The sequence below is a fragment of the Lissotriton helveticus genome, chromosome 8 (assembly GCF_964261635.1).
Source record: "Lissotriton helveticus chromosome 8, aLisHel1.1, whole genome shotgun sequence".
Taxonomy (NCBI): domain Eukaryota; kingdom Metazoa; phylum Chordata; class Amphibia; order Caudata; family Salamandridae; genus Lissotriton; species Lissotriton helveticus.
This window is the reverse complement of record NC_136069.1, coordinates 1,516,774,055-1,516,846,143: the sequence shown is the minus strand read 5'-3', so window position 1 is coordinate 1,516,846,143 and position 72,089 is coordinate 1,516,774,055.

Sequence of the window (72,089 nt, the reverse complement as noted above, 5' to 3'; positions counted from 1 at the left end):
TAAGTGCTATTGCCCTTACCCAGAGTTAAATAGCACAAACACACTGGTACCAGCAACTAGTTTTTTGTGATAGTGGTCGATAAAGTGAACAGGCCTTTTCACCCAGAGCTTAATTTGAGCCATTGGTTCCGAGTGGGGGCCACCGGCTCTCATTTCTAGAGACTGACACTTATTTCTTCTCTTTAGACATTTCTCATGAGCAAAGGAGTGAAAAACACACTAAACAGAAAAACACCGAGGACGAGAAACACAGAAAATGTGTTACAAAGGTAGTAAGCCAAAACCTGAAAAAGTGAGATAAAGGAGCATGGAGCGAGTTAATGAGACCTGAGGTGGATTCAGTAGTATGCATCCTTGGTATTCAGTGCGCTGACATTTTATAGCACTAGCACTTATTATTTTACAGATGAAGCACTACTTTGACCAATGTCACTAGAGTGAGGACGAATCTATGACTTAATATTGACAGACAGAATATAGACATACAAAAATATCGACACAAAAATATCGACATCAAAAATATCGGAGTTCTATCTACATAAAGGTAAGTACAAAAATATCGAAAAATAAATATCGTAGTACAAAAATAACGAAGTTAAAAATATAGTTTTTTTAAATGTATTAATAATAATGTTAAAATAATTAAAAAATACATATAATTTAACAAATTATAAATGTAAACATTAAAACATATTGAAAAAAATAACTAATACATATACATTTAAAATAAATTAAAAACTCTACATATAAATTAATATATATACTTACTCCACATATTGCAACAGTAGGAAAAGCGTTGGATAGCGTAGGGGTAAAAATTACTATTCCCACTCCAGAGAGTGCAACAGTAGGGAAAGCGTTGGATAGCGTAGGGGTAAAAATTACTATTCCCACTCCAGAGAGTGCAACAGTAGGGAAAGCGTTGGATAGCGTAGGAGTAAAAATTACTATTCCCACTTCAAAGGGTGGAACAGTAGGGAAAGCGTTGGATAGTGTATGGGTAAAAAGTTACTATTCGCACTCCAGAGGGAGCAACAGTAGGGGTAAAAATTACTATTCCAACTCCAAAGGGTGCAACAGTAGGGAAAGCATAGGATAGCGTAGGGGTAAAAATTATTATTCCCAGTCCAGAGGGTGCAACAGTAGGGAAAGCGTTGGATAGCGTAGGGATCAAAATTGCTAATCCAGAGGGTGCAACAGTAGGGAAAGCGTTGGATAGCCTAGGGGTAAAAATTACTATTCCCACTCCAAAGGGTGCAACAGTAGGAAAAGCGTTGGATAGCGTAGGGGTAAAAATTACTATTCCCACTCCAAAGAGTTCAACAGTAGGGAAAGCGTTGAATAGCGTAGGGGTAAATATTACTATTCCTACTCCAAAGGGTGCAACAGTAGGGAAAGCGTTGGATAGCGTAGGGGTAAAAATTACTATTCCCACTCCAGAGGGTGCAACAGTAGGGAAAGCATTGGATAGCTTAGGGGTAAAAATGACTATTCCCACTCCAGAGGGTGCAACAGTAGGGAAAGCGTTGGCTAGCATGGGGGTAAAAATTACTTCCCACACTACTCCCCCTTTAACACACAACACACTACACATACAAAAAAACACAATTAATGTAAATATCAATTAATCAATGAATAACAATTAATATTATTAAATTTATGTAATTATAGATTAACTAATTAACACATGTTAATTATCAATTAATAATTAATTACCTATTAAAAATTAATTAACAAGATATTTACAAGAATAAACAATATTTAATAATACATTATTTATAATTATTATAATGAAATAATTTAAAAAAACGAATTACCAATTAATTAATTAACAATTAATTAACAATACATATCAATAAATAAATACAATCTCTTTAATTTAATTTAATTATGTCACACCCTATTCCCCTATAAACACACAACCCACTACACATAAATAAATCACATAAAAAATGTCATTGTCATTTAATCATTTAATAGTATTTAATTACCAATTAATTATTAATTAACAATAACAAAAAAGAATAAACATTACTACATTAACTATAATTAATTTAATTACCTAATTAATAATAACCAATTACCAATCAATTATGAATCTGGAACAGCAACAGTTAAACAGACCCCAGTTGATGTCACAACTGCAACTTGATAGGACTTGGATTGTTGTGAGGGAGATGTATTGAATCTTTGTGTGTGTGATGTCTAGTGGCATCTTCTGCAGATGTATGAATCATAAATGCACAACTGTTTGTCTCCCAATCTAGGTGACTCAGCGTATCCCAACCAGCCATGGTTTTTGGCCCCACTGATGAATCCAACAACGCACGGGGAAGTCTGGTATATGAAGCCCATGGCAGAACACAGCGACCAGTGGAGTGTCCTTTTGGGTTTCTGAAGGCCAGATTCAGATGCCTGGACAAGTCTGAAGGAGCCCTCTTCTACAAACCCGGGAAGGAGTGTCGGATCACCGTCGCCTGCTGCATGCACCACGGCCTCGCATTGCACAGGATCATCCCTCTGATCGTAGAGGATGGAGACTAGGAGGCTCCCTTAGGTGAGCACCCTGAAATGAGCAGTGATGATGACAGTTGCAAAGAGGGAGCTGTTTACCATGCATAAACAGCTTAGGCAATATGTGTGCTATCATGTTAAACTACACAATGTGGTAATTTGGCCAAAACCAGCTTGTCTCTCTTCACAGCGGGGTAATCCTCAATGTGTTTAAGCTTGATGTAGGTGTTCATATGTCTCATCATTGTATGCCACAGACCATGTGGGACTCCAGTGGCAAATGTTTGTGACATTCCAACATATGCTGCAACATTTATTTGGACCGTGTCTGTGCTCAGTTACTATAGTGATCCCTTGTTGCGTTTCCCATTGACATATGATGTGGTATTCCTACTCTGGGCTATGTCTCAAGCTGTTTTCCAGACATATATTGAACATTGCTACTGATTATGGCATTGGCAGATGCGTCCTATATAAACGTTGTTTTTTGGACATGGCATTTGTGGTCACTGACACTGACAATTTCACTGATTTCTCATTTCTCTCTGTGCACAACATTATGACCACCTAAGGTTAGACCACTGTACAATAGACGTCATGAGACTGCACACTTACATGTCTGTGCTGGATGACGTTTGGTATACCCATATGCACATTTTAGAACATTTACAAGTTCTTGCATAAACAATTTAGCTCAACTTACATTTGGTTGTACACAAGGTGTTGAACTAGATGTGGATGATACAACATAAGCCACTGAATGTGTCAAAAGTGTGTTTATTACATTGAATTTTGTGACTAATTTACAGAAAATTTATCATGCAATGGTCAAAACACAGGGGTGTAGCTGTCAGTTTTGGTGGATGGAAGTGTTAGAGTTGTAGTCACATTGTATGAGGTAGAAAGTTCAATAATGTCCTGCCATCTGAGAATATGATGCGTACACAAAGGGTGAGATCAGGGGCCACTCTTATTCCTGGTTTGGATCAGTGCTTTGCCACATGAATCTTCTGCATTTTTTTTGGGATGCCCCCGCTTACATTTGTGGGGGGATCTACAATTGCAGGCTCTGAGGTGTTTGAGGAGTCATACTCTGTCACAGCCTCCACTCCTATTGCAGTCGCTGACATAGATGGCCCTGATGTAGGTTGGCAAAGGAATAGGTAGACATCGGGGGAAAGCCCTGCAGAGGGAAGTGTTGATGTTCCTGGATAAGCTGGCCCAAATTATCATTGAGTGTCTCCAAACTGTGGTCTATGGACCGCTGCAGCTGCTTCATTTCCCGGAGTTCCTCTAGTACCTGGTCCATCTGTCCTTGTTTGTCCGCATATGCACCAATGACTCTGGCAATGTTGGCCTGGGCTTCAGTGGGACCAGTGGTCTCACTATGCTAGCCCACAGATACGCTATCACCACCCCTGCCCCTACAGACCGGTGGCCATGACCAAGACTGCACCTTCCACTTGCCCACTCATACTCAGTGACAGCGGTGTCAGTGCTCACCTCCGGAGATGGGACTGGGGTGCAGGTGATATTGCTTCTAGTGTTAGGTCCACATGTTGTTGGGGCAGAGATAAGCAAAGTTGTAGCCACTGGGGTAGGAGATGTGGTTGTGGGCACAGTGAGACTAATAGGTTCTGTCCGCTCAGGCTGTCCAGAAGTGCCAGGTATGTCTTCCACATCTGTGTACCTAGGAGATTCAGCATCACTGTCGACTTGATCCTGGGGTGGAGCTGGACTATGATTGATGTCATGTGTCTCGCCAGATTAGACAGGATCCACCTGTTGAGACAGAGTAGAGTGTCATTTTAGTGGGTCTGGTGTGTACATTCCACACTCCTTGTTAAACAGTGATTAGATGCATGAAAGGTACAAAAGTGGTGGAGGTACATAATCTCAACTATAGCTGTTGTGTTTGACAGTTTAGCAAAAACATTTGCAACATCCATTAGATGAAGGGTTACTGGCATGGGCACAAGGTGAACTCAAGGGGATGGACATGGCATCTTCCAATGACTTGACGTAAGACTGGTGTAGATGTTACATGGGTACTGGTATAATCACAGTCCTAGGTGTGTCCAATACAGGACTATTAACAAATGTGTTGTTACATATTGCACAGGTTTTCGTGTGTGCTGTGCAATGGCAATGGATCACCAACTATGCAATGTAAATAGTGTTACCTTCATGCATAACTGATATTTCATTTACAAACTTCATTGGGTAACTGTTGTGGTGTATTTCCTTTCATTTATGGAGACCTGGTGGAATTCTGCCAGACGATGTGGACATGTGCCTGAGCATAGATTTGTGTGCAAGGTGTGCTGTTCATTAGACATGTGGATCAGTGTTGACATTGCTACCAAGCGGCTGTGGGGAAAGAAGAGTGGTACATCTTGTTATGTGCTTATTCAACAGGGCATGATGATAGTTGCAGTCTGGTCAGCTCCTCCCAGCTCACACTTGAGCAATGGCTCCCTACCTGTGAGGTTAAACTGAGTAGTGACATGGCTGCCAAGTGACTGTAGGGAAAGGAGAGGGGTACATCTTGTTAGGTGATCCTTCAACGGGGCCTGATGGTAGTTATAGTCCTGCCAGCGTCTCCCAGCCCACACATGAGCATTGGCTACCTACCTGTGAGGTTAAGGTGAGTAATGACATGGCTGCTAAGGAGAAAGGAGAGGGATACATATGTTAGGTGCTCATACAACAGTGCCTGATGGTAGTGGTAGTCCTGTCATCCTATCCCAGTCCACGTTTGAGCTATGGCTACCTGCCTGTGAATTGAACCTGAGTAGTGACAAGGCTGCCAAGTTCCTATGGGGAAAGGAGAGGGGGGACATCTTGTTAGGTGCTCAGACAACATGACCTGATGGTAATTGAGGTCCTGTCGGCCTCTCCCAGCCCACACTTGAGCAATGGCTACCTATCTGTGAGCTGAAGCTTGGTAGTGGCATGGCTTCTGTTAGATTTGGAATCTTTGGCATGGTGTCTCCAGACATTTTGCCTCTACTTCCTGTATTTTTAAGGCTGTGCTGGATTTCGTTTTTGCTGGCTTAGATGCTTTGCGCACAAAAAGGAGTTAGGTCCTTGGCGGGGCTGAGGGAGGGCTGGACCATTTATGCAATATATATACTAAAGGATGCCCCCTTCTCACACAACTTGCAGTTTTACTTTAACAAAGACCGAATAAACACATTCATTGAATCCGGTCTGGTATATTTATTTATACCTTCTATTCGTTTGTTTTTTAGAAAAAAGTTTTTTCAAATGGCAGAGAAAGATACACATGTAAGAAAGAATTTACATTCTTATTTGATTAGCAAAATTCATCTCAATCTCATATCAACATATACAAAACATATATTTACAACAACTCAATAACTCAAAAACATCCAAAAAAACAACAAAAACAATTCATCATTTTGAAATTCGTACAATTCACTAAATCAATTATATGATTCCAATTCTTTAAACAGAAAACCATTTTGTAACAAGAGCTATAATGTCCATTTCATTCAATCAAAAGGGCATAAAGTGCGTTGCTTGGCTCTTGATGGATATGCCATCAAAAGGGCATAAAGTGCGTTGCTTGGCTCTTGATGGATATGCCATCAAGAGCCAAGCAACGCACTTTATGCCCTTTTGATTGAATGAAATGGACATTATAGCTCTTGTTACAAAATGGTTTTCTGTTTAAAGAATTGAAATCATATAATTGATTTAGTGAATTGTACAAATTTCAAAATGATGAATTGTTTTTGTTGGTTTTTTGGATGTTTTTGAGTTATTGAGTTGTTGTAAATATATGTTTTGTATATATTGATATGAGATTGAGATGAATTTTGCTAATCAAATAAGAATGTAAATTCTTTCTTATATGTGTATCTTTCTCTGCCATTTGAAAAAACTTTTTTCTAAAAAACAAACGAATAGAAGGTATAAATAAATATACCAGACCGGATTCAATGAATGTGTTTATTCGGTCTTTGTTAAAGTAAAACTGCAATTTGTGTGAGAAGGGGGCATCCTTTAGTATATATATGGCTTAGATGCTTTGGGCACTTTACCACTGCTGATGAGTATTCAAAGTACAAGTTCTCCATGTGTAATTGTCGTTACAATTGGTTCTCCCTGATTGGCATATTTGATTTGCTGGTAAGTCCCTCGTAAAGTGGACTGAGTGTGCCAGGGCCTGTATATCAAATGCTACTAGTGGGCCTGCAGCACCGAAAAGGTATCATAGATCTGCCACTGCCGTGTCTGTGTGCAGCTTGTTAACTGCCATGTCAACTTGGAAAGTGCACCTACTTGCCAAGCCCTAACCTTCTCTTTTATTACATGTAATGCAACCTATGGCAGGCCCAAGGTACCTCCCTGGGCAGGGTGCAGTGTATGTGAAAGGTAGGACATGAACTGGTGTGTGTAACTTGTCCTGATAGTGAAATATCGCCAATTTAGTTTTTCACTATTGAAAGGCTACCTTGCCCCATAGGATAGAATGAGAAATGCTTTGGAACATCTTACAAGTATGACTTCCCATTGGGACAAGATGGAGAAATAAAGTTTAGGGGCTCAGAACTCAGAATTCAATAACACATCTTTTAGTAAAGATGGTTTTTAAATTGTGTGTTTGAAAATGCCACTTTTAGAAAGTATGCATTTTCTTGTCCAGCCATTCTGTGTGCCTCTGCCTGTTTGTATATTGACTGTCTGGTTTTGGAGTGACAGGGGCTGGGAATTTGCATTCGCTGTAGACAGCCACTGGGGGGTCTGAGGTGTGCCTGGTCCTTCCTGGATGACTCAGAGCTGTGCTGAATATACCCTGGCTGAATTTAGAGTAGTGGAAGGAGATTTCCCTGCACCTGAATAGGGCCTGTCTCCCGTGCATAATGCTGTCTCCACCACCTAAGGTCATACTGCTCCAGTGTGGACAGAACTGATTTGGACTGGCTTAGATACCCTTGTACAAAGGGAACAAAGGCATTTTGAAGTATAAGTATTATACCTAAAACTCCTGAATTTTAGCTCACTTCTGGACTCAAGAGGAACCTTTGCCAAGGAGAAGACCCAAAGAGCTTTGCGGAGGAGTACTGCCCCTTTGTTGTGTGCTGTGTGGGGTTGGCCTGCAGTTGCTGTTTCTGCTAAGGAAAGGACGAAGGCTGGAACTTTGCTTTGAACCTGCTTGAAGAAGATCTCCAAGGGCCTGTGTGTGCTGGCCTCCTGTTCTGAAGTCTCATGGACACAAAGACCTCACCTCCAGCTCCCCTTAACACTGCTGCTGAGAGTTCTGACCTTACTGGAGGTGCCTGTTCCAGGTCTGGGCCTCTGGAGGTAGTGCTTGTTGCTGGGAGCTGGAAGCCACCTGAAGAACTTAGAAAATTGACTCATCGCTTTTCTTGTAGCTGTTTTCCCGATGCAGCACCGCTGTACGAGAAGAATCTCAACGCATCACCATGCCGCCGCCGAAACCAACGCAGTGCCTGACTCTGCTGCAAGACCGATGGACCGCGGATGAAGAAACCAACGCAGCGCCGCGTGACGCCACCGCATTGCTCACCAATGCATCCCGGATTTCCACGCATCGCACCTGTGCGGCAAGTTTTCCCATTGCCTAGAAACATCTTGGATTCGACGCATCACTTCTCCTGCGTGCAGCAGAACTGTTGCATTGCCTCCCATGGTTTCAGGAACTGACGTATCTCTTTATTTTTCAATGCTTCCCATCTCGGCGGCTGTTTTACCTTGTGAATTCTGACACATATACAGGTACTGTGTGAGAAATCATGCATCATCATTCTATGGACCAAGTTGTTTGAAACGTTTTTAAAGTCCTATTCTTATTACATGTATGTTGTATTCTTGTTGTTTTGGCCTTGTTGAGTTTAGATAAAGATATTTTATTTTTCTAAACTGGTGTGGAGTCCATTTGTGGTGTTATCACTGTATTAATTTACACATTGCCTTTCTGATAAGTCTGTGTGCTTGTGCCAAGCTACCCTGGGGGTGAGCTGGGGTAATCTAAAATGTGTGTCCCCCTTACCATGACTAGAAGGAAGGGTCCCTATTTGGACAAAGGTACCTACCTCTGCCAACTAGTTTAGTTTTTTAATTTATTGTGCGCAACAGATACCCAAAAAGGGTTTCCCGGCACAAACGACAGGTCAGGGCTGGGAGCCAGGCAGTTAGAGCACTTAGTTGTCATATAACCAAGTTTTCAAAGACTAAGGAAACTTTATATAATTTGTTTCGTTTTTAAGGTTTGTGGGTAAAGAGTTCCAAGTATAAGGACCGAGAAAGGAGAAAGACCTACTGCCCAATCGGGCAAGTTTGAATTTAGGGGCAACAAACCTTCCTTGGGTGGCAGAACGGAGATTACGGGGGGGGGCAGGAGTAGGGGCTGACCAAGGACTGAAGATGGCGTGGGAAAACACCAAGGGTCTTGACTCTTACTCAGCAAGGCTGAGTCCAACTAATATTATAGAACAACACAACTGCCAGTGCTGAGACTCAAAAATCACACTATTTTTTGGAAAGGGGCGGTTTTATGAACATGACATAATAACCTGCTTTTTGAATTGCAAAAATACACTTTTATTACTCTTTTTTAGACATCATTAGATTTTTTAACACATGATTACTTGTGCATGGAAATACAAATAAAACATAGGGACTATATACAATTATGTACAATACACTTACAACCCAAATTGAAACTGACACACCATCAATTTGAACACACTCTTGGCCAACCATTTATTCCACACTCATACTGTGCACCATCATCATACAAACAAACAAGGCTCCCGGTATCGACAATAATGTAAGAATACAAATAAAGCACACGTTTTTGTACAAATTCAGTTTTTTTGTGTATGCTCTGATTAGGAAAAATTCTCTTGCTATTTACAATCCTATTTACAATCCTATATTCTATGTGACCAGGGACCGGATCGGTCGACGCGTTTTGAACCCAAATGAGTTAGGGTTCTCCTCAGGACCAATAATTTCTATAAAAAACAAAAACAATCAAACTTTAGGTTTACTCTGGTCTAGGAAACTGCGGCCAACTCACTGTGGGGCACCCTTCTACCCTTTGTCCTATCTTAAATTTTCAAGGTCAAAGCTCAACATCTGTGTGTAAAAGGTTTCATTCCAAGATGCATACCAAGAAGGAGCTAGAAAGAGACATAGACCACTTTTAGACAATACATTTATAGTCAACACTCAAGCCTTAGAAATTGCTGTCTTAGGAGCATAAATGGTACCACTTACCCGCTAAGTTGTGTGGGTCCGAACTAATTAGACAGCTTCACCTCCTGCGAAACAAAACCATTGTTGAATGGTTTGCCTAGTGCGCCAATTCAAAAAGGCATTCATTAGACCGAAGCTTACCGTAAGCTGTTTGGCTGACATCGTTGCCAATGGTGGCCGCTGCGAGTGATTTCTTATCCACAATGACTGTTGGGCAAAAGCACAAATCAGTGACCGTATTTCTCTACAACGCGTCCTAAGTTCTTAGGGGAACGTGAGAAACCATTCTTACAGAGTAGACGGGTGTCCTAATCCTCCGTACACACTCCACAGAATCCCTTCGGTATTTGAACCGCTGTGGCGTCTGCGTTCCCTACTTCCTGTATATTGGCCAGTTTACCACTAGAGTTTATGGGAGTTGTAGTTTACGGCCGCTCTTGGCAGACGTAGTTGTCCTTGGCGATTGGTTTGTGCGGGGGGTGATGGTTGGTTAAGCCGTACTAAAGGCTTCTCTACCAATGGCTTGGTGAAACTTTGCAAAAAGTGATTCTATACTTGAAATGTAAGCTGTTCTTATGTACTAGGTTTGTAAATCTCTGAAATTTCATTCAAACCTCTGATTGCAGTGTTGAATTTCATAATCAAAAGCACCAGTGACAGGGCATCATAAATGTGGTACCTGCACGTGCTGCGATCAAACTATGGAAAATTCTGTATTCACATTCGAAAACATTCACTGGAAACATGAGATCTTTACAAACTGCAAGACCAGGAATGTTGTGTATGGAATTGTCTGCCCATGACCTATGTTATACATAGGCAAAACGACACAAGAAGTAAGGCAGAGAATAACGCAGCACAAATCGAGAATACGCAGGTTGGTGGAGAACGCACCATTGGTCAATCATTGGGTGGCTAAGAATCATGACCAAAATGATTTAAAATGGACAGTACTATCTAAGATAGACAGGGATACCCGAGGTGGTGACCTGGATGCACGACTAAGCCAACGGGAGGTGCTGTTGATTATGAAATTCAACACTGCAATCAGAGGTTTGAATGAAATTTCGGAGATTTACAAACCTAGTAGATAAGAACAGATAACATTTCGAGTATAGAATCACTTTTTGCAAAGTTTCACCAAGCCAGGAGGTGAAGCTGTCTAATTAGTTAGGACCCGCGCAACTCAGTGGGTAAGTGGTACCATTTATGCTCCTAAGACAGCAATTTCTAAGGCTTGAGTGTTGTCTATAAATGTGTTGTCTAAAAGTGGTCTATGTCTCTTTCCAGCTCCTTCTTGGTATGCATCTTGGAATGAAACCTTTTACACACAGATGTTGAGCTTTGACCTTGAAAATTAAAGGTATGAAAGAAGGTAGAAGGGTGCCCCACATTGAGTTGGCCACAGTTTCTTAGACCAGAGTAAACCTAAAGTTTGTTTGTTTTTGTTTTTTATAGAAATTATTGGTCCTGAGGAGAACCCTTAACTCGTTTGGGTTCGAAACGCGTCGACCGATCCGGTCCCGGGTCACATAGAATATAGGATTGTAAATAGGATTGTAAATAGCAAGAGAATTTTTCCTAATCAGAGCATACACAAAAAAGCTGAATTTGTACAAAAACGTGTGCTTTATTTGTATTCTTACGTTATTGTCTATACCGGGACCCTTGTTTGTTTGTATGATAATGTTGGACAGTCTGAGTGTGGAATGAATGGTTGGCCAAGAGTGTGTTCAAATTGATGGTCTGTCAGTTTCAATTTTGGTTGTAAGTGTATTGTACATAATTGTATATAGTCCCTATGTTTCCTTTGTATTTCCATGCACAAGTAATCATGTGTTAAAAAATCTAATGATGTCTAAAAAAGAGTAATAAAAGTGTATTTTTGCAATTCAAAAAGCAGGTTATTATGTTATGTTCATAAAACCGCCCCTTTCCAAAAAATAGTGTGATTTGTGAGTCTCAGCACTGGCAGTTGTGTTGTTCTATAATATTAGTTGGACTCAGCCTTGCTGAGTAAGAGTCAAGAACCTTGGTGTTTTCTTACTTTAGAGCAGGTAGTTGGCCCGCGAGGTCCTGTCTGGCAGAGAATTGGCCATTACAGGTAGGAACCTTTCGGTTCAGGAGTATGCCCCGAGGAATGGGGAAGTGTGCATGGTGGTGATTGGCTTTATCTCTATTCTTCTTTTTTCTTCAGTGTGTATAAATTTGTGGTGTTGTTTTCTGTTTTTATATGATGGCTGACAAAGACACGCTCGCATACAGCGAGGAACATATTCAGAATCCTATGAGTGCGCCCCCTGTGTTTGCATCCGTAACTCTCAGTCTTACTGCCAAAACTCAAAACGAGTCGGAGAAACTCATTAGACTACGCAAAAAACAGATAAGGACGGACCTCCATGTAATTTTTTACTACAACATTTGCGAGCAGGCACCATTCCATCTGGACTCCAAATTCGTAATATTTCAGTGGTATTTACGGATGACCCTGAATACAAGAAAGGGTACAGTTGTATCGAAACCAAATGTAGTAGAGATTTGATGGTTCTTACCATCGAGACTGCGCATAGGATTTCGCTGAAAGAACTGGAAGAGATCAAAAAACTGGAAACTGAAATTCAAAACAATCAGTTAATTACGGATGCCAAAGGATTATTAGAGAAAGTCGAAAAAGAAATTTTGGAGTTCAAGGATTTTACGGTGACACAGAAAAGCCACTAATTTGACGTAGATAAGAAGAACTTTTCATTGGAAACTACGTATCCCTATTTGAATAAAGATTTCTATACACGTTCAGACTCGCGGCGATTTCTTCAGGATAATCAAGGTCGCTCACGTCGCAAATTTCTGATTTTCTTGGATACATCGTCATCTTCAGAAGGAAAATCGAAATGTGCCTAGCTTAGTAACTGTAAGTTTCATTTCTATTAAGGACGCGGAGGCGAGGATTATGCTTTTCCTTTCTTCGCCTTTATTTCCATAAATTTCACAGCAGCCCAGAAAAGCTCAATAAATGCTTATGTGTACCAAAACCAGGTAAAGAAAGCATTAAAAAAGTAAAACAACAGACTTTTTGTGTCCAGCAATCTACAGTTCCCATCATTCCATGTGGGCATAGTCCGACAATAGTCCTACAACAGTGTCCATAACATGTAGATCGGTCCTCCATCTTAGGTTCTCCTCCTCTTTATTCGCGCGAGTCACGCTCCCATCTTACTGATCTTGCTTCGGACCATCATTCCCTACCAGGAAAAAACAACAACGTAAGCGTCCGAAAACATACGCTGAAAAATACGTACTGCAACAGCATCATATCTTGAAGTCAACACTGTCCTAGAGATACGGTAATCACTGTACTTACTGCAGTACGGGCGGGAGATAATCCCCCGGAGGAGATTGGGTGGGATAATCCTCGCCTCCGCGTCCTTTAATAGAATTGAAACTTACCGTTACTAAGCTAGGCAAATTTCGATTCTATGTCAGGACCGGAGGCTTCGGATTATACTAGTTCAAAGCTTACTTACCACCAAATTCGCAATATCCACCACTGGTTTAAAGTAGAACCTTTTAAAGGTGGAGTCTGAAGACCAATCTGCTGCACGCAGCAAGTCTTCCAGATGTGCTCCCAGGGTAAATGCCTTAGTGGCCATCGCTCCCCCAGCTGAGTGCGCTACAAACAAACTAGTGTCAATACCTGCTTCCTGCATGACCCATCTCACCCAACGAGCAATGGTGGGCGAAGAGACAGCCTTGTGTGGCTTCCTTAGTGCAATAAGTAGTTGTTGTTCGCCCGGAGGACGAAGTTCCAGGGTCGCATCTTCGTACGCTTTCAGGCACTGAACCACGCACAACTTGGGAGTATCTACAAACGCTGGGTAATAAATTGCCCTCGATGCAGACTCTGTGCGACGTCCCACAGTAAATGTGACCCATGCGGGGAGAATACTCTTGACGTAACGTCCAGGGCCCGAACATCCGACCCCCTGCGACAAGATACCAAACACAAGAGCATGGCCAGTTTGGCTGACAACTCCTTCAAAGAGAGATACTTATTAGGCTGCCAAGACAGAAATAAATTCAAAACGACATTAACGTCCCAAAGGACCGAGTAGCGTGGTTCCGGGGGCAAGGAAAGACGGATACCCCATAGGAGCCGACAGACAAAGGGGTGCTCCCCGTCTGGGGAGCCTTCCGCAGGGTAATGAGTAGCCGAAATCGCCGAGCGCACTGCGTTAATGTTGCCCTTCGGAGGCTAATTCGGCCCAAGAATTTAAGATGGGAACGACTCCCGTTGGTGTCAAAGACACCAACGCACCCACCTATTCCAGGCGGAATGATAGCGATTTGCAGTGCTTGCGGCCCAGGCCTTGGACATGAAGTTCTCAGCTTGTCCCGAAAAGCCCGGAAGTGACCAGCGTCGCCTGAAAGCCGCCAAGCCATGAGTTGCAGAGACCCCTGAATTATGAGGGGATGTGACTCCTCTTCCAGATTCAGAAGAAGACGATGAAACCGGGGGAGTAGGATTGGAAAATCCCAAGATTGTTCCAGAAGAACTGGAAACCAGACTTGAGACCTCCAAACCGGCGTGATGATCACCAGATCTGCCTTCTGACAGCGCAACTGGGCCGCCGTCCGTACCACCATCGAAAAAGGAGGGAACGCATACGCTTTTTCCTGACTCCAATCCTGCAGAAAAGCGTCCGTGGCCTCCGTCAGAGGGTCCGGCCTCCAGCTGAAGAATCGAGGAAGTTGGTATTCCAGACGGGATGCAAACAGGTCCACTGAAAAAGGACCCCAGAGGAAATTCAATCGCCTGAACACTCTCACGTCCAGTTTCCACTGGATGGAATCCCGCAGATGTCTGGAGTGCCAGTCCGCTACTTGGTTGGCTCGGCCCCGCAGGTACTCCGCTGTCACAGAAACATGATGGGCCAGGCAGTAGTCCCAAAACTCATTCGCTAAATTCGCTAGTGCTCGGGACCAAGGACCACCCAGGTGGTTGATGTATCGAACCGCCGAGACATTGTCCATTCGCAGGAGAACGCACGAGCGTACTGAGTCCCGGGTCCAGCAACGCACTGCGAAAGATCCCGCCAACAGTTCCAGGCAGTTGATATGCAAGGCCTGTTCCTCTGATGACCAAGCGCCGCCTGCGGAGAAATCCCCGCAACGGGCGCCCCAACCTGACTGGCTGGCGTTGGATTCTATTACTAGTTCCGGGACGGAGCCAAAAACGCCCGTCAGTTCCAAGCCTCCATGTGAGTGAGCCACCAAGACATTTCGTCTTTCACTTCCGCAGACAGAGGAACCAACTGATCGTACGACATACCCTTCCTGAGGTGATGCGCCTTGAGGCGTTGGAGAGCTCGGTAATGAAGGGGCCCCAAGAAGATTGCCTGGATGGACGAGAAAAGAAGCCCTACTACCCTGGCAATCTGACGGAGGGACGTGTGGGATTTTACAATCGTCTGTCGCAAGATATGTTTGATCTTGGCCATCTTCCAAGACGGAAGGCTCAAGGAGGCTTGCAAGGAATCCACCTCGAAACCCAGAAAAACTACTTTCTGTGATGGAGAGAGGACAGACTTGTCTTTGTTGATGACAAAACCTAACCCCTGCAGCAGGGTAACCGTCTGATGAAGCTGAAGTCGCAGTTGCTCTGGACTTTGGGCCATCAAGAGGATGTCGTCCAGATAGACGATCATCCGAATACTCTGACTCCGTAGGAATTCCACTGCGGGATTGGAGTATCTTGGTGAAGCACCAAGGGGCAGAGGAAAGTCCGAATGGAAGGGCCGTGAACTCAAAGACCTGACCCCTCCAGAGAAATTGGAGGAAATGACGGTGAGGTGGGTGGATGGGCACCACTAAGTACGCATCCTTGAGGGTCTAGGCGCACCATCCAATCGTTCGGGAGAAGAACATCCCAAAGAAGATGGATTTCCTCCATCATGAAATGCCGGTAGACCAACCATCCATTGAACTCTTTGAGGTTGATAACCGGTCTCTTGCCCCTGTCCGTTTTTTCCACCAGGAAAAGTTTGCTGAGGAAGCCTGCCGGATGCTGAACTGATCGACAAATGGCCCCCTTGCGCAGGAGTTCCGATACCTCTCTGTCGATCAGTAGCGCATCCTCCCCTGTAAACACGAGAGGCCGTGGGGGCCTGGATTGATAGGGGCAATCGTAGAACTCTATGTGGAAACCGTGGATCTTTTGCAAGACCCACGCGTCCAGGGATAACACTTACCTCCGGGATTGTTGCCGCCGGAATTATTCTTGAAGCCTCCCCGGCCTCGGAAACGTTGACCCCGGGTGGGGTAAAAGTTGTTATAATTGGCTGAGGTGTTGTACTGCCCTCACCCAGAGCCTTGACCCTTGGTAAAGTTTTGACCACCACGTCTGGTCGCGAGGCCCCTACCGCGACCACCCCGCGAGAGAAAAGCTGTTGGAAAACTCTCTTAATGTTGGACTGGGCCTTGTCCAGGGAAGTGAAGGTCGATACGAACTTGCCCAATTCTTTGATGAACGGGTCCCCGAAGAGACCTCCTTGGGCCACCGCTCCTGCCTCCAAGGAGGCCAAGTCCCCCAACTTCGGGTCCAATTTGATTAGAAGTGATCGCCGCCGCTCCGTCGAGAGGGCGCAGTTGGCGTTCCCCAGGAAGATGACCACCCTCTGCGCCCAATTCAACAGGACTTCCGGTGAGATCGTGGCCCCAGACACCTTCGCCTCCTCTGCCATGTCAAGGATTTTAGTAATGGGTCCTATAGCGTCCAACAGTTTATCCTGACAGGAACACCAGGAGTGGTCAATAGCCTTGCGGGGATCCTTTACAAATTTTGCAAGAAAAGTGGCCATCTTAGAATCTAGCTCGGGTGTCATAGCTACCTTGCCCTCCAAAGTAGGTCGGGGACATTCTCCCCGCAGGCAACTCCGCACCTCCTTTTCAAGGGGCTTGCGAAGCCGCCCCGCCACAAACTTCGCCACCTTGTCTCCGGGAGTCCAGGCCGCGGACCGCAGGTGGATGATCTCATCCGGGTCCAGCATTCCCGTACTATCGAGTCCTCGTCACCGTCAGTATCCGCCGGTGTAATCCCTCCCGGCGAAGAGGGAGCCGTCCCCAAAGACCCCGAGGGTTCCGGACCCAGCAGTGGCGCAGGGGTGGGAGAGGTCGCCTTGGCCAAAAACGCATCGCGTAGGCGTTCAAAGGGGTCCCTATCCACAACCTGCGCCCCCGCGAAGGCCCCCTCCCTGCATGGCTTCTTCGGGCGGGAGACTCCTCCCCTGCAGGAACCGGGACAGCACCAGGCGCAACCAAATGACCCTGCGCCAACTTAGCGCACTCCTCCACAATGCGGGCAGACAGGCGGTCCTCCATTGGGCCCACTATCTCCGTGACACAACGGTAAATGGAGCTGTCTACCGCATTGTAGAAATCCTCATCAAGGAGGTACTGGTATTCTTCCTCCTCATAATACCCCTCACGCTCCTTGCCCACAGGACCTGTTACAGGGACTTAAAGTACACCGGCAACACCAAGGGTGAGGAAGGCCGTCTGTATTGGCCAATTTAGGTAAAGGCCGGAGGCCCTGCAATTATTAGGGTCCGGTTCGAATCCGGAATGAAGGCAGCACTCCCTTCTTGGCGCGCAGACCCTCCAAAAGACCGAGTCCTCTCCGCCTCCCAGCGCGCCCTTTGGGCAAACAAGGACCTACAAGGCTGATTTAGTCATTGGTCCTCACGTAGGCCTAAAGCGGTAAAAAACGCTGTGCTGAAAGAACCTGGCCGCAGGCGATTAATGCGATAAACTCGCTATACCGACCCCGCGCGGGGTGTGAGGAAAATAGGGGCAATACAGACCCGGTTTACCGGGCGTTCAGGTGAGGCGTGGGGTCATGGCTCCGACGCGACTCTCTCTCCTCAGGGCGGCTCCTCTATGTGAGGAAACCGTGCCGAGGAGCAGCGAGACGCCGCTGCACCCCCTGGTGGCCGCGTAAACCGCCCCTTTCCAAAAAATAGTGTGATTTTTGTGTCTCAGCACTGGCAGTTGTGTTGTTCTATAATGAAGATGGCGTGGGGCACAGCAGGATTTCATTTTGTGAATGTAACTCAGGGCCTTGAATTATATTCTGTTTTATTTTAAGCCAGTGCAGCGTACGTCTGTAGTTCGAAACGGAGGAGAACTTAGAGACTAGAGACCCCCATTAATAACATCCTGCAAGTGGCAGTGGAAAAAGGAGTGGGGTACATCTTGTTAGGTGCTTGATAAATGGCTACCTACCTTTGGGGAGAAGCTAAGTAGTGATATGGCTACCAAGAGGCTTTGGGGAAAGCAAAGTAGTACATCCTGTCAGGTGCTCATTCAACAGGGCATGATGGAGTTGTTGTGTGGGCCTGTCAGCGTTTACAGGCCCACACTTGAGCAATGGCTACCTACCATTTAGGTGAAGCCGAGTGGTGACATTGCTGTCAAGTGGCTATGGGGAAAGGAGAGGCGCACATCTTGGTAGGTGGTCATTCAACAGATCCTGATGGTAGTTGTAATCTTGTCAACGTCTCTCAGCCCACACTTGATCAATGGTTACCTACCTGTGAGTTTAAGGTGAGTAGTGACATGGCTGCCAAGTGGCTAGGGGGAAAGGAGAGGGATATATGTGTTAGGTGCTCAGACAACAGTGCCTGATTGTAGTTGTATTCCTGTCATCCTGTCCCAGCCCACACTTGAGCACTGGCTAACTTCCTGTGAATTGAACCTGAGTAGTGACTTAGCTGCCAAGTGGCTGTGTAAATGGAACTGGTACATCTAGTCAAGTGTTGAGGCAACAGGGCCTGATGGTAAATGAAGTCCTGTCATCCTGTCCCAGCCCACACTTGAGCAATGGCTACCTACCTGTGAGGTGAAGCTGAGTAGTGACATTGCTGCCTAGTGGCTATGAGGAATGGAGAGGGGCACATGTTGTTAGGTGCTCATTCAACAGGGCCTGATGGTAGTTGTAGTCTTGTCAATTACAATTTGGCAATACAAGCAAAACTGCATTGTGTAACTTAATGGTTGGCAACATGTTATTGTATTGACACATACTTTTTTGCATTGACCAATTTATGGGTCCTTTGATGACGATTTAATGGGGAAACGATTGCAGACAACATACCCACGGGTGCGATGTGATGGAGGCTGATACATTATGAATCATGTGCAGGACTACTGCTTGTAATTGCCAATGTCACATTTCTGATACTTTATCTACTGCGTATGTGAACATTTGGATGTGATAGATTAGAGCAAGAGGTGAGATGTGTGCAAACAGTACATTGATATATTGTGTCAGTGAGTGAGGTGTTAGTTACCAGGCACCAGTCCCCCAGGTACTCCAGTCAAGCCATCTGTATGCAGGATGGCTACCACCTTCTCCTCCCAGGCTTTGAGTTGAAAGGATGGACTGTGAGGTCCAAAGACAGTCTTCTGAGCCTCCAGGTGAAACCTGTTGACGAGGGGATTGTCCCTAATGCTATGACACCTCTTCTTGATGTCCTCTTTTGTGTGCAGGGTGGTTCCAACCCTATTGACTTTGTTGATGATCCTGCCCCACATTTTATTCTTCCTTTGCACAGTGGTTTGTTGAACTTTGGCTCCAAACAAATGTGTCTCTACTCTAATGATTTCATCCACCAACACTGACAGCTCGGTGTCAGAAAATTGTGGTCTTTTTAACGGTGACATATTTTGTGAAGATGTGAAATTTGAGTGTGCTAGTGTAGGTGATTAAAATGAGTATTAATAGCAGTGACAAAGAACAGTGTGTGTACACACATGGGTGGGGTGTGTATGTGTGATGGTTTTGTGTAATGATGGCTGCCTTCTCTCTTTCTCTGCAACTTAGCGGTGTATAGGGCTCCACTGCAATGTAGTGCCAACTGAGCATGGTCAGGGATGGCGTGTGTTTCATAGTTTAAAATGTAGGAGTGTCAACCTATGCAATGACTATTAGCTGTGTACTATTTTTCTACTTTCAATGGACACAGTTGTGTTTGACGGTAGCAGTAGTGAGGAGGTTGTTCGGCGTGGTGTGACCGCAGCATTAAGACCGCAAGTAGAGCGGTTTCATTGTAATCTGCTCAGTTGCTGTTGGTGTTGGAATTCCTATCAGCAGGTTTTCTAACCGCCATAGCCCATGTGGAGAGCTTTCAAACTGCAGGGGTCAAGGATTTGCACTGTAGGCATCGCAATAGGGCGGAGATTAGTGCGCTGCCTAGGGTGTCAAAATGGACTGTGGAAGCTGCAGTCGGACGGCCGGTCCAACCGGCATTGTAATGAAGTCCTAACTATTATTTTTAAATGGTCTGGTATGTGTATGTCTTGGTATGTTCTAGGGGCAGGTGGGATCTCCCTGGTGACTTTTTAGGGCATGCAATTTAGCACTTTTAAAGTGGGGATAGGTGGTAGTTGACCTGTTACATGTACGGGGGACTTGATGTAGTGTGTCTTTATGGATTTTGCTTTTAGGTTCCCGAGAGCTATTGCTTGCATCTATATGTCTTGAAAAATGTCTTGAACTTCTATTTCTGTCACATTTGGCTGGTGGTTGTGCTCCTTAACATTAATTACAAAATTATCTTTTGTAGTTGCGCTCCCTTAGAATGCATTTGAATAATATTTAGTACATTTCCAACGTATAGTTCTGTTGATGCACGGTGCAGCCCAAATGATTTAATAATTGCTTTCCTTTCTGTGAAGTGATATACTTGGCCTCTTCTGTTAATAGTTTACCAGTATAAATATATATTATAATTAAAATCTGACCTTTGTTATTAATATGTTCACTAATAATGCAGTTATTAGTTTTCTTACTTGTATTTTTTTTAGATGTTCTGCACAATTTTGCGGCTTTTCTTTTGAGCTAGTTTTAACAAAATGGCATGTGATCACTGTGTAAAAAGAGAAAAATACTAATGACGAGAATTTTGTTCCTACTTTAGGGGAATTTATAGTCTCTTATTTTCTAAGGATTTCGAGATTGATCCCTCCCGACCATTTTCAGTTTTTTTTTGCAGCTTTGTGTTCCTTACCCAGGTGCGGAGGGTTATTTGGGTATACCCCTATTATTATTGATTATATTTTTTTATTGTGGGGCAAATGCTGAATTATCTGTTAAAAGATGTTGAAAGAAAAAATTAAATTTGGTTAATTGAATATGGTATTTTGTTGCAAGTTTGTTGAGGTGTAAGCTGTTAGGTTTCTTTTCGGCCGTTGGTTGGCAGATTTCTTAATTTATTATTAATGCATACTTACTTTATTTTATATTCTTGATGCTTTGTCATAGTTGATATTTTCTGGCAGTTGTTTGGTTTGGTAGTTGGTCTTCTTTTCTTTTAGGTAGTTTATGAAAAAGATAAATATTACAGAGTGTGTTACTATTTATTTGTTAAATTATATTTTTTAGTTTAATGACAGTTAATTTTTAGTTTACATATAAGTATTACTTGAATATGGAGTTGTTGAGATGAATTATTTCTCATGTAACCATTTGTTGCGAGTTTCTCGCAGACCTTCCTGCTCTTGCAGCATTTGTCATTTTTGGAGTATTTAGTCATTTGAATTAGTGTGCTTATTATATTTTTGATTTCATGGTTCAGTAGATTTCATTAGTTGTAGTTGTTCATAGTGTTATTTTATTGGTTAGTTTAGTATAGTTTTACCTTTTTTAATGAGCTGAGTTCATTTTTTTAGTTAATTCATGTTTTATTTTTGTAGTATAATATGTAGTTTGCTTTATTTATAAATGAACTTAATCATATATATATAAATATATATATATAAATATATATATATATACACATAAATATATGTATATTTATATTAATGGCTGCGTATCTATGTTTATATCTACAAATAATTGTATTGGCGTCTGAAAATATATGTGTTTTAGGTGTATGATTTTTTGGGGTGTATCCTTAATTTATGGCTCATGTAATATACTTTTATTTCATTATAGATGTTTATTCTAAGTTTTGTGTTTATTTAAAATATTTTTTATGTTTAAACTGTGTTTGGGTATTTTTTATTAAGCATTTATTAGTTACGTTTGGTAATATTATTGTGAAGAAATGTGTGATAGATATTGTGTGAATCAATATTTTTCAAATGGTATATTTTTATTTATAGGTGAGGATATTTGTGTTTCTGATATTTTTGTTATCAATATACGTAAAATCATTTTTTTTCAACAATATTTGTGTGTTCGATATTAGCGACTTTTAAAGGTTAGGTATACGGATTCGAAATGTTTTTATTCTCAATATTTAATTTCTGATATTTGTGTATTTATCAATATTTGTTAGATCGATAATATGTCAGTAATCTATTTTTTGGATCCTGGTTGCTCCCCTAGATGGGGCATGACCACTACTAAGCCTTTTGTTTATGTTGTGGTGGGCTGCAGCAGAGAGTACCAAATGCAGTGCAGAGCAGGGGGGTAGGGCACTCGCAGGAGGTTGGCACAAGGCCTGGCCACAGTGGTCCAGAAGGTCCAATATTTATATCTGGTGCCAGCATTTGAAGTGGGAGATTCCCTATGCTACCCCCACCTTCCATTCTGAAAAGTGATTTCCTTTCCCTGTCAAGGTTCCAAGAAGTCTGGAGTGAGACAGTAATGGTCAGGCTTGGTATTAGCTGCCTTTGTGTGTGTGTTTGTGTGTGTGAATGTGGAATACACAAAGCCCAACTGCAGAGCCATTCAGTCATGTGACCAAGGAGACTGGTAGCAGGCACCAAATGGTTAGGCAAGATAATGGCATCTTTCTAAAAATGGCATTTTCAAATTGTGACTTAAAATGTTACTGTAACATTAAAAAGGATTTCAAATTACAATTCATTTGAGTCCAAACTTGACATCACTATCTGCTCCCAATCAAACGTTAGGTTTTATTAAATATAATAAAGAACCAAAATGTTATCCAATGTGAGAGATTGGCCTTAAAGTAGTGAAAAATGGATTTGGGAGTTTTTAACTAGCAGGACATGTAAAAGTTAAAAGTACATGTCTAACCTTTTAATTACACGGAACCATGCCCTATAGGCTCATTAGGGCCTACCTTAGGGGTGACATATGTATTAAAAAGGAAGGTTTATACCTGGCAAAAGGTTTATTTTACCAGGTCAAAAAGACAGTTCTGAACTGCACACAAAGGCTATAATGGCAGGCAGGAAATATGTCTAAGGGGCTACATAAGTGGGTAGCACAATGAGTGCTGCAGGCCCACTAATAACATTTATTTTACCAGCCCTGGGTACATGTCCCACCACTTTACCAGGGACTTACAAGTAAATGAAATGTGCTAGTTGGGAGTAATCCAATTTCTCCATGTTTAAAGGAGACATGGCAGGCATTTTAGCACTGGTTAGCAGTGGTAAAGTGTGCACAGTACTAAGGCCAACAAAAACAAATTCAGCAAAAACAGGGAGAATAAGGAAAACATTTTAGGGTAAAAAACTGTAAGGCTGACCGGTCTAAAAGTCATAGAGGAGCAAAAGGTATTTTCTGCAGCATGAGGGTTTAATCATAAATTATTTCCTTTTCGTGTAGTTACTAAAGCACAAATTAAGTGTTTGATATTATTCTTTTTAACATACATAAATTTGTGTTTTTGTTATGTCATTTTAATTGTGTTATCCCTCTTCAGTCTAATGATGTTATGATGTGTAAAACACATCAAAAATCTTTTCTGATGATGATGTTTATGATTATGGTGACTTGTGTGTTCCTTATTTCATGAATCTTGGTCCGTGAAACCACCTTGAATTGCTTCTGGTTTGCAATAGATATTCTTCATTGAAAAATAACTTGGCTTTATTTCCTTGGCTGCTTTGGGTTTCACCTATGCTACAAGCTTTTGGAACCATATGAATTTCTTGGAATAAAGTTTTGACTTTTGGGATTTTTATTTTAGTGTAATTTTGACATGGTTTACATCTATACTGAGCTCTGAAGCTTTGAGTTTTCAATCCATCTCATTGATTAATATTTCCCTGTAGTCACGTCATTCCAAGAGCTAGATATCCAACATATTTCCCAGTATTTCCTGGCACACAACGTTATAGTATTGATTGCAATAACGTATTGCTAGCTTTGACAGTTAATTTTCACTTTGCAGCTGTGATGTCCTCCTGGGTCACAACCTTCCCCCACCATTCAGCAGATTACCCAACCTTTCTCTGTTCTTGGTGCGATGGGTTGTCATTATAGAGGTGCATTTATACTTTTTATTTTTAAACACACTCAATTTTACACTTCTGAAAACAAACAGAGTGTGAGTAGCATTCCAACAGGAACCATTGTTCAACAGAAAAGGTTGATCAGAAGTCCTCTAGTGTTGCAGATGTTATAACTAATATATGCTAGTAGAGAACAATAGTTGTATCTATCCCATGAGTGCAACCCCACTTCAAAGAGCAAAAGAGAATTTGAAAAAGGTTGCTGTAGGAAAATGCCTTTTTTGTGCATGTTTACCCTCATTGTTATGGACCTATGCTGCTACTTTTCAATTTGTGAACTGGAACGCTACAAACATGTCAACATTGGCTATACTCTTTATTGTCATATCTAACTTACCTATATGTCCCTAGTAAATGGTACAAAGTGTACACAGGGCAACTGTTGTGCCACCAATAGAGTGACAGTGCAAAACATGACTGCAGGCTTACTACTGCAGCCTGTCTGTGCAGTTTTAACACTGGAAATTTAACCTGCCAAAATAATTGACTGGCCTAAACCCTCTCTTCAGATATCAGTACATCACCCCCTCCCCTAAATAGGTATTGATGCCCACTATACCAGGGTGCATGGTAGTTAAGAGTAGGACATGTAAAAGGTTAATGTAAAACATGTCCTTCCAAAGGCAAGGCCCTGTAGGCTTTTTTCGCTGATGCAGGGTTAGCTGTTCCATATGAAAGCATTGGGATACAATAATAACATTAATAGTGGTATTTCCACTTCACAAACATCTACAAGGTTTATTTTTGAACTTTTAAAAATATTTATTGCCAGCCCAATCCATTCATAAACTCTGATTACTAACCAATATTTTGCAAAAGATACTTTTAAAATGTCAACTTTTATCAGCCTAAAGCCTCTAGATGTCCATTTGCATAAGCTTCCAACAGTGCTGAGAGAAAGGGTTTTGGTGTGAGGATGTATTTTGTTTCTCTATCAGGATGAAAATGTGGGCTGTGCTCAGGAAATGAAATAGCTTCAAAGAAGCCTACTCTGGCACAAGCAGATGTAGCTAACAACCGGGCCTATCATGTTGTCAGACAGGTACCAATTCCAGTGGGAGTGGAGCAACACCCCAGAACCAGCACTAAGTGACGATAGAGGAGGAATTACTTGGTTCCCTGACCACACCACCAAGGTAGGCACAGAAGCTCTCTACAGAGGAAGAAAGGTTCTGCCGTGTTTGATTTAGGTAGAGAGGGGCACAGTGGGATTGTTTGCAGCAGGGCACACAGGAACTGCTGCAAAAGTGTTACCCCTGGAAACCTTTTGCCTACTGGTTAGGAGGAGACCAGTTGTCACCCTACCCACAGGTTAGTGCTCGATATAAACGTGGCACCCCTAAGCACTGTCTCCAGAACACTATTGAACGTGTGGACGACAGAAGAACTACTGCTTCTGCTGTTGAGAGGCTGTACCTGCCCCCCCCTTTTACCCAGGACAAAGAAATGGACTCCCAGCGTCAGTATGATGACCTTCTTTTAAGCTACATGGACAAAACATGCCACATGAACCCCTTTTCCTGAAGAGCCTAGCTGATCAGTTCCAACTAGACCTGCACTAGACCCTGATGGTGGATTCTGCTGGAGTGAGTTTTGATCCCCAGGTGCTGTACCTGAGATTCTGGGACCCTTGGCTGTATCCAAGTGTATTCCTCTCAACATCCTGGAACAGCTCAGTCTTTGGAAACTTAGCTATTTAACCATCGGAAGACCAGGACCAATATCCCCACTTGATCCAACGAGGGTGCATCACTGCTGGGTGTGACTTTGCTGTAGCCCACAATGTTCTTCTCTCCATGATGGACTCTGTTAACACCATGCTCATTTTGGTTCCAAACTGCAGCTTCATTGGCGCACCGTTGAAGAAGAACCATCTGTTACATTCTTGTATGTTATCCTGTAATGTTCCTTTAATTCCCATAGAATGTTTGTATTCTATGTTGGGTGGAACGTAGAGATTGCTGGGGCAGTTAAGATGTGCAGTTGCTTGAAGCAGCATCTCGGGGGTTTTCCTTATGAATAAACTACTTCAAAAAACCAACTTGTTCCTGTGATTCCACTTTGAAAAAGTGGCGACGAGGGAGAACCCACCAGATGTGACCCCCGAGATTTGAAATCGTAATTTGCGATGATTGTAATTATTTTTGAAAACTTCCTTTTGTTTCTTGGAAATGATCTTGGCAAAAGAAGATTTACAGCAAGAACAGTTTTGATTTCTGCTCAGCCGTTCTCTAACAAATACCTTCGTGAGTTATTTTTCATATTATTATTGTTGCATGCATCATCCACTAGATGGTGCACTTTCGTTATTATTTTTCATCTATTGATCTATCGAATATGTACCACCAGATTAAATTGCACCCCAAATCTCGTCATTTAACATCTTTTATAACGCCAGAGTGCGCCTTTCAATTTTTGAGAATGCCTTTTAGTTTATCTTCGGCATCAGCTGTTTTTCAAAGAGTTATGTGCAGAGTCCTTGAAGGCATATCCAATATGTGTGTGTTTCAAGATGATGTACTTGTGTGGGGGAAAAGTGGAACTGACCATGACAATGTTTTAAATGAGGTCCTGACCAAACTTCAGTGTGCTGGTTTGACTGTTGCTGCTGAGAAATGTAAATTTGCCACGAATGAAATCGAATATCTTGGTCATACTTTGTCAACAGATGGTGTGAAGCATAAGAAGAACTTGTTAGACGCAATCATGAATGCTCCATCGCCGTCTGACAAGGAGCAATTACGTTCTTTTTTAGGTCTAGCGGAGTATTACTCCAAATTTGTGTCCAATTTTGCCTCAAAAGTCTTTTGTTTAAGATTATTAATGAAAAAAGTGGCAAAATTTTTGTGGAATGCTGAATGCCAATCGGTTTTTGAAAATATTAAGTTGGACATCATAAATGCTGTAGCACTTAAACCTTTTGTTCCCAATAGGAAATCGGTCATTGTTGTGGATGCGAGTGCGTATGGACTGGGAGCTGTATTAATGCAAGGGAATGACAAGTTTGAGTGGGCAATAGCGTTTGCGTCTCGTACCTTAAAAGGTGCTGAACCATCGTATTCAGTCATAGAGAAGGAGGCGCTAGCTTGCTTTTGGGGTGTAAATTATTTCAGGAATTATGTTTGGGGAACAAATTTTGAGTTAAGAACTGATCATAAACCCCTTGTGGACATATTTACTACCAAAGGTGCAGGCAGGGCTACACCAAAGTTGCAGAGTGTGGACTATTGCGATAACTCCAAATCATTTCTTTGACAGCAATTTTACAGTCAGCACCTTCAACCACTGCTAACTGGATACATTCCTTCAATACTCAGTTGAATCTTTCTACCATTCCGTTCTCCCTAGGACAATATACAGCAGTAGTAACATGTTTAATACCACATGACCGTAAATAACTCTGAAATTCACCAGCTACAAATTGTGGACCATTATCCGTAGTAATTGTCTCAGGAAATCCCTCTCTATGGAACAATTCTTCACAAAAACAAATTATATTGGAAGCTTTGATCTCCCTGATAAATGCCACCTCAGGCCATTTACTGTGGTAATCCATTAAAACTATGGCAAACTTGCCAGCAATGTTACCCACGCTGAATGGACCACAAATAGCCATAGCTAATCTTTCCCACGGTTTATCTGGAAATGGAACAGAACTAATGTTGGATTCTTGTGAAGAATGGGACTTGTCACTACAAGTACACGCTATGCCGTTCCTAACACACCTTTCAACATCTTTGTCCATGCCAGGCCACCAGAAATCACACCTACATCTTCTTTTCATACCAGACATGCCTGAATGCCCTTCATGAATCAGATCTAACAATCTGTTGCATAATCCTGAAGGTACAATAAGTTTGTCTGCTCTCCTAACTACTCCAACAATAGGATCATAAGAAAGTTCTGGCCAAACCGTTTTATACTCAGTTAATTCACAATCACTCCATGAAAAACTATCACATCCAGAAGCTAACCGTGAAATCACTTGTTTTAACACAGAATCATCTTGTACAGCTTGTTTCCACTCTTCCAAACTTATAGCACCATTGCAAGCTTCATCCACCGTAGCTACTGACCAATCCTCATCCTGATCCATTACAATGTCACCCTCACTGACTGGAAGATGAGATAAACAATCAGCATTAAAAATTTTAATTCCAGGTACATACTTCACTGGGGCAGTTAAGATGTGCAGTTGCTTGAAGCAGCATCTCGGGGGTTTTTCTTATGAATAAACTACTTCAAAAAACCAACTTGTTCCTGTGATTCCACTTTGTAAAACCATCGATACCAGAGAACTCAGAGGAGTGAAAACATGAACTTCTCATGCTGGAGTCTTTTCCTTCTAACACCAATGATCTCACCAAGGCTCTACCCTTACATTGAAATTTATCAATGCCGAAACCCTCCTCTTGATGCCAGCCCACTGCCTGCTTGACTGAAGGCTGTTGACGCCAGGAGGAAACTTTTACTCTGGTCTATGTATCCGACCTGTGCTCCATCGTATTTGGGCCTTAACTTGTGCCTAGGTACCGGTGGTCTTGCTCAATTCAATAACCACAGTTGTTGCTTAAAACCTTTCTTAGCACTACTTTATTTAAACTTTAAATGTTTTTATCTCTGTTTCCCCTTATCGGATTGTTGCCATGTTTGTGTCATTTTGTTCTATCAAATATTGTGGAAATTAGAGTGGGACTTTTATTGTGTTGTGTTTATTTACTTTTTTTTCTAAATGCTTTACATATTTTCTTCACTTAGGTTTAAATTACTAAACCTTTTACTGGCTCTAAGAAGAATAGGGGCATTATTACTTGGGGTGGCCTACCTTCCTTCACAATCAATAATTATTGGTAGGCGTAATGCCCTTAATTTTCTGCTGTGTGATTACACAAAATTACAGCATAATTAAGTGAGATTGATTGGTATTACATGAGGAGTGTAACCCTGCATTTAGCAATATTTTATTAGTGCAAAATGCACCCTTGTGTGAAAATTAGACCTGAAGATGCATTTTACGCTAAGAGAATACAACAGAACAGGAAAAGCAGCAGTAAGCAGTTCTATTCCTGTGCTTTTGGATAGGCATTTTTGCCCCAAATTACAGAATATTACGCACATTCACACAATTGCAAAAATTATGGTAATTTTGCATCAAAGAGAGAAATATCTCCAATTACTCCAGCCTAATTGAAATTTTGCCCAGGGCTAATAATAATCAATGTTCTCACAGTTACTGATTACATTCGATATTTGCTTGGTGTATTAATGGCATTTGAGCTGAAATGGCAGTGTAAGGCATAGTCTTCTCTCCCCACCACTAGTGTGGAACTGATGCAAATAAATGCAGTGCAAGAGAAAGACAAGTGCCAAATCCACAAGAGCCTGGAGACAGGCTATTTTTCCCAATAATAAGTGAATGACTAGAATCACATGGCAGGCTGAACACATAGAGCAGGGAGAGGGTCAGACAAAAACTAGCCAGGAACTGTTAAGTACAAGGATGCAGGAAAACGTAGAGGCTCACCACAGACCTAAATACCCTGCATCTTGGCCTGGACTAACAAACAAAATACCCTCTACCCAGGCCTTTTCCTAGTAGAAACCTATGTGAGTTCAGTTGTTGGGAGGCTTGAGAAGGCCCTCTGCCCTAGAGAAATGAGAAGACTCTTGAAGTGGTTAGGACCAGCCCGGGAAAACCCACAAGCCTAGCATGAAGCTGCTATCTCCGGCAAATGAAGATTTTGGGACCAGCACTGGGACATAGAAGGTTGAGACTACCGAATCCTGGAATGCTGAAATTGTAGTAGGAGCTTCCGAACTTGGAGGGTCGTGACCTCCAAAGATTGGGATTCTTGTGTTAAACAGGTAAGATTTTGCTGAGTCAATGGAGAGCCTACCATGACTTTGCAAGCTTTGTTGGACACTTTTCCCGCGATTTTAGAAATCCTCCATGCGGGCTTCCTATCACCACTCAAGGGCGGCGCAGCCTGACCATTATGCTTAGGGATTAGTTTGTGGAAAATGGATCAGCAATAGAGTCTTTCCTTTGCATATGTATGATCTGAAAGCATCACTCGAAAATCCACATCTAGGCCAGGATTGTTGCTGATGATGAGCACATGAGAGCTTAGATATACCTCATGTAATCTGTTTGAGTCCATGGTGCACAACATACTGATAAGCATAAAGAGGGAGTTTTGTTTACCACTCAGAGGATCATGTTACACGGGGTGCCCACTGATAGCCATTATACGACATTGTAGCATTTTTTGAAAAATGTTGACATTTAAAAACATTGTGAATATTCCTTCCATCTGTGACATTTGAAATCCAGCAAAGTGCTTGAACCTTTAAGGAACAATGAAAAGCTTGCACGTGAACGTATGAGCATCATAGCCATCAATTTGGAGTATTAAAAGTACAGCAAATTGCAAGTGAACAGAAAAATAAACATTGGCCAAGGCCCTAAGCTTTCATCCTGTGGATAATGTGTGCATGCAGAGGTCAATACCATTCTGAAACACATGCAGCTTACACATATGCATGCATTCGGACAAAAGGATACACATGCAGGCATCCATTGGGAGAGGAGTTGGCCTAACGGTTAGGGCGACCGACCTCTAACCTTGGGAACCGGGGGGCATATTACCAACAAATAGCGATATATATCGCTAAGTAGGCTTAGCGGCAATTTTTTATCGCTGTGCATCACCGGATTTTATTGCTGAGAAAACGTGCTATTAGCAACGTTTATCTCAAAAGTGATAAAATTCCCGGCGATAGCGGCAAAATGTGTGAATATCGCTGAGAATACAGCGATATTCACGCATTATCACTAACAGGGTCCTAGCCATTATATCCACCTCCCATTGGATATAATGGCTAAGTACTGGTCAGAGCAGGCATTAGTTCTTGGAGATATTCGCGATATGCGCAAATATTTCCGTCGCTACGCCTGTGTTGGTAATAGGCGATAGCGATGTTAGCGACTGCTTTCAGTCGCTAACAGCTTGGGTACGCCAACTTTGCATGTCATTAGCGATAAATATCGCTGATATGCAAAGCGGGCCCCAAACCACTCGCTATCGCCTACAAGCTGTCGCTAACTGCTGTTAGCGACAGCTTGCTAATAGGGTGATAGAATTATCGCCGCTTAGCGGCCGTATACGGGCGTATACGGCCGCTAAAGCGGCGATAATTCCCTATCGCCCCCCTTGATATTATGCCCCCGGGTTCGAGTCTCGGCAATGACGCTAAACACTCCGTGATTCTGGGCGAAAAACGTAATTTCCCTGTGCCTAACAAAAATGAATGTCTTTTTGTAACGCAACTGGTGCTATGTAAAGCGATATAGCAAGCAAGCTATGATAGCAAGTTTGCGCTATATAAAACTCCGTAAAATAATTAGAAGATAAATAAATCCGTAGACACATTCACCGACACTCATTTAGAAACCCATACACATACAATGTGTAATACATAGACAGACTATACACATAGATGTAAATATATTAGGGAACAACTCACTCAAAGGCTTACATCCATGGATAAATGGATTTTTGCATGAATGTGTGATTCAATGGGTCAATGGATATATCAATACACGAAGAGATGGATTCTTCTGAAATATCCTGCAACTATGACATCAGCTATGATTATCAGGAGGAATGGTTCTAAAGATGTTGGTTATAAAATCTAAATGTGTTATGAATATTGTGTCTCTTCTATTATACGTATACTCCTGTTTGTGCTACAGGTGTCAGTCAACCAATCAAAATGCTGAATATGCGTGGTTAATATGACATATGTTGAGTGCATATAATCATGTTCTGAAATGTGATAATCAAGCATACTTCAATATATTTGCAGTATTTCATCTAAACACTGACTTCTTCATTTTACATTAGCTTGTTATTGATTTCTAAGAATTTCTAGGACGTTTACAACTACTGTCTCATTTACTAGTTATTCAAACAAACACAATCTTACAAAACGAAAATAATTGCACTTTGTGTTAATTGTTTTGCTAAGAGTTTCTAACAATGAGATTCTGTTATAAAAGTTGAACACAGGGAGTAAAGGGTTGAGGGCAATCTGAATCTACACACCAGAAAACACAGGAAGACATAAAGTGGAAATCTTTCGAGTTCTATTGGCATTTTGTCTGGGTCTTGTGACCCCCCAAGTTACTCATTTCCTAGTCAAACTACACCAGACATATGGATATTGTATGCCACCTGCCATGTTTTACACAACACTTGTGCATGAGGTGAGGATTGTTGTAACTATTTGTCTAAATTCTAAGTTATATTTTTGTGACATTGTCTGAAAGTGGTTCTTCGAATACTTCCTGTGATGCATTATGGGAGAGCAATGCATGCCATCATACTAGGGATGTTCTCATGGTCATGGAGGTAACTGTGGAAAAGGGTGCAAATGGAGAAAAAGTCATTTGTGTAAATGAACTCCCTCCTGTTATGCATGGTTATAGTAAAGTGAAGGAACGTTGTCTGCTTCTTTCGTTTCTTTCCTAGTCCTCTTTGCACAGCACTGCCTCTAGCTCATTCATTAGGCATCTTTGATTGGTGATAGGTCTTGTCAGTTACTTCTGCTGCCTGAAATGAAAAATGTGACTAATACGACAGACTGAGCTAGGTGAGCCACATTGGTATATGTCTCACTGCATGACGGGCAGCATTTCTACTAAATAAATACACCCATAAAACATCCGAAGAGTTTCTTCCCAGAACTAGCACTTTAATGAACCATTCAGACTAAAAGAAGCTTCTCCAAAATATATGTTTGTTTCACAACAATAACCTTGAATAATATGATAACAATCTGGAGGGACATTTTTGCTAATAGCATCTCCGTTGAGACAAGATTACACCTTTCTGTTGTGTATCGATTGCGATAACAACTGGTTCTTAAAGATGATTGCACTGTATTAAACTCTCTGTGACCCATATTTTTTTCTGGAAACAGGTGGTGAGAAACATGTTTGATTTTCAGCAAAAAAGTTACTGCGGGAAATTCAACCAAGCATTGACAGAGAAAAAAAAATCCCTATATGTATGTATATCATAGATATATTTTTGTAAAGAGCACGGGACATTAACCTCTTGACTTGTGCTGTTTTAGAAGTGAAGGATTGTGGCTTGAGGGCAGAGTGATCCTTTATTACTCAATCACCACTAAATATCAAGGACTGCTACTGGTTTCATAAAATATCTCGAATATGCCATAAATATGCTTCTTCGTGATCTAGAATACCATGGGCCTCACTTATGAAAAGTGACGCATCGCTGCGTGAAAACAGCGATGCGTCACTTTTCACTGCGCCCTCCTTGCGACACCAATGGTGCGTCATATTTACAGTATGACGCATCATTGCGCAAGGAGTTACAGATACGTCAGTATTTCTGAAGTATCTGTATGGCGCAAAAGTGACGCATTGCTGGAGTGTGTCATAAAAGTGACGCAAATCCAGCAATGTGTCCTTTCACATGGCCTGCGTCAGTCTTACGCCTGCTGTGAGGCAGGCGCAAGAAATTGACGCATTTGTGTCCTAGAAGTGGCGCAGTGAAATGTCATAGATTTCACTGCGTCACTTCCACGACCCTTTCTTGCGTCAATACGCCCCCCTTGAATACATTATACCTGGCGCAGGTATAATGTGGTGCAGGGGTTTACAAAGCGACACATCTACCTAGATGCGCCACTTTGTAAATATGGCGCAACAAGGCGCATTTTTTACACCACTGGTGCCTCACAAAAAGTGACGCACCAGTGACGTAAAAGTGACGCACAGCCTCATAAATGAGGCCCCATGACTATACCACAGCCCATGGCTACCACTGACCATGGATGCCATTCACGGTATTTAGAGTTTAGCCGATGTGTCTATTCGTCAAAAAGGAGAGACACCCTGCCCAGCAAACTTGTGGTGTCACTGCTTCATTTAGAGGCGGAGAACTTGCTTCATTTCCAACAGTGGATCTCAGCTGGCTCTGCTTCAAACCCTTGACCTTCAGGCCAGGTCACCACAGGATTGTCAGGTCAAGGTTATCCTTAACATGCCCTATTTAGGGGTAGGGTGGTGACTCACTGGGCAGCCCAGCTGGGACTGCTATGCATAACGTTTCCAGTCAGGGAATGTAATAAATGCCCGCAATGAGCAGTGAGAAAATTAACTCTGCATCAGGGCCGTTCATTTTTTTTTCATTTACAAACTCCCACTTTGGGAATTGGTTATTGGAATACCCAAACAACGTTTTGGAGTGGGTGAAACAAACATGGCATTTAGTCAGAAAGTTTTTCCCTTGAGTGCCATCGCCTCACAAGCAGCATCACTGAAGGTTTTTGAGATCAGAGCCAGTGAGATTTTTAAACCCGGGGGTCAGGGGGTCAGGTGCTCATCTGCCAGGGAAGTAGAGGCTGTAGCCTCCATTAATGTAGCAGACTGGAGGCCGACAGCCCTTGTTTAAATATTTCCCCATCCCCATGGGTATGATTATTCCACAGAATTGCAATTGAAGTTTTGGTACACTAGGAGAGAGGATGTAGCCTTACGGCTAGAGCGGTCGACATCGAAGTTTGGGAACAGGGTTAGAGTCTCGGCAAGGACACTCAACATCCTGTAATTCTGGGCAAATCACGTAATCTCCCCGTGCCTAACACAAAAAATGGATGTGTCCTTGTGTAATGAACCTGGTGCTATGTAAAGCGCTCTGATACCCAATATCTTTGGGTCTAGTTCGCGCTATATAAAACTCTAAAAAAATAAAAGTAGTGGCATGGTGATCCAAAGTTTAGCTCCCAACTCCTCCTTGTCGGTGAAATGCTTCACTTCCCACACAGCTCTGCTGAAGTAGCTGCTGACCCTTGCTGGTCAGAGTTCGAGGCTCTTCTCCACCCCAGGCACCTGCCTGTGCCTCATACCTGGTGGTCCAGTGGGGCGCTTCTGTGCTCTGCCACTGCTCTGTCCTCTGTCTCTCTGCCTTCTGATCTCTTTTTCCTTTTTCCTCCTCTTTTTTCCTTTTTTCACTTTTTCTGCTTCTGCTCTCTTGCCTTTTCTGCGCCTTTTTCCCCTGTGCCCATTCTACTGCTCGCACCGTGTGGCCCACTACCCTCCGGTGCTGATTCCTGCTTCATGCTTTCCGGCCTCCCAGCTGCCCAGCCCACCCCTCATATTACATATGGCAGCAGCTGCGCAGTAAAAGGAGCAATCTCACTGACCTTGTCAGTGAAGTGCTTCACTTACCATGCATCTACACCAAAGTAGCTGCTGCCCCTGACCCTTGTTGGTCGGAGATTGAGGCCCTCCTTCATCTGCAGGCACCCACCTCGGGAGCTTCTCTGCTCTGCCGTTGCTCGGTCCTTCTGGCTCTTTGCCTTCTGACACCTTTTTCCTTTGTCCTTCTCGTTGTCACTTTGTACTTGTTTTTTTACTTTTTCTGCCCTATTCTGCTTCATATGCCTCTCTTGCCTCTTTTGAGCCTTTTCTCCCCATGCTCCTGCCCCCCCCTTGGCCCACCCCCCCTCCAGTACAGATTCTGGCTTTCCCACTTCCCAGCTGACCATCCGCCCCTCACACTACTTATTGTGGCCACAGTGCGGGCACGCCACTGGTGTGCCAATAGTGCGCCAAAGGCATGCTTGTCTGTGCCTGTCTGCACCTGGACAATGCCCAGCCCCTGGTTTTCAGACCATCCACCGCTACAACTCCGGCACCCTCTAACACCAGAAAACCATGCTGCCTGCTGCTGGGCATGGACTATGGACACACTAGGTCCTTATTCTTGCTGGAACTGCAGTCACACCTTACCCTGCCACCGCACACCAGCCCCACCCACCGCCTGATTGACAAAAACCAGACCCGGCCACCTCAACTGCATCCTGCTTAACCCGTGCACCTTTCACAAACAAGCTGTGGAGATCTGGGACCAGCTTGACTCCATTAACCCTAATGTCGCCTTCTTCACGGAAACCTTGATGAACCCCATCTGTCCCGGACATTGCCATCGCCATCCCGGACAGCTACAGTATCACCCACAAGTACTGCGTCAACAAACCGGAGGGAGGCATCACCATCGTACACAAAAGCACCTTCCACCTCACCACCCACGTAGACGAACTCTCAGCCAACATGGAGCACCTCCACTTCCAGGTCCAGACCAACCCAAACACCAACGCCCACCCACCCCGCTCCTTGCCGCTGCTCCCCCGCGGCCCCACCCCCGCTCCCACCAGCATCACCGCTCACCTCTCCACTCGCCACCCCGCTCCTGCCTCCCAGCTGCTCCTCCCTCCCACTGGACTCAAAAGGTGGTGTCCGCGAGGCGGGGAGCTGTGACCTGACCTGACCTGGTCAGAGCCGGTCGCTCCTCCCGCCGCGTGGCCCACCCCGAGGGTCCCAGTATCCGCCGCCACTGCCGCTGCCAGTTCGTCCTCTGTGCCCCTGATAAGTATTGTGCCGTAATTGTTGTTTAGCATCGTCCTCTATGCCCCTGATATTATTGTTCAGAAAAGGGGGTGGTGATGAACAGAGTGTCTGAATTAAGCAGACCACTCTTACCCAGTCCAAAGATCAGGGCTTGATCCATTACCGTTATTTAGCTCACTGCCCCATCCCAGCTCAGAACCTGGCTATATGCAAATTAGTCTGTCCCTGGCCCAGTGCATCATGGGAACAGGGCAGACCAAACTACCAAGCCAATTCTTCACCAGAAAGGAGACAAGCTTCCGGGGACCGGTTTGTGCCATTTCAGGCGTCGTCGGCCCGGCTTGCTTGAATCCTGATGGAGCAGTGAGCAAGGGACTCATGTCTGAGTATACCCTTCCACGCTTATGGTGGACAAAATGATTCAGAAAAGGGGGTGGTGATGAACAGAGTGTCTGAATTAAGCAGACCACTCTTACCCAGTCCAAAGATAAGGGCTTGATCCATCACCGTTATTTAGCTCACTGCCCCATCCCAGCTCAGAACCTGGCTATATGCAAATTAGTCTGTCCCTGGCCCAGTGCATCATGGGAACAGGGCAGACCAAACTACCAAGCCAATTCTTCACCAGAAAGGAGACAAGCTTCCGGGGACCGGTTTCTGCCATTTCAGGCGTCGTCGGCCCGGCTTGCTTGAATCCTGATGGAGCAGTGAGCAAGGGACTCATGTCTGAGTATACCCTTCCACGCTTATGGTGGACAAAATGATTCAGAAAAGGGGGTGGTGATGAACAGAGTGTCTGAATTAAGCAGACCACTCTTACCCAGTCCAAAGATCAGGGCTTGATCCATCACCGTTATTTAGCTCACTGCCCCATCCCAGCTCAGAACCTGGCTATATGCAAATTAGTCTGTCCCTGGCCCAGTGCATCATGGGAACAGGGCAGACCAAACTACCAAGCCAATTCTTCACCATAAAGGAGACAAGCTTCCGGGGACCGGTTTCTGCCATTTCAGGCGTCGTCAGCCCGGCTTGCTTGAATCCTGATGGAGCAGTGAGCAAGGGACTCATGTCTGAGTATACCCTTCCACGCCTATGGTGGACAAAATGATTCAGAAAAGGGGGTGGTGATGAACAGAGTGTCTGAATTAAGCAGACCACTCTTACCCAGTCCAAAGATCAGGGCTTGATCCATCACCCTTATTTAGCTCACTGCCCCATCCCAGCTCAGAACCTGGCTATATGCAAATTAGTCTGTCCCTGGCCCAGTGCATCATGGGAACAGGGCAGACCAAACTACCAAGCCAATTCTTCACCAGAAAGGAGACAAGCTTCCGGGGACCGGTTTCTGCCATTTCAGGCGTCGTCGGCCCGGCTTGCTTGAATCCTGATGGAGCAGTGAGCACGGGACTCATGTCTGAGTATACCCTTCCACGCTTATGGTGGACAAAATGATTCAGAAAAGGGGGTGGTGATGAACAGAGTGTCTGAATTAAGCAGACCACTCTTACCCATTCCAAAGATCAGGGCTTGATCCATCACCGTTATTTAGCTCACTGCCCCATCCCAGCTCAGAACCTGGCTATATGCAAATTAGTCTGTCCCTGGCCCAGTGCATCATGGGAACAGGGCAGACCAAACTACCAAGCCAATTCTTCACCAGAAAGGAGACAAGCTTCCTGGGACCGGTTTCTGCCATTTCAGGCGTCGTCGGCCCGGCTTCTTGAATCCTGATGGAGCAGTGAGCAAGGGACTCATGTCTGAGTATACCCTTCCACGCTTATGGTGGACAAAATGATTCAGAAAAGGGGGTGGTGATGAACAGAGTGTCTGAATTAAGCAGACCACTCTTACCCAGTCCAAAGATCAGGGTTCAAGCAAGCCGGGCCAACGACGCCTGAAATGGCAGAAACCGGTCCCCGGAAGCTTGTTTCCTTCCCAGTATAAGAATTGGCTTGGTAGTTTGGTTTGCCCTGTTCCCATCATTTACTGGGACAGGAACAGACTAATTTGCATATAGCCAAGTTCTGAGCTGGGATGGTGCAGTGAGCTAAAAAACGGTGATGGATCAAGCCCTGATCTTTGGACTGGGTAAGAGTGGTCTGCTTAATTCAGGCACTCTGTTCATCACCACCCCCTTTTCTGAATCATTTTGTCCACCATAAGCGTGGAAGGGTATACTCAGATGTGAGTCCCTTGCTCATTGCACCATCAGGATTCAAGCAAGCCGGGCCGACGACGCCTGAAATGGCAGAAACCGGTCCCCGGAAGCTTGTTTCCTTCCCAGTATAAGAATTGGCTTGGTAGTTTGGTTTGCCCTGTTCCCATCATGCACTGGGACAGGAAGAGACTAATTTGCATATAGCCAAGTTCTGAGCTGGGATGGTGCAGTGAGCTAAAAAACGGTGATGGATCAAGCCCTGATCTTTGGACTGGGTAAGAGTGGTCTGCTTAATTCAGGCACTCTGTTCATCACCACCCCCTTTTCTGAATCCTGATATTATTGTGCCGTATCTGTTTTGCCTGTTCTCTGTGCCCCTGATATTATCGTGCCGTATCTGTCCTCTGTGCTCGTGATATTATTGTGCCTGTCCTCTGCGCCCCTGATTTTATTGTGCCGTATCTGTCCTCTGCTGTGCCCCTGCTCGCTCCTGTGCCTCCACCGCCAACCCCCACCCCGCTCCCTGCCGCTGCTCCCCTGCAGCCCCACCCCCGCTCCCTCCAGCATCACCGCTCCCCTCCCCACTCGCCACCCCGCTCCCGCCTCCCAGCTGCTCCTCCCTCGCTCCGCCCCCTCCACTCTCCACTTATGGCAGAGTCCGCGCGTGCAGGCAGCGTTCACGCGCAGCGGGCGCGCCAATGGTGTGCCGAAGGCGCGCCAAAGACAAGCCCGTCTGTGCCCGTCCGTGCCAGGACCGCGCCCAGCGCCAGACCCCCGGGCCCTCGCAGATGCCATCCCACCCACCGGACGTACGACGCCGCCACCCTCAGCGCACTCAACACCGGACGCCTCTCCGGCTGCCACCAAGCCATCCCAGGACGCACCCACGGACCCTTCACCTGCCACTCCTGCAAGTTCGCCTGCATCTGGACGTGCAACCCACCCGCACCCGCCAAGCCAAGCACCAACAGCAACCACCTGAAGTGCATCCTGCTCAACACCCGATCCATCCACAGACACGCCGTGAACTATGGAACCTGCTCGACACCACATCTCCGGACGTCGCCTTCCTCACGGAGACCTGGATGAACACCTCCTCAGCACCCGACATCGCCATCGCCATCCCGGACGGATACAAAATCACCCGGAGAGACCGCGCCAACCAGACTGGAGGAGGCATCGCCATCGTCCACAAGAAGACCATCCGCATCACGACCAACTTCGAAGACACCCACACAGCCGCCAAACATCTCCACTTCCAGATACACACCAACCCCAAGACTACACTCAGAGGAACCCTCATCTACAGACCCCCAGGACCCTGCACACAATTCAGCGAAGACAACGCAGACTTCATCAGCCCACACGCCCTCCCCTCCGCTGAGTACATCCTCCTAGGGGACCTCAACTTCCACCTGGAGAACAACAACGACAACAACACCACCACCCTTCTGGACAACCTCACCAACCTCGGACTCAAGCAACTGGTAAACACCCCCACCCACTACGCCAGACACACGCTTGACCCAATCTTCTCCTCCAGCAAGCACATCTCCTTCAGCCATTCCACCGGACTCCACTGGACAGACCACAGCTGCGTCCACTTCAGCTTCAGAAAGACCACTACCCACCACATCCCACAACAGGCCCCCCGCAGGAACTGGAGCAAGATCACCACCGACCAGCTCACCACATCACTGAATCAGAACCCTCCCGCCAGATCAACAGACCCCAACCAAGCAGCCCTCAACCTCGCACAGTGGATCACCAACTGCGCCGACGACCTCGCACCCCTGAAAACCCATCCCAGCAGGCCCGAAAGCAAGAAAGCCCCGTGGTTCAACGAGGACCTCAAGAACTCCAAGAAGAACTGCCGTACCCTCGAGAATGCCTGGCGAAAGAACCCGACCACAGACAACATGACCGCCCTCAAGCATGCCACCCGCAAACACCACCAGCTGATCCACACCACCAAGAAGACAGCATTCAAGAAACGACTAGACAACAATGCACACAACAGCAAGGAGCTCTTCAGCATCGTCAAAGAGCTTTCCAACCCCAGCGCCGGAAACAACGACATCACTCCCTCACAAGACCTCTGCGACTCACTCGCCACGTTCTTCCACAGCAAGATCGCAGACATACACAACAGCTTCGGTGAACAGACCGCGTACCCCACCACAGAACCGACGCCCCCCACCACCACCCTCCGCGACTGGACCCCGGCCAGCACTGAAGACACCATCCGCACAATGAACACCATCCACTCCGGATCACCGACCGACCCATGCCCCCACCACGTCTTCAACAAGGCCGCCTCCGTCATCGCGCCTCAACTCCAGGACATCATCAACTGCTCCTTCAACACCACCACCTTCCCGGAGAGCTGGAAACACGCCCTCCTGATGAAACAATCAGCAGACCCCACCGACATCAAGAACTACCGCCCCATCTTGCTCCTTCCGTTTACTGCCAAAGTCATCGAGAAGACCGTCAACAGACAGTTGGCCGCCTTCCTCGAGACGAACGGATCCCTCAACCACTTACAGTTCGGCTTCCGAGCCAATCACAGCACTGAGACCGCCCTCATCGCAGCCACCGACGACATCCGAACCCTGCTCGACATTGGGGAAACAGCGGCCCTCATCCTCCTAGACCTCTCCGCAGCGTTCGATACTGTCTGCCACCGCACCCTAGTACAACGCCTCAGCAACGTCGGAATCCAAGAGAAGACACTGGAGTGGATCATTTCATTCCTCGCCGGAAGGACCCAGAGAGTCCGCCTCCCCCCGTTCAGATCAGAGGTCACCAAAGTCATCTGCGGCGTACCACAAGGATCATCACTCAGCCCCACCCTCTTCAACGTGTACATGAGCCTGCTCGCAGCCATCGCACGCCAACACAACCTCAACATCATATCCTACGCCGACGACACCCAGCTGATCCTCTCCCTCACCAACGACCCCGCCACCACCAGAACCAACCTGCACGAAGGAAGGAAAGAAGTAGAACAGCCGTTTGAAACTGAACTCAGACAAGACGGAAGTCCTCATCCTTGGACCATCACCATCTGCCTGGGACAACTCCTGATGGCCCCCGACTCTAGGCAGCGCACCCAAACTAACGGACCGCGCACGCAACCTAGGCTTCATCCTGGACTCCTCCCTGTCGATGACCAGACAAGTCAACGCCGTCTCGTCTTCATGTTTCAACATCCTTCGCATGCTCCGAAAGATCTTGCGTTGGATCCCCACCGAAACCAGGAAGACGGTCACCCAGGCACTTGTCACCAGCCGACTGGACTACGGAAACACCCTCTACACCGGAACCACAGCCAAACTGCAGAAAAGACTCCAACGCATAGGGGGTCAGGGATCTGTCTGTGGTGGAAGGCTGGCCTACACCAGTCAGTCAACACACTAGTAGTCAGTAGGTTTTCAGGGGGCACTTCTAAGATGCCCCCTGGGTGCATGTATTAATAAATCCATCACTGGAACGGTTTCAGTGAAGCCATCATGTAGCCGTGGAACTCGTAAATACCAGTTTCCAGCACATGTACTGAAAATGGCTTACCTGTTCACTTGTAATATCTAAGAATCGACTTAGACATCACAGGGTCATATCTGCTCATGCAAACATGTCCACATATGTAGTATAGAGCCCACTGCGTAGGGTTGTAAAGCCTGCTGTAGGGAAACATACCTATACTGCATGCAGTGTCTGCAGGCATAGCACACAGGAGGTGTGCCATGTTATATCTTCACTTTTCTCTGCACCATGGCACGTTGGTGCTGATGGTTCCCTTAATGGGGCACAAGGTCCTAGAATAAGGTGAAGGCCCTACAAAAGAGCACCTTCAGAAAGCCAGCCAGATGTTTACTGGTAAGGCAGAGAGAAGAAATACTGCACCACAGCGTAACACGGAGCCATCTACCATACGGAGCAGAAACGCTAAAGGCAGCAAAACCAATCAGATACAAGAAATGAAGTGGAAAGATTACTGTCAGGGGCCCCAAAATTTGTCTCAGTAAAGGAGGAACTCAGGCAACTTCATTGGCTGCCGGTCAAACAAAGAGTACTCTTTAAGGCACTCTGCACTGTCTTTAAGGCAATCAATGGTGTAGGCCCCGATTTCCTGAGGCATAAACTTCAATGGTACGTCCCGGGAAGAATACTAAGATCAACAGGAGCAAGAAAGGTCCAGTCCCCACATTTAAAAAAGTCAACTGGGGAGGCAGGAGCTTCATCACTTGTGCTTCTAGGGCATGGAATCCTCTTCCATTCCATCTCAGAAATGCCCCGGACCTCCTCTCCTTTACAAAAGGGCTGAAGACATGGCTCTTTTTACAGTAGCATCCACCTTCATGGCTCCCAGCAGACAGTGCTTAGCGCCCGGACACCCTAGGGTAACCGTGTGCTCTACAAATGTGACTAACATAACATAAATGGAAACACACAGAGATCAACCCCTTGCTGAAGAAACCCTCTGCTGACTCGACAGACCTGAAGAACTTCTGACCCATCTTGCTTCTCCCCTTCTCAGCCAAGGTCATTGAGAAGGCCATCAATCCCCAACTTTCTGAGTTCATTGAAGCAAACCACATCCCGGACCTCTTCCAATACGGCTTCCAAGGCAACCACAGCACATGGACTGCCTTCCTCGCCGCACAGTGATGACCTCGACCAAGGCTAAACTGCAGCCTTCTTCGTCCTGGACCTCTCGGCTGCCTTCAATGCCGTCTCTCACCAGACCCTATGCACAAGACTCCACGACCCAGCATCCGCACCAAAGCCCTGGAATGGATATGACCCTTCCCCACTGGCCAAAAACAGAGAGCTAGACTACATCCCTTCCTCTCAGAACTTAAAGAGATCAGCTGGAGATTGCCTCAGGGCTCCTCCATGAGCCCTATGCTTTTCAACATCTACATGGCTCCACTTGCAGCCATCGTCAGAAACCACTGACTCAACTTTATCTCCTACACCAATGACGCCCAGCTGATTCTCTCCCTCGCCAATAGACCAACAGTCACCAAGAACAACTTTCATAGTGGGATGACGTCTGTCGCGGCCTGGATGAAGAACAGCTGCCTCAAGTTCAACTCAGAGAAGACCGAAGTCCTCAGCATAGTCTCCACTCTCTCTGCCTGGGACAATTTCTGGTTGCATGCAGCACATGGATCCTCCCCCACATCCAGAGACCACGTGTGGAACTTCAGCATCATCCTGGACTCCTCTGTCACAATGAGCCACCAGATCAACTCTATCTCATTATTCTGCTTCACCTGCTCTGAAAGATCTTCAAATGGATCTCCACTGAGTCAAGAAAGAGGGTCAACCACATACACGTCAGCAGTAGAATCGACTAGGGCAATGCACTCTATGGTGGCATCATGCAGAAACTCCTGAAGAAACTGCAGAAGATCCAAAACACCTCCGCCAGACTCGAACCTCAAAATTCCCCACTGCAGCGTCAACACCAGTCACCTTATAGAACTCCACTGGCTCCAGGTCAACAACAGAATCACCTTCAAGCTCCCCACACATGCCTACAAAGCCCTACACAATGCGGGATCTGGGTACCTCAACCACTGTCTTGCATTACACGTACCCACCAGAGACCTCCGCTCTGCCCAACTGCACTGGCTACCGTCACATGTAGCCACAAGGTAACTACCTCCTTCCAAAGACCTGGAACACCATGTTGCTCCACCTCAGGCAATCACCATCACTGCCTCAACTCAGGAAGGACCTCAAGACCTAGCTCTTCGGCTGAACCACAGCAACTCAACAGACCTGTAGCTCCCACCAGCACCTTCTGACCCTTACAGCTGAGAAGTTGTGCTTTACAAGCCATTGATTGATTGATTGGCTCAGTACCTTTTCAACAGAATGTTTCTAATCTAGCAATTCTGCCACAGTTGTGGCCCTCCAAGAAGCCTGAGCAACCTTAATACAATTAATCCTGCTGCTAGCAGCCCAGTGGAAAGGCCCACAATGTGTTCAGAAAATAAACCTTCTCTTCTGAATGCCTCATTTCTGAGAGACCTTGATTGTGCCCAGGAGTAAAGCAAAATATTGTCCCATCATCTATAGGCCCAGCAATACATCTGAAGATTTTGAACCTGTCCTCTTTGTGTTACACAATTGTGCCCAACTCTTTGTCCTGGGGAAGTTTAACCTTTGACACTGTAAATACATTTCAGAATCTCCTTCTCTTGCAACTTTTATTCGTCCATAACACGTGGTAGTGAGGCAGTAATCAGATGATGTTTCAACAAAGGTTGGAAAGGCCTCAGGGGCACAGCTAGACCTACTGGCACCAAGAGATGACCCTAAGTTTACCACCCAGTGCAGATAAGAGCGGGGGAATGGCGGCTGACGGACGTCTTTTTCTTGGGGGGCAGGGGGATGTTGGCAGTCAAAAGACACAACTTGCTCTCCTCTGCCATCCCCAAAAAGAATGCCACCTGAGGTGGACCACCCCACCTCCTTACAGCCCCACACTTATGCTACTGATAAGCCTAGTGCCTGTCATCTGTGAGTAGAAGAATCTGAGGTTTCAAAATTTCAATAGGGAGAAGACACCATCAAATGCTCAATGCTGGGAGCAGTTCAGTGTAATTCTGTGGGGGCCTTCTTGTGGTCAATTCCTCTTTTGCTGACCTTGTTGAGAAAGGAGAAGAGAGAAGGGAAATTAAAATCCATATGACACTTTGTATCTAGAAATCAGAAGTCCATCACCACTAGTTTGTTAACAAAGCCTTTTATTTCCATTTCAAGCCCTGCGAATATTTTCGAAATCCAACAAACATAATTTAATTTAAACGTACTTTTGCAGTTTACTAAAATTATTCTCTTACCAAACATAGACAGTTTCAGAAATCCATAGTCCTTAAAATGCAGCAATCCCTTAACAGAAATATCAACAGAAATATATATTTTTTGCAAACACGAAGGATATTACCAAAAGTTTGATTCCAACAAAACTTCCCTTAAGGTCTGCAACACCTGATAATATATAAAAATAATAAAATTAATTTGCTTGACCTTCTGTACATCTCCAGAAATTATCCAGATAGCTAAAGCCTCTCTATTTAAGCTCTCTACAGAACAATAACATTTCCAGGGACACAAGCAAATCTTTCTCACTGTGGGAAACAGGAGCTTAATCGTGTGCCCTTTACCTGCTGCCCTTCATCTTTCACGGAGCCTGCAGATTGACTTGCCGCGTTAGCCCGCCTCCCGCTGCTGCACTCCAACTACATCTCCTGTGCAGCCACAGTGTGGAGGGGGGGCCCGGGGCACAAGAAAACTACCGAGACCAGCAGTCTTTGCGGCCGGAAGCCGCACCTGGGATAACCGCGCCAAGAGGCGCTTAAAACATTGCCTCATCTCCGGGGGAGCGGGAGACACAAGCAAATCTTTCTCACTGTGGCGAACCGGAGAATAATCGTGTGCCCTTTACCTGCTGCCCTTCATCTTTCACGGAGCCTGCAGATCAACTTGCCGCGTTAGCCTGCCTCCCGCTGCTGCACTCCAACTACATCTCCTGCGCAGCCGCAGTGTGGAGGGGGGGCCCGGGGCACAAGAAAACTACCGAGACCAGCAGCCTTTGCGGCCGGAAGCCGCACCTGGGATAACCGCGCCAAGAGGCGCTTAAAACATTGCCTCATCTCCCGCGTCGCGGGACCACGCGGGCGGCGCTGGGCTGAGCCCGGGCAGAGGGCGGGCCGTCTGTGGCCATCTGGTGCAGGATGAGGCTGGGCTAGGCCACGCCCCTTTCGTGTAAGACTCTGCATATAAGAAAAACGTAAATACCATATTGATTACTTCATTCATTGTTGCTAGTTGGCAGCGGTATATTCTGTGGTATAATGGTCCGAAATGCTAGTAAGGGCTGCCAGGTGGCTATAGCCACAACGGGGGGGGGGGGGGGCGGGGGTGGTTACAGGCACTATTGACCAATTTATTACACGGGCTACAGTGGTCTTAGAAAAAGAGATAGCACTCGCCGAGAAGCGATTGTCAATAGATCTCCTAACAGGGAAACGCTCCTCATTGGGCAAGATCGGGTCAGTTGTCACCCCAGAACGACACAAAAGTAAAGTTTCATCTATTACCTTGAGCCGAAAACTTAGTTTCACACAGGGGGAACCAGATAATATCGAGGCATGTTCCTTACTAAATTCAACACCTATTAGTTTGGATTCCTGCACCTCGCGGGGTAGTGTCCACCCCTTTCCCCAATTCCATCACCGCTGTTATCATTACCTGCTAGCCCCGTACTTATAAACACTGTGCCACAAGTAACTACAAACACTACAACTACTGGCCCATCATGTAAAAGAAAAAGAGGGGGCAGCCCACGAAAGAGAGCTGTAGGCAAAACTTCTAAAAAGGCTAAGTTACAACAGGCACCCTGGCAGCCCGTGCAGCCCCTCTGTTCCGCTACAGCTGTTATAGACAAACCCCAACTAGCCACCCAATGTTGCACTAATGAGGTGCTCCTAGAGAAAATGGAAACATTACTTAAATCCCTGATGTTGCCATTGATCGAAAGGACAAAAATGATTAATTCTAAATTAGATGATCTAGAAAAATTAGTTATTGGAAATACAACCGCTGTGGACAGCATAACAAAATCTTTGAAGAATCCAAAGGCTATACCACCTGCCACTGTCAACTACTGATCCTAAGAATAGCAGGGCGATGCAAATAAACACCATTGCAAACCCCGTCATTCAACCTGCCCAAACCGGTGTAGAAAAACGGCCGGAAGAGACTAATCCAACAAGGTCCGCTGGGGATAAGGTATTGGGGATAGGCGCAATGGCTAAGAAACAACCGGAACTGCGTGCACATACAAAAGAAAGCCAAACCAATGGGCGGGGTCCTATGAGCAATAAGTGTATTTCCCAACAACTACCCTGTGTAAACCTTCCCCCTGAAGCAGCACCCTACACGATTATCCTGGTGGGAGTTCGCAGGATTGAGACTGAGAAAATTGAAACACACAGGGAACTGAAGAACAAAATCATCTTCTGGCTCAACAAAAATAGAAAGCTCTCTCCCTTTTCCAACACAGAGATACTAAATGTTAGGAGGGTGAGTTGGGTAGGGAACAATATTAAGGACCTAGAAGGTGACTGCGTCATCGTGAATGTTAAAGATCCCTGGGTAGTAGACTTCATTCGCAGGGAACCAAGGTTTGGCAGAGAGGGGGATATTCAAACATTGGATCTAAATTATTTTTATCCTGGCGCAAATCGTTGTGCATCATTCCCCCCGCACCATACATATAGAAGGAGACCATGTGTAGCAAATCCCTATGACAGGGTGATGTTGCAACTACCCCTGTCAAACCGATTTGATCCCTTTACAGATTTAGAGGGGGTTAGCCTGACTGCTACATTCCACCGAGCCTCAGGGGTCAGGCAGTAAGGAATTATTTCATGAGAAACAGGACTTTTTTGTGGTTGGTGTACCAATGGATGACAAAATGGCTGGGAGGGGTACGAAGCGTGGAGTGCAATTAGACAGGTCAAAGGATGGTCAGGACATAGGCCAGGAGGTAGGGCAGGATGTGGACATGCCATATCTGGGTACCGTGAAGGATAAAATAGTAAAGGGAAGGAATATGACAAAAGACATTGTACAGAATGTAGATTCTTCCTACAACCTGGGTAGAAATCAACATGGGCCAGAAATAAATGACAGTTCAGAGGACGAAATTCCATTAGAATATACCAATATGCCAGCAACTGATACTATCCAACTCCCAAATCCAATAACATCACCCGCGCATCAATCGGTTCATGTCACTGGAGATGGACTGAATATTACTACCTGGAACATAGCAGGCATAAATGGTAAATTTAATACTCCTTTCTGGAATGATTTTATCGCACAAGGGCATGACATAATATGTCTTCAAGAGACATGGTATAGAGACCAAATTACCTTCGAAGGCTATACATCTTTTTATATAAATGCCGTAAACTCTGTTGCAGGTAGGGCTAAGGGCGGTTTGCTGACCCTGATATCCACTGGGCTTACAGAATGTAATTTAGGTAAGTGCCTTGAGGTTGGGCCTTATGCACTAATAACATGTCTCGAGCACCATAAAGTCAACACCTTAGTTAAACATCGTTGATGCTAGTAGAGGTTCTGTGGTACAAGATATAGGTAGAGCAATAGACAAACTTCTTGTAGGTCATAAGGACCCCCCAGTCATCCTCTGGGTAGGAGATTTTAATTTGCAAGCTTGCAAAGATGCCCAGAAGGGTATCTGTGGCACTACTTACGACCACGATGATAGAAGTAATATTATCCAGAACCACTTCCCACACAACACATACGAACTGGCATTGAATAGCCAAGCCGTCAAATTAGACCTAGAACTATTGGATTGTTAAAAAAAAGGGGTAATATTAGGTGACCTACCTTTAAAGGCAGGGATTCTAATTCTAATATTGAACATATACTAATTTCAAGTGGCACAGCCTACTGCGATTTATGGATCGTTGAACAAGTAGTGAGTGATCACAATAGCATTATCTTGACATTACTAGCATGGGGATGTAAAACCCAAATTCATAGTAAACCGACACAGGACATCACGGCCTCTAGACCGAATGGTCCAAGAATTAAGTGGGCCAAAATTAACCCTAATAAGCTCCTGGCAGAGGTAAACGTTAAATGTGGTGCTGAATTAAGTTACTGTCTCAAAGACGTGACTATTCCAGGAACTGTGTTACTTATGATAAGTAAGATAAACGTAACAATAGAAGGATTGTTAACTGGAAAGAATCATAAACCCAGGGTCAAACAATTGGGTTGGTTTAACAAAGATTGTATGCAAGCTTTGACCTCATTAAAACATGTACTGTCAATAAAACCAAGAGACCTGGAACAAGTTAGGGAGAAGCGGCATGATTACAAAATTACGCTAGAGCTAAGGAAAAAACAGCTACAAGACGAGGCATGGCAAAATTTAGACATGGCCGCAACTATAAAAAATAGCAAACTATTGTGGGAGATAATTAACTGCCCTTCTCTAAAGAATGATACCATACCTGTAGTATCTTCCAACGTTAACTGCAACACTTGTCTAGAGAACTTTTCTAAGGTTTTTAATTCCGATGGGCTGTTCTTAGAAACTTGTGATACTTGGCCAACCATTTCATTACATATTACTTTGGATGAGGTACAGGCAGGACTTGGAAGAGCAACGGTGGAAAGGCGCCTGGGCCGGATGGTGTGCCGGTAGATCTATATAAACATGAGATGGACTTATGGGCACCCATCTTAACACTTTTTTTAATGCCGCAATCGAATTTGACCTTCCTCAGACCTGGGGACAATCAATTATCGTACCCCTTTTTAAAAAGGGTTCAGGGTCAGAGAAATGCAACTACCGCCCCATCTCCCTCCTTGATTCGTCAATTAAAGTACTAAGTAGGGTCCTCCTAGACAGACTAGAAACTTGGGCGGAGGAGGAATCTATTTTATCACCAGTACAGTATGGATTCAGGAGGGGGATTGGTACAATGGAGCAATGCATCAACCTTGACCTTATTATTAACAAATTTACAAAAGTCAAGGAAGGAAATCTTTTTTTATGTTTCGCCGACTTAAGTTCTGCTTTTGATTTGGTTGAACATTCACTTCTATGGCCTGTTTTATTAGACATGGGTGCACCAAAAGAGATTATATATTTCCTGGCCGGACTATGTGAAACATTGACATGTAAGGTGCGTTATGGTCTAGCCGGTGAATGCACCCCGTATTTTAAGGTCAACAGAGGCATAAGGCAAGAATGCGTTTTAGCACCTCGTTTATTTTCTTTCTTTATTAATGAGATAGATGCAAAACTTAGAACGTCCACCATGGATGCACCTTTAATTGATGGTAAGCATATCCCAATTCTGCTTTACGCAAATGATGCGGTCCTTTTATCACGTAGACAAAATGGCCTGCAACGTCTTATTGACAATTTTCATACGTTTATAGCTAAACGGACATTTTTAATTATTAAGGATAAAACTTTCACAATGACACGTGGGAAGAAAACTAAACAAAACAAGATCTTCTTTTTAGAAAATGTTAGGTTAGAACCTGTCAAGAAATTTTTTTACCTTGGGATCACTTTCTCAGGTGATGAGGGATGGACCAGCGAACAAGAGAGTGTCCAGTTAAAAATGATTAGGAACACCAACAGTGTTTTCAGATTTGCCGCCAAATTGGGGAACCGTAGAATAAAAGAGATGATCCATATTTATATAATGAGGTGCTTGTCATCTGCACTGTATGGGGCAGGTGTGTGGGGACATAATACCAACAGTTGCAGGTTGCTTCAACATCAGGACAATCTTTTTCTAAACTGCTTACTATGTACCCCTGCATCTGCCTCCATTGCGATGTTCCACAAGGAAGTAGGCTTACATTATATCAGGGATTTAGCTGCCCTACGCCCACTGTCCCTATGGTGGTCCATATGGGCCAAACCTGAAACAGAGTTTACCCAAGGTGTAATTTAAGATTGCCTAAAATTGGAACACTGTATGCGTATCCCTTGGCTCAGGCACAAGTCAGTTTTTGATCTTGACCCTTTTTTAAACATGGAACTGTGTGTTCCCTTCTCAAAAAAGGAGTTGAAGAAATCCTTTTTAGAACACACAGAGAAGGTCAGGGCTGTTGAATACGCAAATCAACGTACATATGCATTTTATCAAGAACATAATGCCAAAAAAGGTTTCCAGCAATATTTGACAGTAGTTACAAGAAGCTCCCACCGTTTTGTACTGACACGGATGAGATTAGGCACTGTGCACCACCTAGTGTCCTTCCCTAATACTGGACGGAATAGCATTTTACCTTGCCCATGTGATGGGATATCTAAACAGAGCTGTTGCCATTTTATACTTTTCTGTAAATGTTATATCTTTTTAAGGAAATTGTACTTAAAGCCCATATTTTAAAATATAACAAAAGAACAACTAAAGATGCTCTGCGGTTAATGTTTGAATTAAATAGTACGGATATATGTTTTTATGTAGCTACCTCTATTTTAAAATGTGTTTTTAGAAGGAAATCTATTATTACGTGATCATGAATTATCTGATTCCTGTAATATTTTAGTAAGAGAAATGTATTTTTAACTGCTACAAGCACAGGTCACTTTAATATTGCATTTTTCCACATTAGAATTGCACATTCTAGATGAAATTTGTACTAATACCATTAGCACAGGTCACTTTAAAAATTGCACTTTTTAAACTGAGATTGTATACTTAGACGTGTCTTATATTAGTGTCCTTATAGAATTGGCGTAAAATATCTATCCATAAAATGGTAAGATTGATTATAATGCGAAATTTGCACACTTGTAAAATGTCTAAATCTACTATGACTATGTAGACTAACCTCATGCCCTTGTACAGTATGGTGATTATATTCTCTCAAATGTACTACAATGTATAATTTTATTTTGTCTGCTATATGGTTATATTTCATATACCGAATAAAGCATTTTGAATTGAATTGAATTGATATAATTAAAACCTGAAGTAGAGTTTAGGCCTCTCCTTTACAACTGGCTAGGAGAATCAACAATTTTATCACAAGATAGGAGGTTCATATTATGCATGTTCAAAACATTTTCATAACCCTCTATGCATCATGATCCTGATAGCAGGTGTGCAGTAAAAAGGTCTAAATGTTGAAACTCTAGACCAGTCAGCTGCCCTTAAAATGCTTACAATCTAGCATCAGCTCAGAAAGCTTTGGAGACCATAGCACCTTTGGCTCAATGTGACCCAAAATTACCTGTATCAACTCCTGCAATGTCCGTGACACCCTTAAACCATCTTGTCAACATAGTTAAATGTTACTGGAGTGCATGACTTCCATAATGCTGTTAGAAGTTGCAGAGCGGAAGTTCTTAGAGTTTTTGTTACCTCTACATATTGCTTAAGATACGATACTAACACAATTTTGGATGTGAGGAGAGGACGGAATTTCACATTAATCAAAGCCTTTTAGCATGCCTCCGCTTATCAAACTGAACCCCACCTGGAGAAATCGCATTGCAGAAATACCCAATGACCTAATATGTAGAGCCCTCTTAAAAGAAATTAAACATACTAAAGTTACAAATTTTAGCTGAAAATAACTGTAATGGTTACTGCGTATTATCATCCCATGACTGGAGTAATTGACATTCCACATGCTGAAATATCTAGGTTTAGGAGGGTTAATGGACCTTACACTAGTCAACAATCTACACACTAATCGATGTTCCCGCACTGGTTCCATCAAAGTTTTCATGTCCTGCTTACACCGCTAATATATACCCATGTATTGTCCTATCTGACTTCTGCACTGTCCCCAGAGATAGAGTTTAATCGAGTTTTTTGTGTGTTATATCCTACAGAATATAAAGTATTCTTCAATCTGACCCAAACAAAACTGTGGGCCATTGTCTCACAGAATGGGTTTAAGAAATATCCTTCACATAAATTACTTCTATACCCTTTAAAAAGAAAACACAACTATATAAGGAGTTTCTTGTCTACCCTTTAATGGTCCAACTATATCAATTGCAACTTCATTCTATGGATGGTTTGAAAGTTTTCTGCATACTATAGGTGCCTATTTAGTGACCACAATCTCCTTACTATTATTACATTCTAACCCTCCTAAACAGCCAATTCTATTTCAGCTTCTACTCCAGGTCACTAAAAACTAGATGCAATGTTTCCTTAGATTTAACTACACCTACGTAACCTTCATGGACTAAAACCAGCAGTCTACTTCTGAGGCCTTTGGGAGGTACGAATTTAAATCCTCATACCAGTATGCCTCTTTCAACAGACAGTACATCTTTCATCATGGACCATGACTTATCGTATTATTCCACACACAGAAAGGTTGACAAAATAGAATCTCTTCTTGGGTAGTTGTGCGCCCTATAAGCTTAACAAATAAATAATAAATAAATCCGTTTCAATTTCAAATTTCTTTTCTTCCTCAGCGATAACACACATGGTGACTTCACACACACGCAAATCAACTGCAACAAACTAATCCTGTGTATCATCTTTGTCAGAACATGTCACCAAAAGAAAAACAATCCTCTGATAGATGTGTCATGCCAGAAACATATTCTGCACAGAAATGAAACTATTGAAGCTTGATCACTCAACTCTTTATGAGATAAAATCTTGTCTTTTCTCCAGGAACGCTCTTGTTAAAGGAATGTGATCGGTAGAAACTTTAAATGTGGTGACCCGCACTAAGGGGCATATTACCAAGCAATAGCGATAATTATCGCTATTGCTTGGTTAGAGACAAAAATTTACCGCTGAGCTGCGGCGATTTTTATCGCAAATAAACCTTGGTATTACCAAGGTTTATCGCAAATGCGATAAAAATCGGCCGCAATGCATGAATATCGCTGAAAAGTCAGCGATATTCATGCATTACCAAGCTAATGCTCTTAGCCATGTTATCCACCTACCATTGGATAACATGGCTAAGAACTGCTCAGGGGCAGGTGTTGGCTTTTGGAGATATTCGCGCTTAGAGCGAATATCTCCAAAAGTTGGTAATAGGAGATAGCGATGTTAGCGACTGTTTCCAGTCGCTAACATCTTGGCACGCCCACTTTGCATGTCATTAGTGATAAATATGGTCGCTATCTCCTACTAGCTGTCGCTAACTGGTGTTAGCGACAGCTAGGTAATAGGGAATAATTTTATCTCCGCTTTCTTGGCTTTTAAAGCAAAAAAAGCAGAGATAAACCCCCTTGATAATATGCCCCTAAGTTCTGGAATTTCTTTAATTCCGAAAAAAATAGCCAGAGCCACTCTCTCGATTAAAGAGTAGTTAATCTCTGACAATTTCAAATGCTGGGAAGCATGCCTTCTTTGTAGCAGTATCACTCCTAAACGTTTGGAACTAGTGCATGTAATAATTAAGGTCTCCTCTCCTGGCAGAAATGCCATTCTTCAAATCTACTTTCAGTGTATCAAACTCCTCCTGACATTTTTTGTGTCATTTAAATTCTACCTTGTTATTAACTAAGGCTCTCAAACACACAGATTTGTTCACATACCCCTTCATGTATTTGTTATAATTTTCGACCATGTCCAAAAATAATAATAAATAACCTTTGGAGCATGGTTCATTTTTCAATTTAATTTCATGCCCCAGAACGTTCTTGGGAGTAACACCTGCATCAGAAATGTGATCATTTAAATAGTTTACGTCACTTACTTACCTCAAATTTACACTAACATTTTTTATTGCTAATCCTGCTTTCATTAACCTTTAAAAGACTAAGCACACTCATACATTATATTCATCCATACTATTACCAAACTCAAAAGGTCATCATGATAACACCAAACTCCTTCGAATCCACTCAGAACGCTTGTCATGAACTGCTGGAAAACAAAGGCAGCAGAAACCAGCCCATACAAGATGCTCCTAAATTACTAAGCCCTCATATGATGAAAACAGTTGCATCTTGGAAACAATTGTCTAATTCAACCCCATTATAAGCTGAAGTTGTATTAAGAGTTGTGAAATATTTTGTCTCAGCTAATTTTGTTGCAATCTCATCAACAGTGGGGAAGGGAAATCTATCCACATGATTTTTCAATTAAATGCTCTTAGGTCAATACATGAGCAAATTCCACCACTTGCCTTGCAGACTAAGACAATGGAGCCAACTACTCTGTAGTTCTATAACTCCCATGTTGGGTTTTTTCGGTTCTTTTCTAACACTATCTTGTATGCTTGCGTGAACTTGTATAACATGTGCAGCAACATGTACTGCTTTCCTTTTTAACCTTATCTAGTGCTTATAGCCTTTGGCACAAACCAATTCATCATGAAATACTTGTATATACTCATCTCCACAATCTGCCATTTATTGTTCGATTTCATGTATCTTTACTTGTGGTTTTGAATTGGAGTTCAATGTTACACCTTGCAGACTCTGGTGTGGCCAGCCTATTATTTTACAAGCTTTCTTTAAACATACATGTTCCAAATCAAGCATCTGTTTCCTTGAATTAAGCATACATAAAAAACTCCCTCTGCCTACAACATCACCGCTAGTAGCACTACCCATATAAGCAACATCCACATACTTGTCTCCTCCTCCCTTATCATATCTGAATGCGTTTTAGTTATTTCAATCTAGCACAACAACACAATTTATGTTCCATATCCCACATCATTCATTTTAACAGTTTTTTAAAACATTTTCTGGGCTTTTGTTATCAGTATCTAAACTGGAAGAATTTACAAAATAAAATGTAAGAAATATAGCTAATATTTTCAGTAAGTTTCCCAATATTCCTTTTGAAATCTTTCACAGTATGCCTGCTTATAATTGGTGAAGTAAGTTGTGCCTGTCACCAAATTCAACAGGCTGAAGCCTTATTAGAATGCACCTGTCACCCAGAATATATGTTTCAGTGAAGAGAAGTGCACAGCAGGCTGAAGCTGATCAAGATCTTCATAACATGTGGCTTCCACTGTTTTGCAAAGATTTGTTTCCTTGAAGCCGCCTGTTCTTCCACACCATTTTAAATTAGCAGTATCCTAATCTTATTTTCTTTCAACCACACTTAGATGCCCACTGATGCCTCATGATGTATTGGTTTCAACTAAGTAAATCCCATCCTCGTGGCAAGTGCAGCAAGGTAAAACAGAAACGTATTTAATTATTCTTACTTATTTATTTGAAAAATTGTAATTAGCGCAAACAAGACCCGCTAGGGTATCAGAGCGCTGTACGTTGACTCATAGACATTAAGCTGATACAAACAAAAATAATAAACTGAATAAGAGGTTACACATGAAGAAAATGTTCAGTAGGAAGGTAGGCTAGAGATGTAGACAAGGAATAAGAGTTACTGTGGGAGGCTACTGGTTTATTGTCGCATTAGGTACTCAGAGTCAGGAGCATATTGGCTGACAAATGTTGTATCTAAAGTAGAGCTGTTTAAGAAGAACACTCAGCCATCAACAGCCACTGGTAACTGAATCTCTGATCAAATTCCCCTATTCTATTGACAACACAACATTTTATAGTGGAACATAATGAATATTGACAACGGTACAAGAGAGATATCACATTGAGTATATGTGGGATGTGGTTTCATGTTATTCATAATGACCACCAAGGTACAGTTACTGAGTTATGGTGTGTAACTCTTAGCAGCATGATGGATGAGGATGCTTAAGAGATCGACATTCATTTTTAAAATATGTTTTATGCTGGCAGCTCTCTTAATAGGGTTAGTTTTTTAGCTTTTGTGTACTTGATCTGATTTCTTTTGCTGGCCATGGCAGTAGGTCATCCACTCTGTGACCTTATGGTATGAGGTAACAGACATAAAAAAGTGAGTGGCAAAATCGGAGATCTGAATGCATAATTTGCAGAAAAGTCTTCCTTTATCTGATTGGCATTATAAGTTGAATACCTGTGTCTGTCCTCTTGGTATGTTACTGTTCCATAGCCATTGGATGTGCTTCTATTAGTAGAAGGATTATCATTCTGGGTTCTATCCCATGGTTAGTGGTTAATATAATATTCTTGAGAACAAGCATGCTTTCACCTGCCTTCTGAAATGTACATCAATCAATCAATCAATCAATGACACTTGTAAAGCGCGCTACATACCCGTAGGGTCTCAAGGCGCTGGGGGGGGGGGGGGGTGCCGCTACTGCTCGAACAGCCAGGTCTTCAGCTTCCTCCTGAAGGAGAGGTGGTCTTGGGTCAGGCGCAGGTCGGTCGGGAGGGAGTTCCAGGTCTTGGCAGCCAGGTAGGAGAAGGACCTTCCTCCTGTAGTCGCTCTTCGGATGCGGGGGACGGCGGCGAGGGCGTGGTTGGCTGATCGAAGGTGGCGTTTGGGAGCGTAGAAGTTGACTCGGCTGTTGAGGTAGCTCGGGCCTTGGTCGTGTAGGGCTTTGTGTGCGTGGGTGAGGAGGCGGAAGGTGATTCTTTTGCTGACGGGGAGCCAGTGAAGGTCTCTGAGATGTCCGGAGATGTGACTGGTTCGTGGGATGTCGAGGATGAGTCTGGCTGAGGCGTTCTGGATCCGCTGGAGTCTCTTCTGGAGCTTGGCGGTGGTACCGGCGTAGAGGGCGTTGCCGTAGTCCAGTCGGCTGGTGACGAGGGCCTGGGTGACGGTCCTCCTGGTCTCGGTGGGGATCCACCAGAAGATCTTCCGTAGCATGCGTAGGGTGTTGAAGCACGCCGAGGAGACGTTGTTGACTTGCCTGGTCATGGAGAGGGAGGAGTCCAGGATGAAGCCCAGGTTGCGTGCATGGTCTGTCGGTTTGGGTGCGGTGCCCAGGGCGGGAGGCCACCAGGAGTCGTCCCAGGCGGAGGGTGAAGAGCCCAGGATGAGGACCTCCGTCTTGTCCGAGTTCAGTTTCAGGCGGCTGGTCGTCATCCACTCGGCTACCTCCTTCATCCCTTCGTGCAGGTTGGCTCTGGCGGCGGCGGGGTCGTTGGTCAGGGAGAGGATCAGCTGGGTGTCGTCGGCGTAGGAGATTATGCTGAGGTTGTGTTTGCGTACGATGGCCGCGAGGGGGCTCATGTAGACGTTGAAGAGGGTGGGGCTCAGAGATGATCCTTGAGGGACGCCGCAGATGACTTCGGAGGCCTCTGACTTGTACGGTGGTAGGCGGACTCTCTGTGTTCTTCCGTCGAGGAAGGAGATGATCCATTCCAGCGCCTTGTCCTGGATTCCGACGTTGCTGAGGCGCTGCACTAGGGTGCGGTGGCAGACCGTGTCGAATGCCGCTGAGAGGTCTAGGAGGATGAGGGCCGCTGTTTCTCCATTGTCCATCAGGGCTCGGATGTCATCGGTGGCGGCGATGAGGGCGGTCTCGGTGCTGTGGTTGGCTCGGAAGCCGGACTGTGAGGGGTCGAGGGATCCGTTCGTCTCGAGGAAGGCGGCCATCTGCTTGTTGACGGTCTTCTCGATGACTTTGGCTGGAAACGGGAGGAGCGAGATGGGGCGGTAGTTCTTGAGGTCGGTGGGGTCCGCTGTTGGTTTCTTGAGTAGAGCGCTGAGTTCGGCGTGTTTCCAGCTCTCAGGGAAGATGGTGGTGTCGAAGGATGTGTTGATGATGTCTCGCAGATGGGGTGCGATGACAGCGTCGGCCTTGTTGAAGACGTGGTGAGGGCAGGGGTCGGTCGGCGATCCGGAGTGGATGGAGTTCATCGTGCGGATGGTGTCTTCGGTGCTGATCGGGGTCCAGGCGTGGAGGGTGGTGGTGGGGGGTGGTTGTTTGGTCATGGTGTGCGTTGGTTGGTTGTTGAAGCTGTTGTGTATGTCCGCGATCTTGTTGTGGAAGTATGAGGCGAGGGAGTTGCAGAGGTCTTGCGATGGGGTGATGTCGTTGTTTCCTGCGCTGGGGTTGGAGAGCTCTTTCACGATGTTGAAGAGTTCCTTGCTGTTGTGTGCGTTGTTGTCCAGCCTGTCCTTGAATGCTGTTTTCTTGGCGGCGCGGATCAGCTGGTGGTGTTTCCGGGTGGCAAGCTTGAAGGAGGTCCTGTTGTCCGGTGTCGGATCCCTTCTCCAGACTTTCTCGAGGGCTCGGCAGTTCTTCTTGGAGCTCTTGAGTTCGTCGGTGAACCAAGGGGCCTTCTTGCTGCCGGGTCTGCTGGGCGGGGTCCTCAGTGGGGCGAGTTCGTCCGCGCAGTTGCTGATCCACTTCGTGAGGTAGTCGGCGGCCTGGCTGGGGTTCGCTGAGCTGGCAGGAGGGTGCTGGCTCAGGGAGGTGGCGAGCTGGTCTGCTGTGATCGTGTTCCAGCTTCTGCGGGCGGCCTGTTGTTGGTGGTGGTGGGTCGTCGTTCTCTTGAAGGTGAAGTGGACGCAGCTGTGGTCCGTCCATTGAAGCTCTGTGGCGTGGCTGAAGTCGATGTCTGTGCTGGAGGAGAAGACGGCGTCGAGTGTGTGTCCGGCGAGGTGGGTGGGGGTGGACACCAGTTGCTTGAGTCCCAGGTTGGCGAGGTTGTCGAGCAGGGTGCTGGTGTTGCGGTCGTTGTTGTTCTCCAGATGGAAGTTGAGGTCTCCCAGGAGGATGTAGTCAGCGGAGGGGAGGGCATGCGGGCTGACGAAGTCGGCGATGTCCTCGCTGAATTGTGTGCGTGGTCCAGGGGGTCGGTAGATCAGGGTGCCTCTGAGGGTGGTGTTCGGGTTGGCGTGGATCTGGAAATGCAGGTGTTCGGCGCTGGTCAGGGTGTTGTCGGTGCTGGTTGTGAGACGGATGGTGTTCCTGTGGATGATGGCGATGCCTCCTCCCATCCGTTACAAGATGCTGCAAATCTTGGTGGAGAATGAGTTCAATAGTTTGGCAGCTTCTAGCGAGAATGCAGACCCTCTGTCTGGATTTCATAATGTAAGGTGGGTATAACAATCTGTGGATCTAGCCTGGAGTGCATAGTACTATTTTTTTTGTCTGGTTTAATTTTGGTTTGAAGATAGAGTGGTCTTTTGGAGTATATGTGGAAGAGGCATAGTGCTTTGAACATTGAACGTTTAACTACAGGTAGCCGGTAAAGTATTTGCAAGACTGGTGTCATGTGTTCTCTGGGCAGAAGGCTGAGGAGGAGTCTTTCTACAACATTTAGAATTTGTTGAAGTTTTCATACTGTGAAACAGGGTGTACCACGGTACAGGCTATTGGCATAGTCAACCTTGAAGCTTATGAGAAGGAGGATACCTGTAGTTTCTTATTGTATTTGAAGTATGGAAAGATGTGTTCCAGCGTTTTGTTGTGTAAAAGGCGCTACTTGTAATCTCATCTCCATGTGGTGTCAGGGACAGACCCGGGGCCACGGTTACTCCAAGGTTGTCTCACTTCACTTTTCCCTTGCCATAGTTGGTGGGGCATCAATTTACTTGGGCCACGTGTCTTTAATTTGGCAGTTGCACCATTGTCCACAGGTCATGATCTCTGTCCTTGTGGCGATGAGCTTTAAATGGTTAATCATCCATTCATCTAAGGCAAGACAGCAATTGCCGAAGGTGGACTGTGTAGGTCATCATGGCTATCCATGTTTAAAATGAATTGCATGTTTTAACTTATGACATCCAGCACAAACCACCACAGAACAAAGAGGAGTGTGCTTTCCCTCCCAACCAAGCCAGATGATATCCAATTCTACGCTTGAGGTAACACCAGATGTACTTAGGGCAGTCAGAGTGCAAATGAAGAAAGCCATTCCCTGGCATCCAAGCAGGAGGTAACGGAAATAGGCAAGAAACCTATAATGTACCTACCTTTAGGATTTTAAGCAATCATACAATAAAGTCATATTTACTAATGTACATACCTACTGGATCCTCTCCTAAACAATGACCCATATAAGCTAAACATTCAAAAGGGAGGGGGGATAGAGGGTATTAGGCTAGGACCACCCTCCTTTTGTTCATGTACACAGAAAAACCAGAATACCGGATATGGAACCTAGCTAGGGTGGTGAAGGAACTCTCAGAGATCCGAGACAAGGCCCTGGAATGGACTACCTCCTTCCTCTCTTGCAGAACTCAGAGCGTCCGCCTCCCCCCTTTCCATTCCAAAGCCTCCGAGATCATCTGCGGCGTACCCCAAGGATCATCCCTTGGCCCGACATTGTTCAACGTCTACAAGGCACCGTTAACCCACGTCGCCCGACTGCACGACCTCAACATCATCTCTTACGCCAACGACACCCAGCTGATCCTCTCCCTCACCAAGGACCCCCTCAACGCCAAAAATAACCTCCATGAACGAATAATGGCCGTCGCCAAGTGGATGAAGAACAGCTGCCTGAAAATGAACTCGGACAAGACTGAGGTCCTCATCCTCAGCTCCAGCCACTCAGCCTGGGACGACTCCTGGTGGCCGAATGCACTGGGAGCAGCATAGAGATCCACCGACCATGCACGCAACCTGGGGTTTATCCTCAACTCAACACTACATGACCAAGCAAGTCAATGCCGTCTAGTCGTACAGCTTCAACATCCTCTGCATGCTCTGCAAGATCTACAGTGGATCCCCACTGAAACAAGAAGAACGGTCACCCAGGCCCTCGTCAGCAGCCGGCTGGACTAAGGAAACGCCCTCTATGTAGGGGCCTCGGCCAAATTCCTGAAACGACTACAACGGATACAGAATGCCTCTGCACTTCTGATCCTCGACATCCCTCACCACAGCCACATCACACCCCACACGAGAGACCTGCACTGGCTTCCTGTCAACAAGAGGATCACTCCTCACCCACGCACAAAAGGCAATCCACAACACCGAACTGGCATACCTCAACAGATGACTCACCTTCTACACCCCGAACCGCCAGCTCCGATCCGCCGACCACACCCTTGCCACGTCTCCTGCATCCAAAGAGCAACCACCGGCGGCAGATCGTTCTCCCACCTTGCCACCAGGATCTGGAACACCCTCCCCATCCTCCTGCAGCAGACCCAGGACTTACTAACCTTCAGGAGGCTTCTCGAAACCTGGCTATTCGAGCAAAAGCAGAACCCCTCCCCCCAGTGCCTTGAGACCCTCACGGGTGAGTAGTGCTCTTTACAAATAATTGATTGATAAATTGATTTGTGTATGACCCCAAAAATCAAGTTGAATTGGAGGGTCTGGTATCAGACAACGAAAACCAATTGCTTTCTTGAGTCCCCTCACTCACCAGGGTTTCCCACTGGTGACATGCTTTATCATTGGGGTTCTCAATGTGCCATCTCCAGGGGTACGAGTAGGTAAATCACCAACGTGGCGTGCTCATCTCAAAGTGTGACTTTGAGCCCCTCAACCCCCTCCAGACCATGGGGCAATTCTGAACCTCATTTGAAATACTACGAGCCATTGAATCAAATCGTAGGTATTATAGTGCACACACATCACGTATCACAAATTATTTATTCACCTCACTTTTTAGATCACTTAGGAGTGGAACACACAGGGCTGGCCCCTGTGTGGTCCTGATGAAGAGCCTTGGGTAGACCAACACTACAGGCCTTTAACTCATTATGGTTACATTGTTCTCTAGTACCCCTGCTTTTAATATACCGACTAGGAGCTAGAATAAAAATATTTTGCCCACTAGCCAGGTATTTTTATTACATCCATCCATTCCACTAACACTGCACGACACATAGCCTCATATTAGTGCTCCTATGTAAATTCGCAAGTCCAAGCACTCCTGAGTCCGCAGCGGATTGAGAGGACCCTAATGATGAAGCATGTCACCAGTGGGAAACCCTGGTGAGTGAGGGGACTCAAGAAAGCAATGGTTCTTTCTTGTCTGAAACTAGACCATCCAATTCAACTTGATTTGGGGGTCATACACCACCCTAGCAAGGCTCCATATCTGGTTCCATTTCCGGTATTCCGGTTTTTCAGTGTCCATATAAGTTATAACCAGGTTGGCCAATGTCTCCCACTTACCTTCAGTGTACATCCTTTGCCAGAGCTTGAAATGCAAGCTAGCGTGTTAAAGGAAGTAGGAGATGAGAGTGGAATAAGCACTGCTTACGTCTCTTCAAAAGATATAATTAGTTACTTGGAACCCCAAGCCATGTGGACCTTTCTCTATCCAATGATTGAGTCTAAAGCTTCAGGGTGCAGGTGAAACACTGACAGCCCTGTCAACACACACACAAAAAAGTACAAGGATGTTAGCGCTAAGATCCAGGTTAGCACATGCATGCAGAACATTACAAGCATATGTCAATACACCCCCATTTCAGTGACACAAATAATTCTGTGTTGGAAATGTCCCTTTCTGCAGGGTTATCCCCAAACATTTTGCCTTGCTCTGCGAATGTTCTGACCTTATTTTTGCTGGCATTAGGACTCTGGGTACTTTACCACTGCTAACCAGTGCAAAAGTGAATGTGCTCTCTCCCCTAAGTATAGTATGATTGGTTTACACCTGCTTGACATATTTGATTTATGTATAAGTCCCTTGTAAAGTAGGCAAGGGCTGTAAACCCCACTCTGTTCAAAGAGTTTGCAGGGTTTTTCACACTCTGCACTTCGCGGAGTTCTGAAAAACTCTGTTTTGCGTAGAGTAGCAGAGTTTTTTCCTCATTTGCGCTCACCAATGGTAAGTTGGCGAATGTGGAAAATCCAATGCTAGACTGCATCTCAGCTAAATTTCTCAATGCGGGCGGTTGCGGATGCTCGCTAACGCTTGCGTTGGGAAACCTTCAGTTTGAGTTGAGGAAGCTGCTGCTCGAGTTGAACTTCTACTCGAGTGGCAGAAAGAAGCAGCACCCTCCTGAGCAGCATGTGATGCCATTCTCGCTGATTTTAAAGTGCAGGACTAAAAATCAGTGCAAATGACGTCAGGTAATGAATGCACTCCGCGTAACTTAGCAGAATTGTTGTGTCACTTTTTGGAGTTCCGCGTAGCGGAGCTCCATGAACTCTGCCCAGGCCTAAGGTAAAGTATAACCAGGACCTGTAAATTAAATGCTAAAAGTGGGCCTGCAGCATTGGTTGTGCACTGACAGAAGCATCCTTTCAAACCTGTCTCAGGCCCGTTCTTTCAGGACCTCTGTGCGCAGTTTGATGCCACTTCAACTTGCCATTTAAAACTACTTGCCAAGCCTTAAACTCCCATTTTTTCAGATATAGATCACCCCTAAGGTAGGCCCTTGGTATCACTAAGGGCAGGGTGCTTTGTAAGTAAAAGGTAGGATATGTATTAGTTTTTCAGCACTGTGAGGCATACTCCTGCCATGGGTAGCATTACGAATCTAAAAATACATAAAGGGGATTGAAGAGGCATGATCAATCATGGAATCAACCTCCTCTATGAACTATGAAAAAAACAGAAAGTGTCCACTCTGAGTTACAAAATGTAGGGCTAACTTCCCACAAAAATGACTAAACCCGAGCAAACTGTGTGGTTTCTAGCATGGGAGAAACAATACGTTTTCTAAAATATACCTCTCCCGCCAAAAGGTCCCTTGGTGGCATGCTTCATCAACGGATTCTTCCCGCCTTCCTGCGGGATGGGGCGTGCTACAACTGACGAATACATGGGAGCACTTTTAAGTGAAGTGGCGTTATGTGTTTAATGCAGGAGTGGAAGGGTCAGAAGTGAGTGAATTAAAAAATACCTGGCTATGTTGGGAAACTAAACTTTAATGCTCCCTCTAGCTGGTATTAATAAAAATGGGGAGTAAGGAGGAAAAGTGCTTTAATGAGCAGTTCCCTCGCTGGTTGACATGTTTCAAAGCCTACCCCTAAGCTTCTCTTCTCTCTTGGGAGAGGTGTGGCGCCGCGCCAGGGTGACTGACGTTGAAATCTGGGGATCACGGTTTGATTCCCGGCACCAGATTAGCCCAGCACCATGTGACTCTGGGCAATAGCTTGCTTAATCTTCCTGATGGCCCCCAGGACCTGGAGACCCTTACGGGTGATTGTTCGGGCTTTACAAATGTGGATTATTATTATCATTCAGGACCTATTATGTTGATCCCTATTACCACTCTGACTAAAGGCGAGTGCCTTTCAGCCTATTAGCTGTTCTGCATTAATATGTAAACACTATGCAATACATTCATTCTTTACCTACTTGGTAATTTTTCTTAACAGAATGAATTTGAGTTTCTTAAATAACAATCCGGAAGGATACAAACAAGAAATGAATGGTTCTGATGTGCTTCAATATTCGTATAACATTCCTTCACCGCACTTGTGTGAGGAACAAAATACTGAAATATTTTTTTGGTGATATATTTTCTAGTGATATATTTTTCACTTCATGCATGATATCGTATCTGAAATAATTGCATGTGCTTTGTGCTGCCCTCTGTTTTAAAAAATGACATACAAGACAAAACAATACATGTAACAATGAAATAATCACACTCTCATATATCATTAATCGTTGTTTAGCAGAGATTAGTACCTTCTCATAGTGCCCTTAATGTGTTTTGATTTAGATGCCTGTACATAGGTTTTGCGAATCATGCCCTTTTAAAGGCACAACTCACATTGCCCTTATTTAGGCATAAAATCCCAGTCCTTGTTTAGGCATTAGCCATGCTATCCAAATACAGGCATGGTCACCTACATCCGTCCATCCCACGTCACAACGAGTTCTTAGGAACCAGACCCTTAAGCCATGGGACATTCCCTGCTTGGATTATTGCTTTCTCCAAGAACTCATTTATTATACATGAAAAACTGTTCCTTAGGGGTTCATTTATGACGTTCCTCTGCCCGACTTTTACGTCAATGCTAGTATTCCTAAGCACCTTCCAGGAATAAACATACCTTCACTTACCATGGCAAACCTGTGGACCTTTCTCTATCCAATGATTGAGTCTAAAGCTTCAGGGTGCAGGTGAAACACTGACAGCCCTGTCAACACACACACAAAAAAGTACAAGGATGTTAGCGCTAAGATCCAGGTTAGCACATGCATGCAGAACATTACAAGCATATGTCAATACACCCCCATTTCAGTGACACAAATAATTCTGTGTTGGAAATGTCCCTTTCTGCAGGGTTATCCCCAAACATTTTGCCTTGCTCTGCGAATGTTCTGACCTTATTTTTGCTGGCATTAGGACTCTGGGTACTTTACCACTGCTAACCAGTGCAAAAGTGAATGTGCTCTCTCCCCTAAGTATAGTATGATTGGTTTACACCTGCATCAATTCAACTTGATTTGGGGGTCATACACCACCCTAGCAAGGCTCCATATCTGGTTCCATTTCCGGTATTCCGGTTTTTCAGTGTCCATATAAGTTATAACCAGGTTGGCCAATGTCTCCCACTTACCTTCAGTGTACATCCTTTGCCAGAGCTTGAAATGCAAGCTAGCGTGTTAAAGGAAGTAGGAGATGAGAGTGGAATAAGCACTGCTTACGTCTCTTCAAAAGATATAATTAGTTACTTGGAACCCCAAGCCATGTGGACCTTTCTCTATCCAATGATTGAGTCTAAAGCTTCAGGGTGCAGGTGAAACACTGACAGCCCTGTCAACACACACACAAAAAAGTACAAGGATGTTAGCGCTAAGATCCAGGTTAGCACATGCATGCAGAACATTACAAGCATATGTCAATACACCCCCATTTCAGTGACACAAATAATTCTGTGTTGGAAATGTCCCTTTCTGCAGGGTTATCCCCAAACATTTTGCCTTGCTCTGCGAATGTTCTGACCTTATTTTTGCTGGCATTAGGACTCTGGGTACTTTACCACTGCTAACCAGTGCAAAAGTGAATGTGCTCTCTCCCCTAAGTATAGTATGATTGGTTTACACCTGCTTGACATATTTGATTTATGTATAAGTCCCTTGTAAAGTAGGCAAGGGCTGTAAACCCCACTCTGTTCAAAGAGTTTGCAGGGTTTTTCACACTCTGCACTTCGCGGAGTTCTGAAAAACTCTGTTTTGCGTAGAGTAGCAGAGTTTTTTCCTCATTTGCGCTCACCAATGGTAAGTTGGCGAATGTGGAAAATCCAATGCTAGACTGCATCTCAGCTAAATTTCTCAATGCGGGCGGTTGCGGATGCTCGCTAACGCTTGCGTTGGGAAACCTTCAGTTTGAGTTGAGGAAGCTGCTGCTCGAGTTGAACTTCTACTCGAGTGGCAGAAAGAAGCAGCACCCTCCTGAGCAGCATGTGATGCCATTCTCGCTGATTTTAAAGTGCAGGACTAAAAATCAGTGCAAATGACGTCAGGTAATGAATGCACTCCGCGTAACTTAGCAGAATTGTTGTGTCACTTTTTGGAGTTCCGCGTAGCGGAGCTCCATGAACTCTGCCCAGGCCTAAGGTAAAGTATAACCAGGACCTGTAAATTAAATGCTAAAAGTGGGCCTGCAGCATTGGTTGTGCACTGACAGAAGCATCCTTTCAAACCTGTCTCAGGCCCGTTCTTTCAGGACCTCTGTGCGCAGTTTGATGCCACTTCAACTTGCCATTTAAAACTACTTGCCAAGCCTTAAACTCCCATTTTTTCAGATATAGATCACCCCTAAGGTAGGCCCTTGGTATCACTAAGGGCAGGGTGCTTTGTAAGTAAAAGGTAGGATATGTATTAGTTTTTCAGCACTGTGAGGCATACTCCTGCCATGGGTAGCATTACGAATCTAAAAATACATAAAGGGGATTGAAGAGGCATGATCAATCATGGAATCAACCTCCTCTATGAACTATGAAAAAAACAGAAAGTGTCCACTCTGAGTTACAAAATGTAGGGCTAACTTCCCACAAAAATGACTAAACCCGAGCAAACTGTGTGGTTTCTAGCATGGGAGAAACAATACGTTTTCTAAAATATACCTCTCCCGCCAAAAGGTCCCTTGGTGGCATGCTTCATCAACGGATTCTTCCCGCCTTCCTGCGGGATGGGGCGTGCTACAACTGACGAATACATGGGAGCACTTTTAAGTGAAGTGGCGTTATGTGTTTAATGCAGGAGTGGAAGGGTCAGAAGTGAGTGAATTAAAAAATACCTGGCTATGTTGGGAAACTAAACTTTAATGCTCCCTCTAGCTGGTATTAATAAAAATGGGGAGTAAGGAGGAAAAGTGCTTTAATGAGCAGTTCCCTCGCTGGTTGACATGTTTCAAAGCCTACCCCTAAGCTTCTCTTCTCTCTTGGGAGAGGTGTGGCGCCGCGCCAGGGTGACTGACGTTGAAATCTGGGGATCACGGTTTGATTCCCGGCACCAGATTAGCCCAGCACCATGTGACTCTGGGCAATAGCTTGCTTAATCTTCCTGATGGCCCCCAGGACCTGGAGACCCTTACGGGTGATTGTTCGGGCTTTACAAATGTGGATTATTATTATCATTCAGGACCTATTATGTTGATCCCTATTACCACTCTGACTAAAGGCGAGTGCCTTTCAGCCTATTAGCTGTTCTGCATTAATATGTAAACACTATGCAATACATTCATTCTTTACCTACTTGGTAATTTTTCTTAACAGAATGAATTTGAGTTTCTTAAATAACAATCCGGAAGGATACAAACAAGAAATGAATGGTTCTGATGTGCTTCAATATTCGTATAACATTCCTTCACCGCACTTGTGTGAGGAACAAAATACTGAAATATTTTTTTGGTGATATATTTTCTAGTGATATATTTTTCACTTCATGCATGATATCGTATCTGAAATAATTGCATGTGCTTTGTGCTGCCCTCTGTTTTAAAAAATGACATACAAGACAAAACAATACATGTAACAATGAAATAATCACACTCTCATATATCATTAATCGTTGTTTAGCAGAGATTAGTACCTTCTCATAGTGCCCTTAATGTGTTTTGATTTAGATGCCTGTACATAGGTTTTGCGAATCATGCCCTTTTAAAGGCACAACTCACATTGCCCTTATTTAGGCATAAAATCCCAGTCCTTGTTTAGGCATTAGCCATGCTATCCAAATACAGGCATGGTCACCTACATCCGTCCATCCCACGTCACAACGAGTTCTTAGGAACCAGACCCTTAAGCCATGGGACATTCCCTGCTTGGATTATTGCTTTCTCCAAGAACTCATTTATTATACATGAAAAACTGTTCCTTAGGGGTTCATTTATGACGTTCCTCTGCCCGACTTTTACGTCAATGCTAGTATTCCTAAGCACCTTCCAGGAATAAACATACCTTCACTTACCATGGCAAACCACGGCTCGGCTACACAGCTTGATACGGCTCGCCATGGCAAGTTCGGAAGGAATTCGAGTCCCCGTCTGACCAGATGCTGTCATCCTGCTCGCAGAGAATCCAGCTTGCAGTGTCCTGACTCCCTTCACAGTGTGTTAGGGATTGAGACCTGAAAAGAGATTCCAACCTCTCTCATTCTAAGGTATGGAGCAGACTGGCACCTAGAGGGACTTCTGGCAAATACAAACTATAGCTAAACTTTACTATAGAAAAACAGCACCTACTTCTTACCTCGAACTACACTTAGTTTTGGTACACTGGGGTAGAACTATTTAGAAGCATCAGATGAGTATTCAAATTCTTATGTGTTATTCTTGTATGTTTATATGAATATATGTCATAGCTAAAGGACCATGCTTTTGCAGTATTATTTCTTCTTACTGCTTACGCTCTACTTATTATAGGTTATTATAGGTTGCATACTGTCTTGTGATCGTATCAGCTCATATCTCTTGCACAAGAAATAAGACTGTTCAATAAATCCTTTTTATTGAAAATGCCCAGCTATCTATTTCTTTGTAACTTTGGAGAAACTAAGCATGCACGATCGATTGACTGAGTGAAACTGTTATCTATTGTTTCCACGATTCTGAGAACTGTTTCGATTCTAAGGGAAACAAAGTTGTCATGTTTATGCGGTTGTCAGACTAATCCCTTCTTGTTTATTTGAGAAGTTTCTAATGACCTCTGAGTTAGCTGGCACACAAAGTAATTGCGTTTAATATACTCGATAGGTGCATACTGACCTTAGTCCTATGCAAAAATTATAGTATATATTATTCCAATGCGCAGAGCCTATAAGGGGAATAGGAACTACACTACACCCTTGAGTTGGAAAGGTATGTCACCTTCTCAGTATGTGAAACACACTAACACATAAGAAAAGTACTTATTAAGTTGCTTAATTGGACCCCATGAGCTTCAGGAGAGGAGGAGCACTTATAGTCACACACTGTGGATTAAATAAGAAAGTTCCTTTAAACACCATATTTAGTATAGAGCAATAGTTAAAATGCTGCTGGTTTTGTCGGTAATCTCACTAATGAGGTGTCTCATGCCGCTATGCTGTACTTACTTTGTCAAAGCATTTCGCTCACCCTAGGAAATGCTGTCTGCCAGTGGCTCCTTTGAACATTGAATGCTGCCAGAGTGCCAGTATTTGTACCCGGTATGAACTGCCTTCAATGACTCGCACCCTGAACAGCTGTGGAAAAGCCACCTGTTCAGTAAAAAGACTAGAGAGGTAAATACACAAAATGGCCGCCCATGGATGGCATATTTTTCTGGTTGGTAAAATGCTCGACCGTGTGTTTAAGGCTGCTATGAACACAAAATTATTATTATCTCGTCCAGAAATCCGTCTCATTATGCCTTGTGTTTTTGAATAATTCTTGTTGAAAAATACATTCCGAGGGGATGTTTACTATCTATAGCGGCTGGAATTATGAAGCAGCTGTAGAGATGCAGTCAGCTCAAACGAAACACTAGAGAGATAAAAACCCAAAATGGCCGCCCAGTATGGCATAGTTTCCAGGTTTGAAAAGTTGCTCGACCATGTGTTTGAGGTTGCTATCCAATCTATTTGTTTTTATTCAATTCCGCCGAAAGATATCTCCTGTGACTACGTTTATGAAAAGTAATTATTCTCGTAGTTAACCACAATAACATACTATTAATTCCTCACAAAAGGAAAAATGTGTAAGATTTGTGGTAGGTTAAATGGGTGGTGATTTGCCGTTTGCTCCATTAATGTGTGGTTCACAGGTTCTCTCACCTATAACCTAGGGATGGCGTATTGTGTGATGATTCATGAGTGTATACATGGATAATGTATGGTTCACAACTATACTCAGGTGCCTTGATAAATTTGTAAATTGTCATAGAGTGCCTTGGTTATTCATGCCACAGTGAGGTATATTCACAAGATAGTATTTGCACCATGTGGTAAAGGTGCTATGTCGAAGGATGGTCATGACCTGTACATATATTTTTGACGTTAGGTGCAGCAGGTTAACTAACACCTGATTCTATCAACTGGTCAGTGTGTCATGAATCATATGGACAGGGACAAAGGTGGAATTATATCTTACTTTATTTGTACCCAAGGAATGTCATCATTGAATCCCCCAATGTGGGTACCCAGGCGGAAAACCCATCCATGTTCCTTCTCGAAAAGAGTGCCTTCAGAGTCCATCTGCACAATAACTGTCCATTGCAGATCTAGTATGGTTTGATTGGTTTCCTTATAATGTGTTGACATTTTAGTTGTGACTTTTCTGCATTTCACATTGCTCCACCATGTTCGCAGATGGAGACTTTTACATGTCGCTTAGTCATACCAATGTAATGAAGAACGCATGGACAAGTGATCATATATATCACATTTTTGCTATTGCATGTGGTCTCCCTTGCTCCCAACTTGTGTTGTTGTTAAAGACAATGTTTTTGCTCATTCTTGTTAGGTGGCACACGCTGCACTGTCCACAGGGATGATGCCCTTTCAGTGGGGGAAGGAGTGTAGATGGCACTGTGCTAGTTGTTTGTGGACGTGGTCTTGTATGTACCACTACGTCCCATATACTTTTCCCTTTCCTATGTGAATACATAGGTTTGGGGATATTCAGGTGTCCACAGTTGAGTGTCCACCAGTGCTTGTTTATGATTTTTGTAACCTGATTGGGACAGTTATTGAAGGTTGTTATGCAAATT